Source organism: Maniola jurtina, chromosome 5 (genome assembly GCF_905333055.1).
Source record: "Maniola jurtina chromosome 5, ilManJurt1.1, whole genome shotgun sequence".
Lineage (NCBI taxonomy): Eukaryota > Metazoa > Arthropoda > Insecta > Lepidoptera > Nymphalidae > Maniola > Maniola jurtina.
The window spans coordinates 5,551,882-5,612,829 of NC_060033.1; the positions used below are offsets into that span (position 1 = coordinate 5,551,882).

Consider the following 60,948-nt stretch of genomic DNA (forward strand, 5'->3'; position numbering starts at 1 on the left):
CAATTATGATAATCACCCAATCAGTTTCTAACTAATGTTCATTATTCTAATATGACAGGACTCATTCTTGTTTCTATGCCTAGCCACCCATGTTCGCCTGGCTATAGTGCTATTAAATGAATTCATATCAAATAGCTGCTCCCGATTATAGATATTTAAAACTTCCATTTATATCTCTAGCTTCCATTTATATCTGTCAAAGCCGTGAACTTGTCAAGCTTATTGGTTGTACAGATATTCGAAAATAAACCTTATTCCTAGGAGCTTAAAGTAAATTTAAGCGTATTTAATTGTTAAAAAAATATGTCAATGTCAATGTCAGCTTGACATGGCAATGTTTTTATTTAAAGAGAAATTGATTGTTTCTCAAATTGATGCCATTTCGAATCTGTGGCTTTTTTTAAACTAACAAGCCGCTACAAAATATATAGGTCTTTAAAATAAATATCGCATTGGAGTACTATCTCTAACTTTCTATTGTGAGTTTTAGAGAGATCGTTACGCGCAAAACATGTTTCTTGAACTATAAGTATTTCGTAGTGAACACTAGAGTAGAGTCACTCTGTTTTCTACTTTTAAATAGGAAATTAAATGAAATGAAGATTTATTTTTAAACCAAGTTGTTTTAAAATTAACTTTAATTAACCTTTCTCTCAAGGTCCCCGCTCTTCCCCCTTAACAGATTATAACATCGCTTTTTTGGGTTGGGGCATTTTATAAGTGTAAAAAATTAGCATGCAATGTGTCGTGTGTTGTATGTGTGTGTCTTCAATCAGAGTGTGTGAGGACAGGCTGGTGTTCGGGTAGTAGTAATTATAGGTTTGTTATTATGCTATGCAATCTATAATAGGTCACAAGCGATTCATAATAAACACTTAGTTCAAGTTATAAGTGTCATGGGTTTGTCCTTTTGCTCATAATACACATTTACAGGCAGTTATCCCTTGTAACGACTCCAGTGGTGGTCCAATATTGACGCGATGATAACATTCTTGGGTATAGTTTCGTACACTTTAGGGCAGTTAAGTTTTTAAATGCATTTAGATTGTAGATCGTTAGGGAATTTGATGACACCAATAAATCAAGTTATATAATCAATCTTTGGACATATTAGTCATCTATCCACTTTGATGCCTATCTGGACTAAGGATTTGACTTCTATAACCTGGACATAGACCTTTCGAGAACGCGCCTTCTGACACCTTCCTTATCCTTTCTCATTCACTTGCTTCATGGCTGAACCCGCTGGAGTTAAGCCGTCTCAACTATCTTATTAAAAAAAACCGGCCAAGTGCGAGTCAGACTCGCGCCCCGAGGGTTCCGTACTTTTTCCGACATTTTACACATAAATCAAAAACTATTATGCATAAAAATATGTAAATAAAAATCTGTTTTAAAATGTACAGGTAAAGCCCTTTCATATGATACTCCACTTGGTATAGTTATCTTACTTTAAAAATTTAAACACATTTTTTTTATTTCTGTGATGTAACCACAAATTGCTAGTTTTCGGATTTATTCCTTTACTTGTGCTATAAGACGTATCTACCTGCCAAATTTCATGATTATAGGTCAACGGGAAGTACCCTATCGGTTTTCTTGACAGACACGACGGACGGACCGACCGACAGACAGACAGACAACAAAGTGATCCTATAAGGGTTTTTTTCCCTTTTGAGGTACGGAACCCTAAAAACGGCTGCTCCTTGTACCTTTTATTAAATAAATAAATAACCCTTTATGTTGGTATGACAAACATCAATTAACCTATGTTAGTAGATATTTATTTCTAGCTTAACAACTAATTCTATAACTACAATCCCGAGGGAGCCTCTTGGCGCCTATGTGCGCACCACTCCAGCACCTTCAGAGAGTTATTTTTTATTATTCTTTGAAAACTTAGTAAAAGGAAGTGCAAGCAGGGCAAAGAATGGTACAGCGATTGAAGCAACGACTGCAGCGAGCGAATAAATTATTTTGATTTTGCTTCTCGCTGAGCAGCGCTAGTCTACCTATCACAAAAAGTTCGTAAATAGGGTGTTATTGCAGCAACTCTTATCTAAACGATATACAGATCATCAAACTTATAACACCCCTCTTTTTGGGTCGGGGGTTAAAAATGCGTCGTTCACACGTGATAAATACTTAGCTTAATCCAATATCTGGTCAAAAGTGTTCTTGAAAAGGTCTTCAACGGAGGCAGCAAGAGATTCAATTGTTAATATCTGCAATTTATGTGGGTATAAGTATGGGTTTATTATTACTTGAAATCTTGGTCTTTTCCGTCTCTGGATTTGATGTCTTTTGTTGGAGGTGAAATGTAATTTACTGAAATGCCGTATTGACACTGAAATTCGAAGAGGAGAAGACTGAAAGGAAATAAAGAAATTGAAAAACTCACTAACTTAATTAGGTACTTGCTTAGTCAATGTGGAGTAAGTGAGAGAGATTTACAGAAAAAAATCTATGCATAGAAAAATTTCTGTAGACTCGGTGATTGGAGTTATGCGTTGATAGTAAAGAAAATAGTCAGTTTCTCATTTTGCACCTAAGATTGTTTGTCGCTTAAAATGTATAAAAACGAAAGGTGCAATACTTACTGCAATTGAAAATGATGAAAATGGATTTGGCCACCTGTTTGACGTGAGGCATACCAGTGCCTGGCTGGAGTGGACCGGAGATATTGTATTCAGCGCTTGGTTCAGTGGATCAATCACATTATTGATAAATCACTTCATAATTTTTATCCTGTCATCTTTTTATAATGTAATTGGTGTGTTGAACACATCCCCTTTTTACTCCACTTTGTTCCGCTTCAGTAGAATTAACAAATCGGGTGGCTTTAGTAAAGTTAATTCCAATAAACCTGCTGCTTCTGTCTCTTTGAATTTCAAAAAGCACAAAGTGTTGAATGGTCGGTGCTTTATACGAATTTACGCCAAACTTTCGAGTGTTTTGCGGATTTTTCTGTTTACAAAACACATTTTACTAGTAAGATCTAGATGATGCCCGCGACTTCATCCGCTTGGATTCAAGTTTTTGAAAATTTTGTGGGGACTTCTTGATTTTTCCAAGATAAAGAGTAGCGTATCCTCATCTCCAAGATGCCTTGTTACCTCTATACCAAATACTTAGATGATGGCCGTGGTGTTGACCAAGGGGATTTAGACTTTTCAGAATCCGGTGGGAACTTTTTGATTTTCCGTGACAAGAAGTAGCGCCCTTCCCTGGAACGCAAGCTATCTCTTGTGGCAAAAATCAGTTAAACAGTTGAGCCGTAAATAATTAGCAGTCACACTTTGAGCACTCCTAATGTTAGTATGGATTACAAAAATTTCTTTCATTCTTATGCTAAAGGCTACTCTTGCAAAGCCGGGAGACATTAGCTAGTAGGTGCCTATTACATTTAATATTATAATATACTACAAAGTATATTAAAAAATCTACAAAGTAAGCCAAACCATTACCAACTAAAAGTGCTGAGCTGTAACTTAGATTAATTTTTCACTGTTCCAACGTCGTAATATCGTACAGTGTCTAAAAACTTGCAGTTTTATAGCAAACAAAGTTTTCTTATTTAAGCAAAATGTTCAAGATTGTGTGAAGTAAATTATGATGCAGTGTGTCATTATGTGGTGGAAACTTTAGCTTCCATGCTTGGGCCATATAAGTTTGGTTCTCAGAGAGTCAAATTGTCGTGCTTGTGTTTTGCGCTTCTCTGAACTGTAGTTTAAATTATTTATGGTATGTGAGCTTTACATCTGATGTATGAGATTTGCTCCTCCTTTGAGGATTGAGATTCATTGAAGAGCAAAACTTATACGTCAGACTTCTTAAAAGCATCTTGGTCACAAGAAACCGCAATACAGCTCTTCTCCGTTTGACCTGGGCCACCCTGGCCAGTGCGGATTGGCAGATTTCAGACACATTTGAGAACACTATGAAGAACTCTCAGGTTTGCTGGTATCCTCACAGTATTTTACGTACCCGTTAAAGAAAGCGATATTTAGTAGCTTAAAATGTACACAACTCCGAAAAGATAATAGTGTTTTACCTGGCAAGCATGCTATCCTGTTGCAAGAACTGTTTATTTTCCCGGGATAAAAGTAGTCTATGTTCGTCTTCAGGGCTTTAACTATACCCGTGCAAAAAATCATATCAATTGGTAGCTCGGTTGCGGCGTGATTGAGGGACAAACAAACACACTTTTGCATTTATAATATAAGTATGGAATATGGATTATGCTATAGTGGTTATACTTGTTAGTTATTAATATTTAAGTTTATTATAAAAACACTACTTCTGCACTTGTTCAGTTTCTTCCTAGCGAGGCTCGAATAACCAGTCGTTGCGCTAGCTGCCAGTCTTGGATTGTGTGACAGTGGCAAGCGGCCGTGCCACCGATCGCAAGCGGCACTGCTGCCCGGCTAGCATGGGCAGTAGATAAAAATTATATCCCCCGATTATATCCACTGATGTCATAGAAATCAGTGGATATAATCGGGGATATAACTTTTATCTACCCATGCTAGCCGGGTTGCTTGCTATACATTTTCAATGATTTTGTAAGGAGATAATTTATTCCGAGTAGGAACTGCATCACTGCTGCGTCCCACTCCCTGGTTGTTGAGGGGACACCGTGGCATTGTTGCTGTACCTGATCAGATTACAGCTTCATCACCATTTGCTGCCGCTTGCCGCCGTTCTCGGTAATCTACCTTCAAGGTCTGGCAGAGATCCCTATTTTATTAATTACACTGCCTTAGAAACATTTTGGAAGAAGCACTCCAACTATACATGAGCTAAAAAGAAATATACATATGCTGTTTTTGAATATACATCCTATTTGGGATTCAAATCGTCCTGTGCCATCTAATGTTATATATTTACCTAAGAGATCTTCACCAAAAACCTCAACAAGAATTACCCAAGGTTAACGATTAGATATGATGAGTAATTGTAAAACGTAATACTTAAGATGAGACAATATTTCAACATGATTATTTTTAGGAATTACAGTCGAGTCTTGATTCTTCAATTAACGGAATAATTTACGTGAGTTTTGGAACTAATGTTAATCCAACATTATTACCTCTAAAAACTACAAATATTTATTAATGTTTTTTCTAAATTGCCTCACGACGTTTATTGGAAGTGGTATGACGAAAACCTGCCAGGGTTGAGAAAAGATATAAAAGTATTGAAATGGTTTCCTCAGGCAGATATACTTACTACGTAAGTTAGCCTTACGTTTAAGTAATAGTAGCTGATGCCCGCGACTTCATCCGCGTGGATTTAGGTTTTTGAAAAACCCGTGGGAACTCTTTGGTTTTCCGGCATAAAAAATAGCCTATGTTAGTCTCCGTCCTTTCAACTATCTCTATGCCAAAAATCACGTCTATCACATTTATAATATTAGTATGATATTACGATTAAGAGTGTACTTTTTACTAAGCTACTATACTGATCGGGATCAATTTGCTGTTACCTGTTGAGGAGTTCCGTCTCTATAGTAATGTTATAATTCCATATATAATAATTATGTTAATCAGAAATTTTTCCTTGGCTTACATTCAGTTTTAGTAAAAACAAAACTTTGCATTCGCTGTTTTCTCTGAGGCATTTAAGTTACAGTTAAATGCCATTACTTAGTCTACCGCAGCTGGTTACTAATTTAATTACAGACTAAGTGAAGCTAAGTTCGTCGGCGACGCTGCTCAACTACGCTATTGTCTCTAAGTAATGTTAGTTGAGGTTTGCTTATTTCTACAGGGATTGTTGAAAGAAGCAAAATGTTGTTCTGCAGTTGCCTTGTGTTTTGACGTCTATTTACGAAGCGTACGGTGCCAGCCAGGTACGTATACGGTCACGGTCCGGTGTTTGAGTTTAAACACACGTAACATGGTTCATTTTGATATAGTTTATCAAAACGTTATCAAATCATTCAGAGAGAACTGCAAACGCTGTAATTTCCAGTGCGAAGTAGTCATTTCAAGCTCCTTGGAATGTTTATCATTGTCTCAGGTACTATGTGCTCCATCCATTTGCCACTTCGCAACTTGTTGAGCAATGTAAATACTTTCTTCTATGGATTTCCTCATTCCTGACTTGATCACGTCGATAAACTGTGTGCATAACAGCTCTCTCCATCGCACGCTGAGTTATCTTATGAGTCAAACAGTTTGTTACCACGCCATCATTGACAACACCTACCAAGTTCAATGGGGGAGATCCACCATTGCACTGAGGAATTTTGAACAAGAAGCTACTAACAAAGCTCCTCTCCATCGTGCGTTAAGTATAATTATGGACCACATAATTTGCTACCATAGGCAACACTTTATTTCAATAGAAATAAAGTGTTGCCTATGGTATGGTAGAATAGAAAACAACTCGAAGTTTCCCAAACGCTGCCCAACCGAGTTGGATTCAACATTCCAGCACTAATAACGTTGTTCGCTGCAAATATTCCGCTGGTCGCAAAACTCTAATATATCACACGTAGCGCGAAGGGATAACATAAATCGCGCTATCGCTTTCCGCGCCACTTGACATACGATCGTTCTATCGCGGGTCGAGTTTATGGACATTGTTACGTAGTTAGGTTCTTCTGTCGCTAAATTGATCTGTATTCTAGAAACACAGTTTACAAGATATAGCCTCAATAGCTCAACCGGTAAAGGAGTGGTGAAAACCGAAAGGTCGACGGTTCAAACCCCGCCCGTTGCACTATTGTCGTACCTACTCCTAGCACAAGCCTGACGCTTAGTTGGAGAGGAAAGGGGAATATTAGTCATTTAACATGGCTAATATTCTTTTCAAAAAGATAATAAAAGATAATAATAATAAAGATGTGGTACAGAACTAGTCGGGCTTAAACCGACTAAATTATACGTGAGTATAGCTGGTACATTGTATACTTCAAATGGAAATAATTCACGATAATTTAAACAATACGCACATTTGGCCCCGACACGGGAGCATCCTCAGGAGATGTAGACCTTACAATGCCTTATTGGAATTCTTTGGAACGTGCGTCGAGTGGTTTTGGGATCTGTGTGGTGCTGCGTGGTACCATATAGATTTGTCTGGGTCAGCGGATTATAGTAAATTAAGCTTTTGGTTCCTTGTATCATGGACTTCCGCAAAGTAACGCCTGCTTCTATACAACAAATACAAATGTATTATTACTCTTTTGATAACGTTCCCAGCGGAAAAAGACCGCACTGGATTTAGAACTGTCAAGAAAAAGATAAAGATATATGAGATTTACTGTCAATTTAGTTTAGTGACTGTGTAAACGGAATTACAGTCCTCAGTCACATTAAATAAAAGAAACGGTCAAGTGCGAGTCGGACTTGCACACGAAGGTGCAAGGACGTACGGGATTACCTACTTATAATTATTTTAATTTACATGGTGGTCATTTACGAAATTTTATTATTTGTTATTATAGCGGCAATAGAAATACACATTTCGACTTTCTACCTATTACGGTTCACGAGATACAGCCTTTTGACAGATAGACGGATGGACGGACGGATGGACAGCAGAGGCTTAGTAATAGGGTCCTGTTGCTACGGAACCCTAAAAATAACGAAATATTATAGTCTTTATTCTTGGTAAAGTGGTGCGAAAAGCGTTTGCATTTTCCTTATCTCACAGACAGCTGTTGTTTTTCTTCTCTAAGGAAAGAAGAAAATTACGCAAACATTGAGTTACGTGCATTAAGGTCAACAATTTGTTTCTTTGAGGATGCCAAGAAACTCATTTGCGTTACTTTTCTTATACAAAATTAGTTATTTCTTTGTCACTACATTAATCTACATAATATTATCACTATCAGACAGCCATCAGACAATCAGCTTCCTCTTAATAATAGAGAAAATATAAGTAGTACAGTTATAATAGAGTCCAGATTGCAAAATAGTTCACAGTACTTAAAGTAAAACCAGTTAACTAAAATATGTTTAGTTACTCCTAGAAAGTTGGAGGGGAACCGACTGACGTGAAAACTGCACATGTCTGCAGAGTTCGCAAGTTGTTCAATTTAAACGCCAGATGGCTCTAAAACTATTGCAGATTTGCTGACTAAGGTCCTACTCAGATTGGATCGTCGAAAGGACAGGCTGATTTGTCTGGTGGTCTTGTTACTGTCATTTAGATAGCCTTGGCAAGACAGCATTATCTTGAAAATGGTGTACCTGAAAGTTGGAAAGATCTAGGAAGTCACTGCATTATTATCCCAAGAAAACTGTTACTATTATGTGGTTAATGGAAAGGGGTCATGACCCTCAGCGATGAGGAATACGATAAAGAAAGAGAGAGAGAGAAGTTTACCTAAGTTGGATGCGTAATTGTTAGGATTGCATCTATGAGTGTGCCAGTAATTGGATCTTTATGGGTGAAAAAATAACTGTAGAAGTTTACTTGAGATAATAATGCGGTAGGTTTCCAAATACTTACTTCCACATACGACTTGAATAATTATACAGTAGGTACAATATTTGTATGCATTGATGCAGTAGGATGATTGATGGTTTTGTATTATCGTGTCGTCAAACACACACAGATGTGTGAGTGTGTTTGACGATGGATTAGTCAGATATCGTTTAAACTACGTATCTTAAGTGATATTCAGTAGAAAGAAATATATATGGCCGGTAACTTACGATAGGTATAAATATATGACGGATTCGCAAGAGAGTTTCATAATCTTGTTTGAAAGGTGGCTTGATCGAGAGTGTTCTTAGCTATAATCCAAGAAAATCGGTTCAGCCGTTTGAAAGTTATCAGCTCTTTTCTAGTTACTGTAACCTCCACTTGTTGGGGGTGTTATAAATTTTTAATTTACACTTGTTGTGTCTCAAGTTTGAGCAAAGTCAAAGTGATATATATAGAATATCTCAGTCTGAGTTTAGTTAGGGTAGCATACAACGTTAGTAAAATAAGTGCAGCGACGTAAGCAACCGAAATCAGTAAAGAAATATAATTAAATCTGACGAGCTTCAAAGGTTCCCTAACTATTATAACGAATGCCTGATAAAATACGAATTACTTATTCCAAAGCTGTGCTGAAGGTTGAAATTAGTTCTGCGAGCTACGATAACTTTTCAATTAATATAATAAGTTTAAAAAGTTGCCAAAGACTCAATGTATCCTGCCAGTTCAATCCGAAATCTGAAATTTAATTAGTAATTTAATTATTAGGAATAAGCTTTTTATGCTTTTAAATTTTATAAAGAAAAAAGAATTGAAAAAATCGGCTCAGATTTGACGGAGTTAAGGAGTGAAATCGATAAAAATTTGATCCCTGATTATTTTCGCGATAAAAACTACCCTATGTATGATAATAGTGATATGGATTTGATTCGGCTCAGCTAGTCCATTGTATTTTTATAAATAACAAACAAAGGCACTCTAACATTCGCAAAGCTCTATTTATTTATTTTCCATGTTTGTTAATCCATTAGCAAACATTAAAAATAAATATCGAAGTTATATGAGCATTAGATTTTCAATTTTTTAATTAATATAGTTTAGTGCAATCTATATACATAAAACGCGTAATGCGTGCAGTCAATCAGATTATTGAGTATAATATTAAAATAACAATCGTCAGTACATTAAACTGGGTAAAATATTGATAAATCAGTACAACAATGCATAATCAGAATGATAAATTGATTTATCCTAATTATTAATTATTGAAATTTCTGGAAAAAAAAACAAAAATTAATAATAATTAATTATTTACTCATTACTGCTTTTAACACAATATGAATTGTGGACCAGCTTTTAACCACGGTGTTCCCCTCAACAGTTTGGGGCTATTCAAAGGCAGGATTCTGCTATCCTGGGTTTATTTTCCACACTGATGTCACCTGATGTAGTCAAGTGCTGTAAATACGTAGCTCTACCTGTAAAGTAGAAGAGAAATAGCATAAAAGCGTACCCTGGCGTAAACCGGGGCAAAGGTTAGGAAGAAGAAGAAATTCGAGAAAAATCTATTAAAAATATGCTCCCTCCTGAGAAAAGCATATTATACTAGCGAAGATTATGTAAATGATAAAAGAGCGCGGATTTGACCTGCAATTCGCTCCAGCAATGCGCGGGACTTCAATTGCTTTTATACATTGATAATATTGTATATCAAATCTTTGAAAAGAGCAACCGCCGAGTTTCTTGCTGGTTCTTCTCGGTAGGAAAGGCATTCCGAACCAGTGGTAGATGCTTTTGACGATTCAAAAGAACTTGTAAAAGTCTAATTGAATAAAAATATTTTGAATTTTGAATTTTGAGATACACATCTTTAGAGTTAACTACAATAATAATTATTATTAGCATTAGTAACATTAATATTAAAATATTTGAATATCTGTACTTTTATTTCTCTCTTTTTCTATTATATTAGTGGTCAATTTCTTGACGATTCAAAAGCACTTGTAAAAGTTTACTTGAATAAAAATATTAAATTCTATTCTGATCTATCATTTTAATATCAGTGTGAGGACATTGAGGGATATTCGTGCTCACAGCTCAGGCACGGATTTCTTCTCAAATTTAGGAGCTAAGAGTGATCTTATTAAGTACTAGAGAATGCCCGCGACTTCGTCCGCGTGGATCTAGGCTTTTAAAGATCCCGTGGGAACTGTTTGATTTTCCGGGATAAATAGTTGCCTATGTCAATTACAGGGATGCAAGCTACCTCGGTACCGAATTTCATACAAATCGGTTAAGCAGATGGGTTTTTGGGTTAGCCTATGTCCGTCCCCGGGATATAAGCTAAACCTGTACCAAATTTCGTCAAAATCGGTTTAACTGTTGGGCCGTGAAAAGATAGCAGAAAGACAGACAAACAGACAGACAGACACACTTTCGCATTTATAATATTAGTATGGAAGTATAGATTAATATAATTATTACTACATATTTAGATGCCATCACCATTCATCTAGCATGCATACTAGCACATTTACATATCGTATATTATTATAGCACCTTAAAGGATTAAGCATTGCATTAATAACTAGGCTAAGAGGATTCAAATACGATATACATTAAGAGAATGCCAAATTAACTATTATGCATATTGAGCACCACTTCTGGCACTTCATCAAGATACTTAAGATTTTAAAGCCTCCGTTCCTAGTGAAATGGTCTTAAACAGTGCTCTCTCCGTCACTCGCTTCATACAATCGTAGTTCCAATTTCATTTGAATATTAAGCAACCAAAGTTCATGAAATTTTGCAGACATATTCTAGAAACTAATATCTGTTTCTGTGGTGTTTTAGATTTTTCTAAAAATATGTAGTTTTAAAATTACAGGGGCTCAAAGATTTGTATGTAAATTTTTAAGACCGCGTAACTTTGAAACCGAATATTTTAACAGAAATCTGGAAAACCACAGACATAGATATTAGTTTCTAGAATATGTCTGCAAAATTTCATGGACTTTGGTTGCTTAATATTCAAATGAAATTGGAACTACGATTGTATGAAGCGAGTGACGGAGAGAGCCCTGTTAAACTTCTAAAGTAAACGAACTTTAATGGTGGACATGAGTTCTCTCTGTTTGTTGTCCAATTCCACCTTAGGATTCAAGTGTCAAGATGTTTAAATATTTTTATGTAAATCATCATAATATCTTGTAGACAGCTGAATGCAAAACTGATTGCTTCCTTTCTTATTGGATGTATGTGAAGAGTTTGTCATAATTTTGATTTCAATAAGTAGCACAGGTTATATTGTTCGCAGGTATGAATTGTCAAACAAGTTCCTCATTTACAAATTACATACAAGTGTAAATTAAAAATTTATAACTAACACCCCCGACAAGTGAAGGTTACAGTAACTAGAAAAGAGCTGATAACTTTCAAACGGCTGAACGATTTTCTTGAATTATAGCTAAGAACACTCTCGATCAAGCCACCTTTCAAACAAAAACAAACTAAATTAAAATCGGTTCATTAGTTTAGGAGCTACGATACCACAGACAGATACACAGATACACACGTCAAACTTATAACACCCCTCTTTTTGGGTCGGGGGTTAAAAATATATTAACGTAAAATATGTTGCGTCAGTGCAAACTCACGGTTATAACAACACAAGTTAAAAATTTATAACACCCCCGACGATCCAAAGTATCTGAGTTTTCCAAAACATCATTTTCAAATAAATAATTATGTATTTAGGCAACGTCCATCTTGACAGCTTGACATTTGTCTATTGACATAGTATTATGAACCTAACGGTTATCTAACCTTCTTTTCTACAAGAAAACTAGAAAAGAGCTGATAACTCTTAAACGGCTGAACCAATTTTTTTAGATTATAGCTAAGAACACTCTCGATCAAGCCACCTTTCAAACAAAAAAAACTAAATTAAAATCGGTTCATTCGTTTAGGCGCTACGATGCCACAGACAGATACACAGATACCCAGATATACAGATACACAGATACACACGTCAAACTTGTAACACCCCTCTTTTTGGGTCGGGGGTTAAAAATGAGCATAAACAACTTGTACTTATAAGCATTTAAAAGTTTCTGTGTGTCGACTTAATCACGAAACACCGTAAAATAAAAGTTTTCCCCGCCTCGTAGAGGAAACTTGGGCAATTTGATCCGGGTCTTAACTTGAGGCTTCTAAAATTGCGTTGGTTTTGGATATAGCGAGCTGTGAGTATTAACTTTCATACATTTTAATAATACATCTTCATACGTTCTAAGCCAATAAAAGTTAAACTTTTATTCAAATTGGGTACAATTTGACTGTCAATAATTGTTAAATTTGTCAGATTATTTATTACTAGAGGATGCCCGCGGCTTCACCCGCGTGGATATTGGTTTTTTGAATCCCGCAGAAACTCTTTGATTTTCCGGGATAAGAAGTAGCCTATGTCCTTCCCCGGGATGTATCCCAAGTCTGTACCAAATTTCATTAAAATTGGTTCAGCGGGTTGGGCCGTGAAAATGTAGCAGACAGACAGAGAGACAGAGAGACAGAGAGACAGATAGACAGACAGACAGACAGACAGACACACTTTCGCATTTATAATATTAGTATGGATTCATGTGATACTGGCACTTAATTAATTACGTAGGGTTTACATAATACCCTGTCCTTAGCCTTTCTCATTCTGCCGCTTAACGCCATCATCTATGTCGTCAGTCTATCGTGCTGGAGGATTTCAAATTATCATCTGATCAACCCATCGCTGGCTCTCTACTGAGCAAGGTTCTCTTCTCAGAATGAGAAGGATTTTTGATAGTTAACGCTGGTCAAGAGCAAATTAGCAGATTTCATACACCTTTGAGAACATTAATGAAAACTCTCAGGTGTGCAAGTATTCTCAAGATTCCTCAGATTTTTCCTTCACCGTTAAAGCAAGTAACATTTTAATTGCTCCGTAAAGTTAGAGATTGATGGCTACCAAAGCTCTTTATTGGGATTTAGACATCGATTATTCTAGGATAGTACCTATATCACCCTGACCGAGACAACATACATCGATCGGGTCAATCCCAGTACGAATGGTTGGCTAAAACTTGCGGTGGGTAGCAGATTAGCAGCACCTTGAATAATAAACAACGCCAATCCTTTAGCTTCGTATCGAAATCCATGTTAAATTTTCACCTAATCCGGATTTCGGAAAACATTTCCAAGTTTTTGTTAACACCCGTGGGGTATTATCGTTTACTCCAGCAATGTTGTTTATTTGTTGTATATGAACTGAGTTAATCGATATGTTAGGCCAGCCTTACACGAGAAGCTTGAAGAAGTCAGGATTGACTGCTTCAAGCTGCGACTGCATAGTCTTTTATTTGCATACATACATACCTACATACCTACCTACATGGAACTACTCGAGCAGTTGCGACTGCTCCGAGCGTTGACTGGCAGCTTCAAGCTGTTAATCAATGACTGTTCGAGCGGTCTGTGTATTGTAATCATTGGCTAACTGCTCGAACTGCTCGCGTAATGCCGACCTTAGGTCTTAAGCCACAGATAAATAATCTCAAATTGTGCTTATCATCTCTTGACTGTTCCAGCCACCGACGAGTAAGCCAATAGACTGTAGTTCGGCGTGTTCTTCGGCGGTGGCACATGTCATTTTAGTCCAAGCATGCGACCTACTGAAAACAGAATCCGGACGAGTCCGAAACTAGTCGGGCGTAGGCTTGGCTTCTGATAATAACAAAAAATGCTGCTCAAGCGTCGTTTAAGCTAAAAAATTGCGAACTATGCGATGTGATTTTTAATAAAACATTACTAAATATTTTTAACATTTCATACTAACAATATTGATGTTGTTTTCGTATTGTTATGGGACACAAAGGCAAGTAAATCGACGCCAAATCTGCACTGCAGTCAAGAATGTAAATCATTAACTTCGACACGGCAATGGTAAGCATGGGCCAATTTATATTTAGCTACCTTAAACACACTTGTTGCTTTCAGAATATGGTAGAGATTCCTTTGATGTGATTGTTCGTTCAGTTGGCCTTATTGTTGTATCCCCACAATTATAGGTATTAACAACTGGAGGAGAATGGCGGAAAATTATGTAAGCACTAGTTGACGCGCCCGGCTTCTGTCCCAACACTAGATGGTGGGCTTACCTATTCTATAGACTAATGATATTATGAATGTGCGAAATCCACTGTGAAGTTTAAATATTAATTTTTCACAAATTTTGTTTGAGAGTTGGAATCAACCTGATAGTACAGTCTTAAAGAAAGTTACAGTCTTTAAAAGCAAAAAGAACTATCAGTCAGTTTCGATGAAGTTATCGAGTACCTACATCAACAAAGGTTTTTATTCCTTATCCCGAAAGAATCCTACTGTTTTCTGAAATAAAAGCTATTTTAAATGTTAACCAAGAAACTGCCAAGTTGTATTCAAATCCGTTTATAGTAATTTCAGCGCAGCGCTCACTGATAGGCAAAAAATATATTGTTTTGAACCCTAGTAGGAAAATCGATAAATAGAATAATGCTTCTTCCGATTCAAATTTTAAAAATATATTATTTTAATGTATATTTAATCATCCAGTTGCCCATTTTATTATAAGTATAGATGCTATAAACTAGTCTAGTACAGTTCCAAGATGATATGAATTGTATTTGCATGACAATATTATACGAATTGGGACGTCTTAAGCACCCTCGGTAGATATTCTCGCAGTCTACGTCTAGAGCTTCGTCTTAGTGAATAATTATACCCGAATTCAAAACGACAAACTGACTAATGACCTATCAAAATACAAGTGTAAATAAATTAAAAATTTATAACACCCCCGACGATCCAAAGTATTTGAGTTTTCCAAAACATCATTTTCAAATAAATAATTATGTATTTAGGCAACGTCCATCTTGACAGCTTGACATTTGTCAATTGACATAATATTATGAACCTAACGGTTATCTAACCTTCTTTTCTACAAGAAAACTAGAAAAGAGCTGATAACTCTTAAACGGCTGAACTATTTTTTTTAGATTATAGCTAAGAACACGCTCGATCAAGCCACCTTTCAAACAAAAAAAACTAAATTAAAATCGGTTCATTCGTTTAGGCGCTACGATGCCACAGACAGATACACAGATACACAGATACACAGATACACAGATACACAGACACACAGATACACAGATACACACGTCAAACTTATAACACCACTTTTTTTGGGTCGGGGATTAAAAATGTAGACTGCTGAGGGTCTAAAACTCTAAAAAATTAAGATTTTGCGTGTAGATTGGTTTCCTAACGTAGATCCCACAAAAATGATTTTCAAAAATCCTATCTAAGCAAAGCCGGGACGGGTTTCGGATTATTCCTTTATTTGTGCCATAAGACCTACCTACCTGCCAAACATGATTCTGGGTCAACGGGAAGTAACCTATTAGGTTTTTTGACAGACACGACAGACGGACGGATCGACGGACAGACGCACAGATGAACAGATCAACAACAAACAGAACAAAGTGATCCTATAAGGGTTCCGTTTTTTCTTTTGAGGTACGGAACCCTAAAAAATGAGAAACTCTTGGTTTTTAAAAGAGCTTGGATCTTATATTATCATAGGGGAGGTCCCTAGGTCGATTCTCAGCTGCTTTACCGATAAGCAATTTATTATTCTGGTATGACTTTCAAGTTCAACTAGGTAAGGTCAAGGGCTAACTTGAAAGAATATATCTAGTTACCTACGCTAATCAAATTGGATTTTGATGAAGCTAAAAAATTACTGTGACACAGACGAACTGGACGAAACTATATGGGTTTATTTTTTTAGAACTAAAAATACAGTGAATGCTGTTCTGACTAAAATGATGAATATTACATTCTCATCGCGCATGGATTTGATAAGAATTCGATGATTGGATATCAGTACTGAATGAAAAATTCAATCCATCTGATTTTCTGCAAATTTCAGAGGCCTCGTATACTAGACACTTTTATTGAATTAGCTTAGGAAATAGTATGCCAATAGAAAGCAATAATTAAAGTTCTAATATTTTTAAACTGTAAATTCCATGACATGCGTAATTACAAGGCGTGAGTTTTAATGAAATAGTATACTTTGGTAGGTAGCTTAGCGGGGTTAGTCTAGTATTTAAGAATTCGGGGTTCAATACAGGGCACACACCTAAGTATAACTTTTCGGAATTATGTGCGTTTTAAGATATTAAATATCACTTGTTTTAATTGAGAAAAATGAGGTTATGTGTGAACTTGCATGCCTCAGTTTCCAAAGATGTAGGAAGTCTGCCAATCCTCACTTGGCCATCATTGTGTGCAGACTTAGCCCTTCTCATTCTAGATAATACCCATGCTCAGAGATGAGCTTAAGAATTGAGACGATGATGAATATAACTTCTCGCAGGCTTGGAGAAACAGTTACTCCATTGCAAGTGAAGTGAAGTACCTAGACAACTTTGGATTTGCAACTGTTTGTCAAATAATTGCACGGATTTAGCAACGTTGACCCAAGTCGTTAACTGGGCAGGCGACCGAAGTTTAGTGGTACTAGACTTTACTGAATTGCTTATTTACCTACCAAATCGCCATTTACATCCACTGCTGCACATTTTGTATCCAAAATGTTTACACTGACGACTATTTGTTTTGTCTTTTTCTGCATGCTGCTAGTTACTAAATTATTATTTGACATTCAGAGTAGTTCTAAAGAATATCATTCACAGCAACTAAAGGACTACTAATTTAAACTACCCATACCTACTAATATTATAACGCTCTCGCAAATGCCTGTCATGGTAACACGAATCTGTAGGGTCTAAATAATTTCTGAAAAGTGGAGATAATAGGTATGCTTATAAGCTCGTATAATATTATACAAATTCATACAAAATCAATAGTTGCGACAAACCATTTGTTTCGACATATAATGCGCAACTCAAAATATGACCTGCTGCAGCTCATAATACAAGGCAAAATAAAAGGCAAACGTAGACCTGGCCGTAGAGAGCATCCTGGCTTAAGAACCTTCGCCAGTGGTTCAATATGAGTACAAGGTCACTGTTTAGAGCAGCGGTAAACAAAATCCAGTTAGCCTTAATGATTGCCAACCTCCGATAGGAGATGGCACTAGAAGAAGAAGAAGAAGATTTGTTTCGAAACAAAAAGTCGCGAATGTGAACTTACAATAATGTACCTACGGTTGTGAAAGAAATGCTTGGAATAATTTTGAATATCAATCGACCTTGAATAATGAAAAAATATTGCAATAAGTTTTCTTTATATTTTCCTCTTTTAGGATGGGAATTGAGGAAATTCCTTTACTAAGGTTATTTATTGTTGCAGTTTCCTTTACTTCCTTTACGGCCTACAAAATATTTCTTGTCATGCTTGACTGCAATTTTGTGAGAAAGCTTATGGGATGGGTAATGTTTCAGTTATAATTTATTACTACAGGATACCCGCGACTTCGTCTGCGTGGATTTAGGTTCTTTTTAAATATTTAAAAAACAGAGCAAAACATTAGCCCTCCGTTTCTAAGTTGCAAGCTATTTCTGCACCAAATTTTGTGAATATCGCTTTTATGGATGCTACTCAAAATAAGCGCTATAAACTTCTTGATTTTCCGAGATAAAAAGTAGTTCAAAGAAAATCAAAGAGTTCCCACGGGTTCCTATTTACGTCTCCATGATGCAAATTATACTTAGATCTGATTCCAATTTCGTCAATATCGGTTTAAAAACGGCCGCGAAAAGGTACCTAGCAAACAGACACACAGACAAAATAAATAGGTAAACGTAACGTATTTACACTCGTAATATTAGTAAGTAATAACTCGTAATATTTACTTCTGTGGGGGTGTGGTGTGTGTGGTGTGGTGTGTGTGGTGTGGTGTGTGTGGTGTGGTGTGTGTGGTGTGTGTGGTGTGGTGTGTGTGGTGTGTGTGGTGTGGTGTGTGTGGTTGTACTGCTGGACTATTTATCCGCGAGCACACCACTCCCTTCAAGCTACCTTATTGAGCCTTACCTTTATACCTTAAGGTTGTGGGTCTGTCTTTCAGGAAGTCGTCCCACGCTGCACTTCACAGTATGCGATCCACACATCCACACTACTTACTGAACACGTCATTATCTGATTCGACCTTTTACATATTCACCACTTTTGCTCCGATTTATAGTCAAACGTTTCAAACGACTGTAATGACCAACTTTTTTATGTAGAAAGAATTACTCTGAGCTCGTTAATGGAATTTGGTATCATAACTTTATGGATTTTATAACTCTCTGGATTCCTATCACGTACGAGTACATCAGGAATATCTAACGAATTTCGTTTGCAAACTTCGCTGTGTCTGATTGTGAATCATGTGAGGATTTGAGGTTTGTGCCTCAATTGTAACTTTTGGGAGTTTTTGAGTTGTGTACCTCAAAAAAAAAGAAACCCTTATAGGATCCCTTCGTTGTCTGTCTATCTTTCTGTTTGTCTGTCTGTCCGTCTGCGCATCTGTCGTGTCTCTCAAGAAAACCTATAGGGTACTTCCCGTTAACCTAGAATCATGAAATTTGGTAGGTAGGTCTCATAGCCTTTTTATATTTTAAAACCTAAATCAACACGAATCTAATCGCGGGAATCAGCTGGTTAGATTATACCTGAAGAAAATTTACGTCAGTAGGTACCTATATTTCTTAAGAGTTACAAACAAGTATCAAATAGCACGACCTCCCGTAATACTACCAAGTCAACGTAGCTGAATAAATAGCTCACTTTGCATAAATCTTCTCAAGTCTCGAGCTATATAATCGCATTCTCGCTTCATTTGCTTCGCTTCCTTCACCATTCTGCGTACTCGTAGCTCCTAGTATTTTATAAGTTAACTAGTTCATACCCGCGGCTTCGTCCGCGTAGACTACACAAATTTTAAACCCCTATTTTACTCCCTTAGGGGTTGGATTTTCAGAAATCTTTTCATATCTAATGTCTACGTCATAATAACTATCTTCATGCTAAATTTCAGCGCGATCTGTCCAGTAGTTTGAGCTATGCTTTCATAGATTAGTAAGCCACTCAGTCAATCAGTCAGACAGCTTTTCCTTTTGTTTATGTAGATATATAATATAAATACTGCCAATGCACTGGGCAAGCGTAGCAGATTACGGCTTAAATCATCCCCATTCTGAGAGGAGACTTGTGCTCAGTAAAGGATTGACAATTGGTTGATCGTGATGATGATGATGATATTAATTCTGCGGTGATAGCCAATTGGTTAAGACGTCCGCCTCCTTCGTGTAAGGTCGGGGTTCGATCTCGGGCTTGCACCTTTTAACTTTTTGGAGTTATCTGCGTTTTTAGTTATTAAATATCACTTGCTTGAACGGTGAAGGAAAACATCGTAAGAAAACATGCACGCCTGGGATGATATAAAATATTATAATATCTAGGTTTTTTATAAGCCCCGTGGGAGGATTTGATTGTCTGAAACAAAATGTATCTTACTGTCCGTCCATCAATCCTGTTAGCTAAAATTGATAGTCTATGTACTAACAGAATCCTTGAGCAGTGTAGGCTACTTACCTCCTAAAGAATTTTTCGGGCGATTCAATCACAAAGGATAAAAAGGATAAGTGACTACATTTAGAATGACGAAGGCTGACGACGGCAATTTATATGAAAAAAGACTAATATACTCGTACCTACGCCCAAAATAGCTGAGTCGAGATCATTCGAGATTTAATATAATCCGATAAAATTCCATTAGTGTAACAAAATGTCAGATCGACAGTGGTGGAATTTAATACTGAATAAGTAAAATAATGTGCGAAAATAATAGATATACATATCTGTACACATAGAGATAAATACATAAAGATACATACAGATTAATTATTATTTTCAACTCTATTACTACTACAGTAATTATTATTTTATTCAAAGAGAAACGAAAACTAACTGTAAAATAATTTGGTTTCCCGTTTACTTCAAATGCCTAGTAGCATTATGATCTTCCCTTGAGGCTCTGACCACATTTTCGTTGTTCTTTTGGACCTTAAGTAAAATTATAATAATTTTCAGTTTTAATTAAGTTTATTATATGAGATGCGCTCATCCGTCCCTTTAAAATTTACTTTGCGAGACCTGTTTGTTACCACAAGACACCAGTTTAGCTATAACTATTAGCGGAATTTCGTGACTTCATTCACGTCCATTTCGAGATTTTAAAGATGTTGTTAGAGTTCATATTATTATAGGAGTCAAACGCGCACGCTGTATTTTTTTCATGTTTCAAGTTTTACAAGTATCGCTCTAAAATTTTACTAGAAATTCATATAGATAATAATAATAATCAGTCAATTTAGTATCCGGTGCCCGAAACTATTGAGGTTGAATTTCTTTTTAACCCCTGACCCAAAAAGAGGAGTGTTATAAGTTTGACGTGTGTATCTGTGTATCTGTGTGTCTATGTATCTGTGTATCTGTCTGTGGCACCGTAGCGCCTAAACTAATGAACCGATTTTAATTTAGTTTGTTTTGCTTGAAAGGTGGCATGATCGTGAGTGTTCTTAGCTATAATCCAAGAAAATCGGTTCAGCTGTTTGAAAGTTATCAGCTCTTTTCTAGTTACTGTAACCTTCACTTGTCAGGGGTGTTATAAATTTTTAATTTACACTTGTTAGATGTCTTTCTTCAATCGAAATATGCATAGAATGCAATCAACCAAAGGTAGTGGGTAAAGTAAAGATACAGATGGGTACAGCTTGCATACATGTTTTCTCTAAATATAAAGCCGAGCTTTACTAAAAAAGGATTTTCAATAATAAAATTACACTCGAAACAAGCCGGTGCGGGTCAAGGAAAGACTTTAATACCTACAGGAAGAAACCTATTAAAGGGAACAAATATTGCTGTTTGATTAGACGGAAAACCAGTCAATACAGCCCACAATGCTACAGCACTCTTATCAGATTGCAAATACACTTGAAGCTGGAGAGCTTCCTAGAATGTGGCAACAATCTCGGATCCAATCGATTGGCGTAGCTACTCAAACACGTAATAGAACTTTCTTGTGTGTAACTTGTCTGGACGTGGTTCGAACGCCCTAACAAGAGAGTCCCAGTTCCAATTTGCAATTAGAACAATTAGATAAGGATGCATTCTAATAAGACCTCACTAAATTCTCAAACCCACTGAGGACACACAGTTTCTCTACGTGATCAAATCAGAATTGAGAATATTCGTAGAGGAACCAGAATAGGTAACGGACACAACTCAACGGATTACGATGCTAAAAAGACAGTGAACAGGGCACACAGTTAGAAAAATCGAAAGACATTGGAGTCTCAAGGTACTAGAATGGTGACCTCGCACCGGGAAGCGTAGCGTTGGCAGACCCCCAGCTGCGCTGCTGGGTTCAGGAGGCCTGGGTCCAGCAATGGACGTTTATCAGTAGATAAACGATGTTGATGATGATGGACACAGCGCGCATGAAGTTGCAAGAAAAAGATTGCCTTATCCATACTTCCATTCTAATATTATAAATGCGAAAGTGTGTCTGTCTGTCTATCTGTCTGTCTGTCACCTTTTCACGGCCCAACAGTGTAACCGATTCTGACGAAATTTGGTACAGGGTTAGCTTATATCCCAGGGACGGACGTAAGCTACTTTTTATCTCGGAAAATCAAAGAGTTCCCGCGGGATTCCTAAAGACCCATCCACTTAACTGATTTGTATGAAATTTGGTAGCTTGCGTCCCTGTAATCGAAATAGGTTATATCCAGAAAAATCAAACAGTTCCCACGGGATCTACAAAAATCTAAATCCACGCGAATTCGCGGGCATCCTCTAGTACTATTTATATTGTTGCTATGTATTTGTATAGAGTTTACAGTGTCAAATTAAAGGAAGATTTTTACTCACCATCGTTAATTCTCTCTCAGTAATTATGAGTGTCATACAAAGCAAATAATTTACTCATCGGTGTTCGTAATAACAATATGAGACTGATCTTCAAGTAAACCAATGATCTATCTGTTCGTTAACATGCATTCATTCTAAATGACATACATTTACTGCTCTCATAAAACTCGGTTATTGCTAAACAGACATCAAGAAACCACATTATGCAAAACACACCTATCCTTTCCATAATCTTTCTGGCGTAGTGACAAACGTTTTGTTCTGTTAGGCTTCAGTATGTGGAAAATATTATTTCCCAATAAGAGTAATAATCAATATTTTTCTAAAATATGTTTCTAGTCGTTTCACCACAGGCAAATTCTAGACCAGGTGATTTAACTGTAGCGAGTTACTAGCATAGCAGCAAAGATGTGCAGGTAGTGAAATATTGATTAGAGATTTGGTTAAATAAAACTGCCTTTTCACTTTTCAAGTTAGCCAGTTCCATTAAGATGGAAGTCTTAAGAACTGCGTTACCTTCTCAGAGAATATAAAAAATGCACCATTGAAACAAGTTATTTTTACACTGATATAACTTTTACTCCGGTGAGTTTTTTCGTATTTTCTCAGAGCAAAATAATGTATATTAATTTCAATAAATATGTTTATACATTAAACTTTATTAAGTCCAATTTATTCTTAGACGTCTTAGTATGATGACATTAAAATACAAGGATGCTTATAATAACGACAGAATATTATGTACTTATAGCAAGTATTTTCATCTATTCTCAAATTTCTATCCCGTCTCAAAACTTATAGAATAATGCCCTGTAAGTTTCTTCTTCGAAAAGGAATTGGATCTCTCTGAATCACTGTTCAGAAATTTAATACTAACCTTAAGAAGTTTAAGTTATTATTATTAGATACTTATACCAGATGAGTTTACAGCTTAAAAATTTTGATTGCCAATTAATACTTTAATTTTTAGCAACTAGCTTGATAAAATTGTTAACTTTTTTTAAATTAGGAATAAATAAATGAAAATGAATGTTTCCTTTATGATACATATTACCATTGGTGACAGCTTGAACTTCCGAGAAATCTTTCTGAGACGATTAGGTATTTACACACGATCCTCCACTTTTCACAGCCACAATCTATGACTATGGTGGAGGTTATCTCAGTTTGCCCTTACTTGAACGCAATCTGTACACCAGATTACTTCTGTGCCAGCGGGCGTCGGTTTTACAACTGAAGTGGCCTGCACTATAGTTAAATCTTTCGTCTTGTCTATAACTTTAGTCATACATTGCTTGCTTCTGCATTGCATAAAGCTATTACCAATAAACGGCGGAGCAAGAACCTCGAACGTTCACGATAACAGCGTGCTTCTGAATTCATTATCTTGTAATATAATATGGTACTGTATAGTAATTATTATTATATCCAAAACCTACCTCTATAGTCCTCGAGGGTATACGGGAGTATAGGGTCCTTGAGGTTAATGACAAAGTCTTTTACTTGGTATAGATACCTTCAATATCAATTTGTAACTGACAGTTTCTAAATCCCATCAGCTTTGGTGGTCAGGTCCGCTGTAGCATCAGGATTGAGGAGTTGGAATCCAATTTTTTTATGAAACAAAGGCACAAAGTTCCTCAATCGATTGAAAAAAAATTACGCAAATCGGTTCAGAAATTTCGGAGATATCGGTGTACATAGGTAGAAAAAATTGCATTAGGTAGGTACTTTAGTGATATTATGGACAACTTTTGACGAATTTGGTGTCTGTGGTGTGCACAAATTAGCATACGCAAATCTTAATCTGAATCAAAATCTTACTAATTTCTAAATGGAAGTGAACTACAACATTATGTCATAACTCAAAATTTAAAAACCCCCGACAGAAAAACCTCTATAAGAAAACTAGAAAAGAGCTGATAACTTTCAAGCATCTGAACCGATTTTTTTCAATTATAGATAAGAACATACAAAACAAAAAAAAAATCGGTTCATTCGTTTATGAGCTACGATGCCACAGACAGATACACAGGTACACAGATATTATGACACCCTTCTTTTTGGGTCGGGGGTTAAAATCAAGTCATGTAATACAGGAATACATATTGAGACTCTGTAGTCTGTATACGTGTCTACGTCTGCATCAAAATTCCCGCCACGTTCGATTTCCACTCGCCTTGTGTGAAACGCAAATAGAGAAAGAGCTCACTAAAAATCCTCGCCAAATTGTCAATGTTTTTAACCCCCGACTCAAAAAGAGGGGTGTTATAAGTTTGACGTGTGTATCTGTGTGTCTGTGTATCTGTGTATCTGTCTGTGGCATCTTAGCTCCTAAACTAATGAACCGATTTTAATTTAGTTTTTTTTGTTTGTTTGAAAGGTGGCTTGATCGAGAGTGTTCTTAGCTATAATCCAAGAAAATCGGTTCAGCCTTTGAAAGTTATCAGCCCTTTTCTAGTTACTGTAACCTTCACTTGTCGGGAGCGATATAAATTTTTAATTTACACTTGTTAAACCTACAATCTGTTTATAAATATAATCGATCCCTGTCCTTGTGATTTAAGCTTATCTCTACAGCGTCAGGATTAAAGAGTTGGAATCCGATTTTTTTTAAATAAAAATAGCCAGCAAACGAGCATGGGGGTCACCTGATATTAAGTGATTACCACCGCCCATGAACATTTGCAGCGCCAGAGGAACAGCCGATGCGCCGGCCTTTCAGAAAGTTGGTCTGTCCCTTGAATAACCCCATGTTGTAATTTCAGTGACATAAAGTTTCACAACACAATTTTATTTATTTTACAGTTTAATTCACAATTGGCTTGCCCTTACTTTCCTCTAGTATAGAGGTTTATATTGGCGGGCAGTCCGCACGCCGCGCAGTGGTGAGCATCAGGATTGAGGAGTTATAATGGAGTTATTTGACTTTAGAAACGTGGCCATGCAAAGTTCGATTGCAATGAATCAATTGTAAAATCGGTCACGGGATTGGAATCAATTACTCAAAAGTGAAGCTGTAAAATCGATATGAATTACCTTACGACATTGTGTGATATTCGCTATAAAAATACGTAGAGTATTTAATCATTAGCTGATGCCCGCGACTTCGTTCGCGTGGATGTAGGTGTTTAAAATTCCCGTGGGAACTCTTTGATTTTCCGGAATAAAAAGTAGCCTATGTGCTAATCCAGGGTATAATCTATCTCCATTCTAAATTTCAGGAAAATCAGTTCAGAAGTTTTTGCGTGAAGGAGTAACAAACATACACACACACACACACATACAAACTTTCTCTTTTATAATATTAGTGTGATATGTTTAGTACGTGTTGATTTCTTTTGTTTTGTTACAAATTAAAACAGTGGTAGGTAAGTTTTATACTGAAAAATTTATAAAGTTATAATAATTAGTAATTATAATTAATTAGCGTTGGAGCCGGAAAGTCCTTGAGTGGAGACCGCGTTTAAGCAAGCGTAGTGTGAGACGTCCTCCAGCACGATGGACCGACGATATAAATCGGCTGGCGCGAAGTGGGTGGATGAGGAAGGCTGAGGACCGGGTGTGGTGGTGCTCTATAGGGAAGGCCTATGTCCAACAGTGGACGTCCACAGGCTGATGATGATGATGACGATGATTATGAATTAATGTGCAGATTTCCTCCCGTAGACTACAATAAACTATTAATTTTACTACCGTATCATATTTTCCTTATGTTACTACCGAAAAAACATTATTCTTATACCTACCTACTTACCTACCCAAATATTAAAATACTTAAGCTGTAGAAACACCTAGTGGAAAAAACAATTTGTTTTTCAATGTTTAAGAAGACAGGTCATTTAAATAAATGTTGTATAGACTACTGAGACTCAGTTGCCATCTTAAGAAAGTAAACAAAGCGATTAAAGGACCATTTACACTAATTTATTTACACAATAAATAATAATGTCACCGTAAAATTGTAAATGTGGTTAGATTATAAATCTATCTCGAAAGGTTGTGAATCTCTCTATTGTGAGATCTATATGTCTATAAAAAATCACACAAGACGTGCAGTATCCAAATCTAACTCAATGTAGGTTAGATCCTTTTCACGTTACAACGTTTAATTATTGTAAGTACAAGTGAAGTTTACAGTAACTAGAAAAGAGCTGATAACTTTCAAACGGCTGAACCGATTTTCTTGGATTATAGCTAAGAACACTCTCGATCAAGCCACCTTTCAAACAAAAACCGACTTCAAAACCACAAACACTAAAAAGTAAAAAATAACTTTTGTTTAGCTAGACTTGTAATGTGCCTAGGTATGAAGTCGAGCGAGCATATTGAAACAAAATTAGAAATCCAAGAGTGAAGCTCGCCCGACTTCATACCTAGGCACATTACAAGTGTAGCTAAACTAAAGTTATTTTTTACTTTTTAGTGTTTGTGGTTTTGAAGTCGGTTTTATTTTTCTTTTGAAAATTTTTTATTTCACAATTTTTAGTGGCCCCACTGTACTATAATATGCTATGCCCAGTTAAAACCCTACTGTTTACTAAGCTATTACACATACATCCTCAAACTGATCGCGAGCAAATTGCTCGCGATCAGTTTGAGGATTTCTGTTCTCCATCTCCAAAGATATTCATCAGATCTTCACCAAATTTATATGGGACCACCTGCACAGTATACCCTTTCAAACAAAAAAAAAAATTTTTCCAAATCGGTCCAGGGGTCTTTGAGTAATCGGGGAACATACATAAAAAAAAAAATAATAAAAAAAAAAAAAAAAAAGATTCCGACGAATTGAGAACCTCCTCCTTTTTTGGAAGTCGGTTAAAAAAAACCAAATTAAAATCGGTTCATTAGTTTAGGAGCGACGGTGCCACAGACATATACACAGATAGATACACACGTCAAACTTATAACACCCCTCTTTTTGAGTCGGGGGTTAAAAGTAGTAAATGTTATGATGAATCAAATGTGTAAACCCCCTAACAAGATTCCATACAACAGCCATTATCCTCGTACCAGCTTAACACTGATATTCCTTAAGCAAATTAATAATTCAACAGCCAAAATCCAGAATTGGAGCTCGCATTGCTATGTTAATCTGGGGACCATTTCATTCATTACCTTTGAATGTTTTTATCCAATAAATGCAAAATATATGAAGCACACCTGCAAGATTTTTTAATGTGCAAATTTTTTTGTCGTTAATAGACCATAATTTAATATTTCATAATAATAATAATTTAATATTTCATAATAATTTAATATTTAATATTTAATATTTTATCATGGTGGCTTCGGAAGACAACAGGAAATAAGGTGTAAAAATCTTACGTCAAAGTATAAAGTCTTATTTTAAATATTTTCTTAGGAATAATACTTATTAGAAATCACGTCATGCATTGCCAGATACATTGGTATTATGGGCGTCTGGCAAGAGGTTGCCACGACACTAAGTATCTAGCAATGCATTACGTAATTTCTAATATTATTCCGAAGAAAATATAAAAAAAATTGACTTTACAATTTGACGTCAAATTTTTTACACCTTTATTAGGTACCTGTTATCTCCTAAAGCCACCATGATTCAAACTTCATAGTCCCTGATCGTTTCTCCCTGTGTTGGGGACAATACGCAGATAAACTTTCAGCTATTATAAAATAACGAAGGTCTGGCACTCGCTGGCATTCTTTCTAATACGTGGATAAATGATTTTTAACAACGTTTTCCTAATCGTAAGTTCATCCAAATCTGAAAGTGCATGAAATGTGATTTAGTTGTTACTTTTTACAATTATTCCTATGTCCTGTGGAAATGCCAACCGAATAAGTGATGTAAAAATCTCATTTCTTTTCCGCTTTGCACATCTGTGACACTGGAAACCGAATAGTAGTAAATAATAAGAATTATTATTTAATACATCATTTTATTGAGTAAAATACAGAAAAAGCAAGTAAGAGTAAATAACATTTTTCAGAGAAAGTACTGAGTACCTAGAGTAAATTAGTTTATTTGAATTATTAATGATAATATTAATTGAAGTAGATTATAATTATTACTCTTAATTATAATAATATTATGAATTACCTATGAGGTATAGATATATATAAGTAGGTATGTATCCATATTTATCAATAACATGTATTATTTAATTCATGTACTACTTAGTTCATTGTTGTGTTTTTCGTAGTATTCAAAGTTAGTGATTTATCTCTTAACATTTGACTAAACCTATTTCTATCTCAAGCAAGCATCAGTATCCTTAAAAATTAAGTTACAATTAAAATTATTTAATTGCATAACAAATAAAAATATTCAGGCTTCATTTTAATCAAATAATAATTTCACCCTTAAACTGATTTTCATCATTATTAAACGAAACCGTTCATTTTTTGGATAAAATCAGCTTCTCATTTTATTTCTCGCGTCGAAACGTGCAATTTGTTACCTCTTTAGTCATAAAGCCCAGACTTTGTAAGGTAAAGTGAAAAAGACCTTCTACCCTGTTGATTAACTCACTTTACCTGGGTGCGTCATTGGTGTATAAAAATTACATAAGCTTCTCTTCAGATAGAAAAATATATGGGAGGCATACAGTTAACAAAGGACCAGCCAATCCATAACGGCAAACTAGGCTGTTTCCTTAAAATTATGGAAAATCTCCGCACTCGCTTCGCTCGCGAATTTATTAGGTGACATTGTGTAGTGCCTAGATCTCTTTTCTTATTCGTTTTTATGATGATTAAGCGTATATTTCATTTATCTAGGCTACTATCTATGGTTTTGTAAAATTCAAAAAAAATTCACATATTTTGTTTCGAATACATATATAATTCTAACAAAGAGATGAACTTTTTTGAAAGTTATTTCGTTTTCACTTTAATTTTGTAACTTATCATTTTTTTAATTAATTTAACGAACAAAACTAAGATCAATATTATCGAAATCAAAACGGTTAATACTGCTGATATAACTATAAACAGAATTTCTAATTCGAAGTACTCAGTATAAGATACGTTCGCGCCAGAGGAACGCAAATGCTTGGCCCCACCATGCCTTATGACATACTCGGTCCACCACACAGCTTTTTCAAGAGGAGGCATTAGCTGATCACGCTGATACTCTCGAAGTTTTATTATATTGTTCCGATAGCTGAAAAGAAAAAAATAATATTTATTATATCACTGTCCGTATTATAAATGCAAAAGTTTATGTGTTGATTTATTCTTCAATCAGAGCCAAAACAAAGCAACAGCCTAACGTAATTTTCCCAAAAAACCAAATAGTTCTTACAGGATTTTTAAAAAAAAACTTAAATTATCGTGGACGATGCTACGGGCATTAGCTAGCTTAAAAAACTTTTTGACAACGATGATTTCAGAACGCAGTGCTTGTGTCACGTCTTGCTTGTTACCTCCATTATGCATTAGCGTTAATTTACGTCTTATATTCATTATTATCTAGTTAATCTTCACTCTAACTGGCTGAAACCACTAAAGTACTCAAAATTGTTTCATTTTAAATCCGTGAAATCAATAAATAATCTATCTAATGACCAAGAATTTCTTTAAATAATAATTCGTATTTTACTTACTTGTAATCTTTTATAACAGTTTCAACAGCGCTCTTGAGCTCTTCGGCTGTTAAAGATTTTATATCAAGCTTTTTACCAATACCATATTTAACATATTTTTCTGCATTGTACCACTGGTCTCCTAACATAGGTATTGCAACAAGTGGAACGCCAGCATTTATAGCTTCATCTGTTGATTGGAGCCCAGCTTGTGTGATAAAAAGCTTAACTTTAGGATGCCCTGTAAATTTTTTTAATTATTACACAAGCACACATTAACAATATGATTTCAAAAAGTTTCAATATTTTACGTCAAGTTCTATTTACTCACTTAATATGTCCGCTTGTGGAAACCAATTCGAAATTCTTATATTACTTGATCGTTCTGGTAATTCATTTTTGTCCCACTTCCACAAAACGTCAAAAGGAAGTTTTGAGAGGACATTAATTATTACTCGTATTTTATCTGGAGGTATCATTTCTGCTAGAACATTTGTCCCAAAACTCAAATAAATTACACCGTGCTTTGAAGAATCTAAATATTCTTGTAGATCCTGTAAAAGTAAAATTGACTTACCTATAATACTTTTATTATAAACCAATTTTCTTGTAGCTCAGTCACTGTTTACGTTTTTTTTTTGTTTTATTCTATTTTTTTTTGTTCATAATAAAAGCATGATAATATGAATAATTTATAAAATTTTACCTGTGGCAACTCTTTTTCCGGTACAATATGTATCCCGCCAATATAGAGAACGTTGGAGGGAGATGGCTGATTGTCTGCCCAAATAGGATGAATGTTAAGAAAACACATATCAATATTGAGATAAAGATCACTCAGAGGAGGAACTTTTGAACCAAAAACATTTCTCAATATTTTATTTTCGTCAATTTCATTTAGGTAATCAGCAAATTCCCCAGAATAATACATGTAAATCTGGTAAAGTTTTTCCGTAAGCGTAAGATTATAGATCCTTGGTTGAAGCATGTAGGGATATAACAATGGGTGTGTATGCATCCCCATAACCTTATGGTAGTTGACAACCATACCAAGAGAACTTACTAGAATAACTGGTGCTTTAAAAATGTAAGAATAAACAAGTGCAGGTCGCATAACAGCTTCAATTAATATTAAATCAAACTTTTTACTATCGTCATTAATTAGTGCCTGGATTTCAGGTGATTGTAATTGTGTTACAAACATTTTTGCTAGCAACAGCGTTGTTTGTCTAATGGTATTGAAGTTCATACTATTGCCATCAGCTTTATAATCAATTTGAAATTGGTGCCAAAATTCGTAAGATATATCATGTATATCTATTTCTCTTAAATTTGATGGGGAATTTCCTTTAGGAAACGCTGGATTTGGCGTTATAACTGTAACATCATGACCTTTTTTAGCAAGTTCTTGAGTTAATGGACGGAACACAACTTGATGACTTATTGAAGGCATAGGAAACACAGCTAGTATTTTTGCAGATTTAATTTCTACAATTACACTCAAAATTAATAGCACTGATAAATTTTTTAAGACCATTTTAAAAATGTACTCATTTGACATTATTTTTATTTTTAACACCATTTAACGCACTCGAGATATACTATCAAATAAGTGATGTAACCTCAACTAAGTTTATGTATAACTTTGTAGTCTAACAGCAGATAGAGTTATGATTTTTTTATTTACTTTTTACGGCTTTACAACGGAATATTTTTGATTGATCTATAATATAAAAATGAATCGCAAAATGTGTTGGTAAGCGCATAACTCAACAACGCCTGGACCAATTTGGCCAAATCTTTTTTTAAAATGTTCGTTGAAGTTCAAGGATGGTTTTTACGGCGAGAAAAATTAGAATTATTGCTGGAAAACCCCTAAAAATAGCCCTTTTCTTTTTCTCATACAAATGATTTCTAACTAAAACGTAGTCAATTTGAGCTTTATTGCTATGGTATAAAGTTCATATTAAATTACAAGCACTCACTGTTGTCTAAGCAATGTAGGTGTGTTCCTAACGTCAACGGTTCTGTTCAGGAGAATTTTTTGGAATTTTTTAAAATACGTAGGCACAAAAACTGCCACATTACAAATCTTTTTGACAGGACGAAGTCTGTCGGGTCAGCTAGTAAATAATAATTATTGTATTCTTGGTTGATTACAGTTCTGGATAACAAAAATACACACAGCTTTAATAGCTAAGTTTAGGCATAAATAGGTCTAAGCTAAACTTATTGGAAACTTTTATGACAAGAATGATAAAATATCAAAGAATAGTATTTATTCTATATCTTTACAAAAGTAGCTTTTTTGTTTTTCTACAAACACAATTTCACAGAAGTTCAAAATAAGAGGCCATTTTTTTAACATTATTATAATACAATTCTGTATCGCAGCTCAAAAAATCTTCGTGTCATTAATAAACAGACAAATTATTATTACATGACATCTTTAATCGAGTTTAACTGTCATTTCGTCTTTAATAAATCTACTAAAAGCCTTAAATATAAAAACTATAACTATTATTGTTATTGCTGATATTATTAGTACACTTAAAAGTAAAATAAATAACACTTTAATTTCAAAGTATTGAACACAAGATATATTTGCTGAAGGTGGACGTAAATGTTTTGCTCCACCGTGTCTTATGACATATTCCACCCACCATACAGCTCTTTGAAGAGGAGATTCTGGCTGATCATGCATTAAGTGTCGAAGTTGTACTATATTCTTCCGATAGCTTAAAATAAATCGATTTTTAATTATTTACTTGTAAATCTTACATTTGATGTATTGACGTAATAGTATGCTCATAGTATGCTCACCTATCATCTTGAATAACATTTTCAATAGCAATTCTAAACTCTTCTGCTGATAAGTTTTCTATATCAAGCTTTTCACCAATTCCATGTTTCACATATTTTTCTGCATTATACCATTGGTCACCGAACAATGGAAAAGCAACAAGAGGCACACCAGCAGCTATAGCTTCATCCGTCGATTGGAGTCCAGCTTGTGTAATAAATAGTTTGACTTTAGGATGCCCTGAAAACTTCTTTGTATTAATTAAGCTATGAACCCATTTTTGATAATAATATCTTAAAATAATACTATCCGGCTACAGAATACTGCAACGTATTGTAATGCTTTTAAATATATACATATGTAATATAATATTATTTATTAGTAGATAATAATAATTTATAAAATTTGGTCAAAAAAAGATTTAAAAAACAATCAAGGTGGAACGTTCTGTGCAAAGATTCGTTTCATTATTCAGCCGTAAGAATCTTAAAACTTAACCTTGATCTACTTACTTAATAAATCTGATTGAGGATACCACTTTGATAGTTTTATACTTTCAGATTGTTCCGGTAATTCATTTTTATCCCACTTCCACAAAACATCATAAGGAAGACCAGACAAAACTTTGACAATTATTCGTACTTTATCTTCTGGTATTGCACCTGCTAGTGCGTTTGTCCCAAAACTCAAGTATATCACCCCGTTCTTTGAAGAATCTAGATATGTTTGTAAATCCTGTTGATGTAAAGAAAATTTCATGTTCATTGCAGTATCATGAAAATCTCCGATCCTTTCACCTCAACTTGACTAAGTATTAAAAATTTTTTCTCTTAGGTTAACGATTATTTTCAGATTAAAGAGATATACAGTCAAAATTTATTGAAGTTAGAATAAAATATTTAATTTTTCTCTATATTTTAAAAATCTCACCTTTGGTAATTTTTTTTCTGGGGTTCGATGAATTCCGCCAATATACAAAACAGTTGGTGGAACTGGCTGATTATCTGCCCAAATTGGATAAATATTGACAAACAACATATCAATGTTGTTATACAGCTCACTCAGAGGCGGAACATTTGAGCCAAACATTTTTTTCAACAGGTCAGTTTCATCGATTTCATTTAAATAGTCAGCAAATTCAATAGAGTAATACTTATAAAGTGTGATCAATTTTTCAGTAAGCGTAAGATTGTAAATCCTGTTCTGAAGTGGTGTAGGATACAATATTGGATGTGTATACATACCCATAACCTTCGAGTTACTAAAGATAGCACCCAGCGAACTCACTAAGATTACTGGCGCTTTAAAAAAATAAGAATAAACAAGTGCAGGACGTATCATAGCTTCGAGTAATACTAAATCAAACTTGATATCCTTATCATTAATGATTTCCTGAATTTCAGGTGATTTTAACTGTATTGCGACTATTTTTGCTAGCAATGTCCACTTTAGCCGTACAATATTGAAATTCGTACTACTGCCGTCAGATTTGTAGTTATTCATATATAAGTTGCGCCATGTTTTATAAGATATATCATGAACATTAATTTCTTTTAAATTTGGTGGAGTATTTCCATCAGAAAATGCTGGATCGGGTGTTATAACTGTGACGTCATGGCCTCTTTTAGCAAGTTCTTGAGTTATTGGACGAAACACAACTTGATGGCTAATTGAAGGTACAGGAAACACGGCCAATATTTTAGCTGGTTTTATATTTCCTATTACATAGACAAATATCAACACATACACAAATTTTGACACCATTTTTATAATTATTATCTCAATAACACTCTTACGATTTACTAAAACATATTTGTGGGATTATGATATTAATAATATGCAAAATAGTCAATTATTTTGTTTTAATATAATTAGTGATAACACTTTTCTATGTAAGAATACAAACTTGATAATTCTTTCACTAAAATGTGACTTAGAACTTAAAAACCTTACTACAAATACAATACCATTATTTTCTTAATAGACACCATATATAAAGTCTCATGTAAATATTTATATAATTACAACAGCAATATCTTGGAAAATTATACGTACATAACAAGTAACTGTCAGCTCTTAGATAAATACTTAAATAGGATGTTATGTTTAGATAACACTAAGATACGTTATCGTTTGCTTTTTATACAAATTTTATATACACATGAAATAGTACCGTAAGATGTGAATGACTGATTGAGAGCCGGTCAGTACCTAAACCAGTGAACCTAGAGATTAATTAAAACTAATGAAGGTGTTTGACAAATTCAGGAGAATAACCTACTTAAATACATATAAAAGCTGTTATAAGTTACTAATTTAAACCTTCCTGTACATAATATTATTGTTACGTCTTATTTTGTAAAGACATTAATGAAGTTTAAACTTTATTTTAGTTGTTCCTCTTAAATTATTCAAATAATTAATGACTCGTACAATAGCTATTACAATAGCAGCTAAAGCTATCAAGGACACTGAAAGTACAATTAGTATAAGATCAACTTCAAAATACTGCGCATATGACATATTTGCTGTAGCTGCTCTTAGCTGTTTGGCGCCACCATGTCTTATGACATATTCTGCCCACCATACTGCACGTTCTAATGGTTTCTCTGGTTGATCACGCATCAACTGATGGAGTTTAATAATGTTCTCCTTATAACTGTAAAAGATAAATGTACATTCATAACATCCATTTAGTACATTTTGTACAATATTACCTGTCAACAGATGAATAAAAAAGAATATGGGAGTAATTGAGCTATAGATAGATCAATAGAAAAGTTTGTTGCTTTAAAGCTTTAATAAGAAAAAAAAACGAACACTTAAACTAAGAACAATTGTATGCAAAGGTAGCCTTATTGCTTAAAGCAATCTTCTCTAGACAACCTTAGGTGAAAGGAGAGACTAGGTGTGTTGGATAGTACTTACGCCCAATACACAATATAATCTTATGTAGTAAGCGTATATAAATGAATAATTTATATTTATATTTAGAAAGCAATGCTTTAAATTTTGAAAATATATTTTAATATCTACCTTTTATCTTTGATCACAGTTTCAACAGCATCTTTTAATATATCCTCTGTAAGGGTTTCTATGTTCAGCTGTTTACCAATGCCATGTTTCACATATTTTTCCGCATTGTACCACTGGTCTGCCAACATCGGTATGGCAATAAGTGGTACACCAGCTGTTATCGCTTCATCTGTAGATTGAAGCCCAGCTTGCGTAATGAAGAGCTTAACCTTTGGGTGTCCTGTAATTGAAAGATTGATGGGCTATAATATGAAGTTCACTTTACAGGATCTAACAACAATGGTCATAAAATTATTTTTATTTAAATCGAGAACGTTACAAATTACAATTTATTGTGAGGGGGTATTTCAGATAAAATCTCAAAATTATAAGCGCGTTTCATTGAACTATATTATAATTTATGTCTTACTCAATAAATCCGATTGTGGGAACCATTTCGATATTTTGATGTTATCAGATTTTCCCGGTAGTTCTTCTTTATCCCATTTCCACAAAACGTTGTAGGGTAAGTTGGAAAGGACTTTTATCATCATTTGTACTTTATCAGGTGGTATCATTCCAGACAAAGCATTGGTTCCAAAACTTAAATATATTACACCACGTTTCGATGACTCTAAATAAGCTTTTAGTTCCTGTAATAGTTTTTATAAAAAGGTAACTTAAGTTACTGTCATCAAAAATATGATTTGCATAGTCTTTTTGTAGGCAGAAATAAATATAAGTTATTAGTAACATAAAGCGACATACTTACATTGGGCAATTCCTTTTCGGGCGACTGATGTATTCCACCCATATAAATAACATTTTGTGGAACAGGCTGATTGTCTGCCCATATAGGATGTATGTTAATGAATAACATGTCAACGTTATTATATAATTCGTTTATGGGAGGAATTTCTGGTCCAAAATTTTGACGGATGAAGTTGTTATCATCGGCTTCATTCAAATATAGTGCATACTCGACCGAGTAATGATAGTAGAGTACTTGTATCTTTTCCCAAACTGTAAGATTATAAATTCTTTCATGTAAAGGTGGTGGATATAATAATGGATGTGTCGGTGAGCCCATAATTTTTTCACTATTATAAACAGCTCCTAAAGAGCTCACTAGAATTATTGGTGACTTATAGATATGAGAAAATACAAGTCCAGGGTATATCAGGCCTTCTAGTAGTATCAAATCAAAGTTTTGTGTCTTATTAGACAATAATTGTTGCACCTCGGGAGTTTGCAACTGTGTTCTAAATAGATTTCTCATCAAAATACTCATACGCCTTATTTCAGAGAAAGACTTGAAACTATTCTTTTCGACATTGAAGTCATCTTGAAATATTTTTTGCCATGTCTTGTAAGATATTTCATGTAAATCTATTTCTTTGAGGTTTGAGGGCGCTCCACCTTTGGGAAACGCGGGATCAGGCGTTATCACAGTTATATCATGACCCTTATTAGCAAGCTCTTGCGTCAGTTTTCGGAATACAACTTGATGGCTAATTGATGGAAATGGAAACACTGCTAAAATTCTTGCCGATTCTACATTTGTTAATACAATCGCGTAACATAATATTGATATTAGTTTTAGTCTCATTTTTTACCGCTCTAATTTTATACAGATTGTTGACTCTATGGACACTAAAGATCAATATGTTGTATTAAATCTTTTTATACGATTCTATTCTATCGATATGATTAATCCTGAGTCATTGTTTATTAAGTGATAAATACATACATTCAGATAAATATGGTAACAAAAATTTACTATGTTGATACTGGAGATTTTTTAATTTATAGACTAACATTATCACGTTTCCAAATCCAACTTCGGTGTTAATTAGTAATAATTTAAAATAAAACTTTTCATGTCAGTAACATGTGCTGCTTCACTTTATCCATACTAATATTATAAACCAAAAGTGTGTCTGTCTGCTATTTTTTCATGCCCAACGGCTCAACCGATTTTGATGGGTACAAAGTTAGCTTACATCCCGGGGACGGATATATTATGTATAGATTAGTTTTGATCCCAGAAAATCAAATTATATGAAATTTGGTACAGAGATAGTTTGCGTCCCGGAAATTGACATGAAATTTTTTTTTCAGAAAATCAAAGAGTTCTCACAGAATTTAAAAAATAAAAAAAAAACTAAAATCCACGCGGACCATGTCGCGGGCATCATCTAGTTTTTGCGTTTTCCGTAAAGCATAAAGTCATTATGGCAACAGTAAATGTTTATAAATTGTATAATTACTAAATATATTTAAATAAAGTTAGTCAAAAAGAATTGATAATTGTAAATACTACTCTTATTAGCTTAATTAATAATTTTATACTTAATGGGAAATGATTTCGCCGGTGGCTAGTAAAATTTAAACGGAGGCTAATTATTACTTGTACGTAATAAAATAAACTGACAGCGTTTTATGTTTTTGTGACAAATAAATTAAAATATACAATTAGGCTTCATAAAAAAAATAGAAACGGCGGAACAATAGAGGCAGCAAATATAATAAATAAGCAAATGCAAATATATAGTCGGATCTAATAAATAAAATAAAACTTGGCGTATGTTGTACTACGGTGAAGCAAAATGGCAGTGAATGCCATAAATGTTAACAAAAGCCCCTTTTTGCTTGCGTATGCGCTATGTTCAAACAACAATAACTCTTAAAATATTAGACATACAGCTGTAAATTAAATGTTGTATTGTAGCTTAGCTCAAAATATCTCGATGCAGTAAATAACAATCAGTGTAAATTAAAAATTTATAACACCCCCGACATGTGAAGGTTACAGTAACTAGAAAAGAGCTGATAACTTTCAAACGGCTGAACCGATTTTCTTGAATTATAGCTAAGAACACTCTCGATCAAGCCACCTTTCAAACAAAAAAACTAAATTAAAATCGGTTCATTAGTTTAGGAGCTACGATGCCACAGACAGATACACAGATACACAGACACACAGATACACACGTCAAACTTATAACACCCCTCTTTTTGAGTCGGGGGTTAAAAAATAAAAAAGGTTGTCGGGAGTGTTTTTGCAGTAATTTACAATAATAATTTGTGAATTTGCATAATTTTACGATATTTTTTTCGAGTTTCTTATTTTTTTCAAATGTTACGGAAATGTGAACACTTTGTTTTGTAATGTAGACGATAGGACAGTATTGTTGCCCTTCGAATAAGCCCATTTTTATCTCAGTGAGACCAAAACTTTGAGAGATATGATTTTTTTCGTATACGTTTCAACGAAAATACCAAAATGGCTGCCACACAGGTAGGAAGTGCATTGGGCCCAAGTTTAGAGTGTATTTGTACTTAAAAATAGTAGTAGTATATAAGTGTTTAAAATATCGCTAGTTCATGTCCGGACAAACAGGACCCAACTCCTCAACCCTGATGCTGTAAGGAATTTCATTCCTAAATCCAGTTGATCTTTAAAGGATCATCCATTTAAATGTTTCTACTTAGTACAGAAACAAGTTGCATCCCGGGGACGGGCTATTACGGAGAGGCTACTTTTGTCCTGGGAAATCAAAAGATCCCACGGGATTTTAAAAACCTAAGTCCACGCGGGTGAAGCTGCGGGCATCAGCTAGTAAATATATAAAAATGACTGATTAATGAATAAAATAACAACTAAACCAGAACTAAATCGGAGCACCCCGACTCCACTTAGTCTTATTAATTGTCCTACCCCTAGAATGTTTTTAAAGCGCGTAGCCAGAAGCTCGTGAAGGAGGTCCTCAACGAACGCGTGATGGTGCGACTTATGCCTCATTCACACGAGAGCTGTTTTACCGTCCGTTAAAAAGCGTTCAAATAGAACAAATGCATCCCCAAGTATCTTTCTCAACGCTTTTTTAACGCGCACTTTGTATTTTCAGCGCAACGCCGGGTTTTAACGCTCGTGCGAATATCCCTCACCAATACCCCCCCCCCCCCCCCCCCCCCCCCCCCCCCTCCTGAATATTTTGAAAACATCGGTTGGACATGAGACGTAAAAATGTAACAGACAGGCACACTTGTATAATAATAATATATTGTAATGATGTAAGTACACAATATAAATGGCAATGAAATCGTTTCTTTTCTGCTCTTGTTATTGCGTCCAATCCAACTTCTTATCATAGTAGCTGATAACCTCTCCTATAGGTTTGAATTTGCCATTATTATTTTAGTTATCTTTGACACTGAAACAAATCTCAACTCATTTTCAAACTGAGTATCCATAGCCCACCTTGTATTGGAATGTTTAATGGAATTTAGAGTGCCTAGATATTTTTTTCTCAGCCAAAGATGAAGACATAAACCTATCTCTAATACATAATATGTTAAATAAAGTCTGAGCACGACCGAAATAACCACGACTATAAAGTAAATTTTCGCTAACTAAATGTCTGTGCTTTGGTGGAAATTTAGATTTTCTGTTTTTTTTTTTCAAAAATATATAGTAAGGCAATTTCATGCTCGACTATAATACCATGTATAAAAGGTTGATTACTGAGAAATATTTATAGAATTTTCATCCAAGCGAAACTGGAACGAGTCTTAGTATATAAATAGCATTAAAATAATACCTACGCCAATCTCGGTACAGGTAAGAATATAAGTATATTATTTTGGATTTATTGTTGTTAGGTATAACTGTTTTTTATTTGTTTCATTTCATGGTAGGAGGCTTTGTCTATGCCTAGTTAACACCCTTCCGGCAAAACTATTTTGCGTTCCGTATGCTGTGAACCAATGAAGAGTACGGTTTAATAATAACTAGCCGATGCCCGCGACTTCGCCCGCGTGGATTTAGGTTTTTCGAAATCCCGTGCGAACTCTTTGATTTTCCGGGATAAAAAGTAGTCTATGTGCTAATCCAGGATATTATCTATCTCCATTCCAATTTTCAGCCAAATCCGTCCAGTAGTTTTTGCGTGAAGGAGTAACAAACATACACACACACACACACACACACACACACACACACACACACACACATACAAACTTTCGCCTTTATAATATTAGTGTGATAATAATTAATAACTGCCATACCATCTTCCAGGTTAGCCGGCTTCCATATTAGACGACTCACTCCATCATCACTTACGCATATATAAACAAAACAAGACTACCTCTATACCTAAATATCTGTCGAATCGCATAAATACAGCATAATAATAAAACATATTGATATGGATTCAACAGCTCGCATATAATCAAAATGTGGACATGTAAACTGTTAGTAACTTAAAATGTCTTCGAGTAAAATAATCTCTCGTTTAGTATTGTTATTTAGTATTAACTCGTGTCTAGTGCGTTCTGCAAAAATATTAGCCGTGTATCCATCTCCTGCAATTAGTCACCAAATTGTATTTCGGACTTTAACAAATGAATTGATCAGACGAGGGCATGAGGTCACAGTTATCACTCCGGATCCTGAATTTCCAAAAGGAGAGGCGCCTTCAAATTTGATAGAAATAGATGTCCATGACCTGTCCTATAATACGTGGTCAGAGTGTTTGCTTAAAGTAATAACTGGAACCGAAAGTGATAATCGCTCTCAAGCGATTTTCTTTATGAAGGCTTTGTCAAAAATATTTGAAGCTCAAATAGCTACTAAAGAAGTCCAAGAGATAATTAGTAAAAAACAAGATCACTATGATTTGTTACTATTGGAAGCCTGTTTAAAACCGGCCACAGCTTTAACCTATGTTTTTAAAGCACCAGCGATTCAAGTCAGTTCATTTAGTGGATTATCATATAATTATGAAGTGGTTGGTGCTCCTGTACACCCCTTGCTGTATCCAACGCCAATACAATATAGAGTATATAATTTATCTAAGTATGAAAAACTTCAGCAATTATATCATCAATGGCGGTTAGAAAGCTCTTTTTACGAAATTGAAGAAGAAGATAATAAGCGTTTACAAAAAATGTTCGGACAAGATATTCCATCCATCAGAGAATTATCTAATAATATCGATATGCTTTTTTTGAATATTCATCCAATCTGGACGGCAAACCAACCAGTTCCACCGAATGTTGTACATATTGGAGGATTGCAAACTAATTCACCGAAGGAATTGCCAAATGTAAGTTTTGTGGAATTTAATAAAGTTCATAATAGTATTATGTAAAGAGTTGTGATAGCTGCTATAGTAATGATTAAGATTAAATATTTTCACAGGACCTTGGTTTGCTATTGAATGCGTCCAGGAACGGTTTTATTTACTTCAGTCTTGGAACGAACGTAAATACTACAGTTTTGCCTCAAGAAAAATTTCAGGCTATGATAAAGGTGTTTTCCCAACTTCCTTATGATGTTATATGGAAGTGCAATCAAGATTCAATGCCTGGGAAAACAGAAAATATCAAACTAGTGAAATGGGTGCCGCAAGCAGACCTTCTGAGTGAGTTAAACTTTTACAGGTTTGAGTCTTACCAACTTTAGACAAGTACACTGTCCAGTCTTCCTTAAATGCGTAGTTTGGTTTTGGTTATTATTTATATCAAACTAAATAAAATTTTGTACATAATATGTTTTAAAAACGAATACCTGTGTGTGATTTGTCAGATTTTCGTAAAAATATGTGCTTTCTTTTGGTTTCAATTTCAAAGTTACACAAATTTTATTTGTATGTAAATCTGTAAACAAGTGTAAATTAAAAATTTATAACACCCCCGACAAGTGAAGGTTACAGTAATAACTAGAAAAGAGCTGATAACTTTCAAACGGCTGAACCGATTTTCTTGAATTATAGCTAAGAACACTCTCGATCAAGCCACCTTTCAAACAAAAAAAACTAAATTAAAATCGGTTCATTAGTTTAGGAGCTACGATGCCACAGACAGATACACAGATACACACGTCAAACTTATACCCCCCCTCTTTTTCGGTCGGGGGTTAATTAATGTATAAATTCTGTAAATCTGTTATGCAATGCAATATGTAAATGGGAGTGATTGCAAGATTAATAAAATGGAGTGCGCTATTGTCACTTCTCTTAACTAATAAGTTGATAAAAAAAATTCGGCTTAAGTTGATTTCAAACTACGGAAATATAATATAATATAAATATCGCTCACCCTACTTTTAAATGTCACTGTTCACACTTAGATGAAATATTATTACCTACATCTAACAGTGAAGGCAACTTTATATAGAACTCTTTTCAAATTTTGTTTCTGCTGGCTTACTTATAAATCTAATCTTTCTTTCACTCATTAGATCGTGTTACTCATTAGATCGTGGCTGCTTTCTATTGATTACAATATGATAGGAGTTTTATTAAGATAATTTATTATAAGTAGGTATAGCTAATGCGATGGATCCTCATATCCTTCTGCATACTACTCAATTTGAAAACGAGATTTTGACACTTATTTTCAATTTACAGAGCATCCAAAAATTAAATTATTCATCACCCAAGGCGGACTTCAATCTACAGATGAAGCTATTGATGCTGGAGTCCCACTTATTGGTATACCCATTTTAGGGGATCAATGGTACAATACTGAAAAATATATATATTTTAAAATTGGAATCAGACTAAATCTACCAGAACTGACGGAGGAAATATTTAAAGAAGCCATTGTAACCGTTATTTCTGATCAAAGGTAATGTTGGTTTCCATTTTAAGTTTAATTAGAATATCTATACTAATATTATAAAGAGGAAACCTTTGTATTTTTGTATGTTTCTATTGAATAGGATTAAAAACTACTGGACCGATTTCAAAATTTCTTTTACAATTACTTAGAGTGTTAGAAGCTGTGATAGCCTAGTGGTTAGAACGTCCGCCTCCTAATCAGAGGTCGGGGGTTCGATCCCGGGCACGCACCACTAACTTTTCAGTTATGTGCGTTTTAAGCAATTAAATGTCACTTGCTTTAACAGTGAAGGAAAACATCGTGAGGAAACCTGCATGCCTGAGAGTTCTCCATGTTCTCAAAGGTGTGTGAAGTCTGCCAATCCGCATTGGGCCAGCGTGGCAGATTATGGCCTACACCCTTCTCATTCTGAGAGGAGACCCGTACTCAGTAGTGGGGCGGAAATGGGTTTATCATGATTACTTAGAGGGATTCTTCCGAATCCGTATAGGCTATATTTTATCCCGGAAAATAGATAGGATTTTTCGTGGTAGTGTCCACCCGTGCGAAACCGGGACGGGTCGCTAGTATAATATATTTTTATTCGAATAAACATTTAAAAGTGTCGACCTCCCTGGCGCAGTGATACCTAAGCGCTGTGGTCTTATTAGCGGGAGGTCCCGGATTCAATTCCCGGTAGGAATTTGGAATTTTATAATTTCTAAATTTCTGGTCTGATTTAGCGGGAGGCTTTGGCCGTGGCTAGTTACCAACCTAAAGGCAGAACCGACCCACCAAGCGATTTAGCGTTCCGGTACGATGCCGTGTAGAAACCAAAAGGGTATGGGTTACTGCCATACCCCTTCCAGGTTAGCCCACTTCCATCTTAGACTGCATCATCACTTATCATCAGGTGAGATTGCAATCAAGGGGTAAGTTTGTATCTGAATGAAAAATAAAAAAGCACTTTTTTGAATCGTCGGCATTCCAGCACCTTAGGATCCCAACTCTATCGGTTTTTCGAACTATGTGTCCTGTCCATTGCTACTTCACTTTAAAAAATAATTAAGATTTAACTAAAATTATTTTCTTTACAGTTATCGAGAAAATATAATAAAGCTGCGAACCCTTATGAAAGACGAACCACAGACACCACTAGAACGCGCTGTTTGGTGGATTGAATACGTTTTAAGGCACGGAGGCGCAAAACATTTAAGAGCAGCCGGTGCTAATATTTCCTGGCCACAATACTTAGAACTTGAATTAGTGACATCTGTATTTTTAGTTTTATTTTCCGCTTTGATACTACTTTATTTAATTTTACGTTACATAACGAAATTAATATTGAAATGTGTCGGCTGGCCTTCAGTTAAAATAAAAGCTTCATAGGTTATTTATGTAATAAGTCTAATTTTGAAGGCAGCCAAATGATTATTTTTGTGTAATATTGTCAAAAGTGTGCAAACACTTACATAATTCCACTTCCATATTGTGTTCTTGTAAAGAATTTCTTGAAAGAAAAGTTTCTTGATAGACATTATACATTATACATAGAACTCTTTGACCTGGTTCCTCCTTCACCTTTCTACCATTGTACTGCCAGGCATCGTCAAGGTCTGCATCCGTACGTAGTCGAAATTCCTCGAATACGTACGAAACGATTTGCTTCCTCTTTCCTAATTCGAACCGCTAGGATATGGAACGCCCTTCCGGCGTCAGTTTTCCCTTCCACCTATAATATGGGTACTTTCAAGTCAAGAGTGAATAGGCAACTTCTAGGCAAGCGCGCTCCATCTTAGGCTGCATCATCACTTGCTAGCAGGTCTGATTGCAGCCAAGCGCTAGTCTATATAATTAAAAAAAAAAAAAACATTTAAAAGGATGTGCTCCCCAAAGTCTATTTTTAAATATTTAAATTTCCTTGATAAGTATTTGATAGGATAACGCCAAATTATTATAATATTGTATCGAGACCTCAGTGAAATTAGTTTAAAATATATTAAAGCGAAACTTACTTTCAATGCCTTTTTTGGTGTGGGGTTTTGATATCGTATATCCCTCTATAAAACCTCAAAGGTATTATTATTCAGTTAAATGTTATTTAACGATTGAAAAATCAGCCCTTAACTGATAATATTAGGTTTGTGGCATTGGTTTTAAAGGCGATTCACAATAGGTAATAAATATATTCGTATCTATTTGTAATAATCTTTTAGTATATAAATTTATAGGTAGATATTTTGGTTTTATAATTTTATAAGTTTAATTATTAATACGTACCTGCATCATTATAAATAAAAATATCAGACAGCTATTAAAATACATTTTTTTAAACCACTTTATTGTTTATATTATAACCCTTTTGGCTTTGCCGCAGTTGGGTGATGAAAATAAAAGAACATTAATTTTAATAATACAACGTTTGACCTTATCATTGAACTGATCTATTCCAGGTAACCCATATTTACGATTTTATAGATCTGAAAGTCGGGGAATCGCAAGTCAAACTACTATATAGTATTTCTTTTTTAACTGGGAGAGTATGGGAAAATCCAAAACCATAAAATTCAATTCAAAAAAAAAGCGCACTGTACTGATTCTGAACTCTACTAAATTTTAGAGTACCTATTCGCATTTTTATCTTACCAATAGGTATATGTGATAAAAAAAGGACAGACAAACTTAATTTAATTTAGAACTGCCAAAAATCTTATCACTTTAGGTGCCAGTCTTGATTTTTAAGGATACTTTTTAAATTTTAAGAGTAGCCCTAAAATTTAGATGCAGATACACTAAATTTAGTTTAGAGAAAAATATTAGAATCAACACCACTGTATAAAACATAATTTATAATCTAATACATATTTATATTACTTAGGTACATTAAGTTCGTATAGAGAAAGAGCCAGCGCGTGCTAGAACTTCGTTATTTAATAAAAGCTGAAAGTGTTTCGTATGTCCCCAACACAGGAAGGAACGATTAGCGAGTATGAAGTTTGGATCATGATGGTTTTGGGAGACAACAGTTAATAAAGGTGTAAAAATCTTACGTCAAAGTATAAAGTCTAATTTTTTTTAATATTTTCTTAGGAATAGTATTAGAAATCACATCATGTATTGCCAGACACTTAGTGTCTTGATGGTCTTGCCATACGCCCTTGAAGTTTAAAAGTTTAAAGGTGTAACTAGACGTAACTGTGACGTAAGATTTTTACACATTAATTGTTAACTGTTATCTCCCAAAACCATAATGATCCAAACTTCATAGCTAATCGTTCCTCCCTATGTTGGGGACAATACGCAGATAAACTTTCAACTTTTATAAAATAATGAAGGTCTGGCACGCGCGGTCTCTTAGTCCAGTAACTTGAATACAAACAACTTGAATCAAATTTTTATATTTTATTCCAACTTTGAATCATTGAAGTAACCTTGTAGATTTAAAACATTTAAACATAATACCTTATCTCTTTTAGTGGCAACGTTCATATAAATGAAAACTTATTCGTTGCAAACTTAATATATTACAATGTGTACTAGAATAAAAATCTTCATTTCGTTATATGTTATTACTGTGAATTTAATATCTCCAATTAGTAGTGCAAAAATATTAGCAGTGTTTCCTACTCCTTCAATTAGTCACCAAATTGTATTTCGACCACTAGTGCAAGAATTGGTCAGACGAGGTCATGAAGTCACAGTTATAACCACGGACCCTGCGTTTCCAAAAGACCAGGCACCATTAAATTTGACAGAAATAGACGTCCACGACTTGTCCTACAAACTGTGGGTAGATGCACTGCGAGATAAGAATACTGGTAGAGAAACTGATGATCTTTTATCTCAAGTTGAAGTTATAACGAAAACTATGTCAAAAATATTTGAAGCTCAAGTAGCAACTAATGAAGTTCAGAATATAATTACCAAGAAAAAAGGACCGTTTGATTTATTACTGTTAGAAGCTTTTGTACAGCCCACATTAGCTTTCACTCACATTTTCAAAGTGCCCACGATACAAATAAGTTCGTTTGGTGGATTACAATTTAATTTTGAGACAGTTGGAGCGCCCATCCACCCTCTGTTATACCCAGTGACAGTCAATCAAAAACTATACAATTTAACAAATTATGAAAAACTTCAGCAGTTATATAAACGGTGGATGATCGAAAGGTTATTTAACTCATTGGTGCAAGAAGACGATGAACTTTTGAAAAATATATTTGGCCAGGATTTTCCAACCATACGCGAATTATCTGATAATGTTGACATGCTTTTTCTGAATATTCATCCTATTTGGTCGGATAATCAACCAGTTCCACCGAGTGTTGTTTACATTGGTGGGATACACACTAACCCACCAAAAGCATTACCAAGGGTAAGTTTTTAAACCAGGGAGCTACTCGTAGTTATTTAAACCTACTTATAATAAAACCTGAACGATTTCTTCAAAAATATATCTCGAAAATTGTAATAAAAAGAACCCCAAAACATATTTTTTTGAATTTTTGTCTATATTGTGTCTTTGCAAGCTTCAAGCTGAAACTACTGAACGTATTTGAAAGTAACTTAATATACCTACTTATAGCTTATACTCCGGGTAAACAAATAAGATAGTTTTTATCCCGGACAATATTAAGGTTTCTTCGGGATACGGAGCTTAGATAGATTAGATATATAAGATTAGATAGATATAGAGGATGATGTGAAATCTCAATAGGCACACGGCTAGTAAGTCATTGAAACATGAAATTCGTTCGTTTTGTGTGCAAATACCACGTTTCAATTTAAAGAATGCCAAATAATTGTTTGTTTTTAACCCCCGACCCAAAAAGAGGGGTGTTATAAGTTTGACTGTATCTGTGTATCTGTCTGTGGCATCGTAGCTCCTAAACTAATGAACCGATTTTAATTAAAAATAGTTTTTTTTTTTGTTTGAAAGGTGGCTTGATCTAGAGTGTTCTTGGTTATGATTCAAGAAACCGGGAAATTCAGGGTTCAGCCGTTTGAAAGTTACCAGCTCTTTTTTAGTTATTTCTGTAACCTTCGCTTGTCGGGAGTGCTATAAATTTTTAATCTACACTTGTTATAATGTGTGTAAAGTGTGTAAGCTCATCATTTACGTAATTGGGGTGATGGTCAAAAATAAATTATTTCTTAGTAATTATTAAATACAGATTATTTCAAAATTCGTGAAATCAATGTCCACTGTTAGTTTTAAGTTTGCTTACCATTTTAAGTTAACTATTTAAATAAAAAAGTACGGTAAATTACGCCGAATATTTATGACGTCATATCTGTGTTTTTCATACAAGCTCCCAATAAAGGCGAGCGTTTTGATGTTTGATAAAAAGTCGCTGATTTGACTGTGTAGTCATCATCCCAATTACACTTTTGGTAAAATTGGATTGTTACATTTATGTTCTTATTTCTGACGTTTCAATTTTTTGAATTATCTTTATAAATATTCAAGAGACTGGTTTTTGAATTATCTTAATAAATATTCAAGAGACGGCGTGGAGACATAGCTCCAAAGCCTATCTTGATATTATAGTAGGTATAACGAGAATACTCGTACTACGGCTAGTGCATTACATTTGCATGTACATGACTAATCTCTATATCAGACGCCAAATAGTAAAATCGAATCGTGAGTTGGCAATTTTATAATACCATGTACTTCATTTTTATATCGTATTGTGCTGGTATTGAGACATCAGTGAGATTAAGTTTGAATATTAGTCAATATTGTGATAATAGTTGATTCGTTGCAGGATTTTGATGTCGCGTATCCTATAAAATTATAGGTAGTACAATTTGTGATAATATTAATTATGTGGCGGTTTTAATTTTTGTGACTCATAGAATGTGATAAAATACTAATGTGATAATATTTTAGATATTTCTTGTAGATATTTTGATTTTAATATTTTATATAAGTAAAGATAATATATATTTTATACCCACCAGCATCATATAAAAAATATCAGACATTGTGGCTGTTAAAATACATTTTGTCTAAACCGCTTTATTTTTTACTTTATAAAAAATAAAAGTACAGGAAACGCCATACTGTATAACAAAGCTCGGTACCCCATACTTACGAACTTATAGAACTGAAAGACAGGAAATCGCAACTCAAATTGTATACTTACATTTTTTATGTGCCTGCTTAGGTTCATTTAGCTCATAACATGAATAATAACGTCATAAATGTTACCTTTTTATTCATTGTAGATAGCCTTTATATAAACGAAAACTTATTGCAAGCTCAATGCAAGCTGTAACGTTTACTAGAATAAAAATCTTCATTCCGTTATATGTTATTACTGTGAACTTAATATCTCCAATTAGTAGTGCAAAAATATTAGCAGTGTTTCCTACTCCTTCAATTAGTCACCAAATTGTATTTCGACCACTAGTGCAAGAATTGGTCAGACGAGGTCATGAAGTCACAGTTATAACCACGGACCCTGCGTTTCCGAAAGACCAGGCACCATTAAATTTGACAGAAATAGACGTCCACGATTTGTCCTACAAAATATGGGTTGACACGTTTCGAGAAAAGAAACTGGGAAGCGAAGATGGTGATTTTGTGTCTCAAATAGAAGTTATAATGAAAACTGCATCAAAAATATTTGAAGCCCAAGTAGCAACTAATGAAGTTCAGAATATAATCAGTAAGAAAAAGGGACAGTTTGACTTATTACTTGTAGAAGCTTTTTTGCAGCCCACATTAGCTTTCACTCACATTTTCAAAGTGCCCACGATACAAATTAGTTCGTTTTGTGGATTACAATTTAATTTAGAAACAGTAGGTGCTTCTTTGCACCCTCTAATATATCCAGCAAGTGCAAACCAAAAAGCATATACTTTAACAAATTATGAAAAACTACAGCAGTTATATAAACAGTGGACGCTCGAAAGGTTATTTAGCTCATTGGAGCATGAAGACGATATACTTTTGAAAAAGTTATTTGGCAAGGATTTTCCAACCATACGCGAATTATCTGATAATGTTGATATGCTATTTCTAAATATTCATCCTATTTGGTCGCGTAATCAACCAGTTCCACCGAGTGTTGTGTATATTGGTGGGATACATACTAACCCACCAAAAGTATTACCGAGGGTAAGTTTTAAAACTAGAGCCACTTGTAGTTAAGGGGCATGACACAAGTCTGCCCGCGAAAATCAAATTTAATTTGGTTTTTCGCAATTTGTAAACTAATACGACAAAGTAGGCTTATGGTATTCTAATTCCGCAAATGGCAGTATCATATTCACAGGTTTACATAAAAATCTTTACTTGAAAGTGTTCAGTTTGGCTATTTTTTTTTGGTTTTTAGTTTTTGTGTTTACTGAAGTCGGTTATTTTTTTTTTTGATTTTTTAAAAATAATAACATGTTACATAATAATACATTATTTAAAATGTAATAATAATAAATGTTAATACATTTTTTGTAAACATTTATTATCAATATATTTAAGTAAACCGTCCTCGTAAAATCAGACCAATTCACGAGGAAGGTTTATAAATAGGTTCTAATCCTCCATACCTTCCATATCTTCTATTCTATTCATGCCTATTTGTCTATTGAATACTCGTAGGTATGTAGCCTACATACTAAGCCCGTGCGAAGCTGGGGTGGGTAAACTAGTAAATAACATGTAATATCGTTATATCTATGCCGGCGACTTTATCTGCTGGGGTAACTCTTCAATTTATTCCGGTATAAACAGTAGAAAATATTACTCTTCAGGTTTTCATACCCATGCAAGAAATAGCGTTGATCCTTTGCACTGTTTCAGCGTGATTAAGGGTCAAACCAAAAAACTAACCTTTACGTATTTTATAAAATTAGTAGGTGCAGACTATTGCGCCACTAAAATGTTTCCAAGTGTGACAAAAGAATTTATTAACAATAACTTTTATCACGTCACACTTCCAAAGCAATTTATTTATACAGCATTTTTCTTTATGCAAAAATGCAAGGTTATGACAACTCGGTTTATGTTATCCTACTTAATATTATAAAAACGGTAAGTATGTATGGATGGATTTGGCTGGGAATGGAGATAGATCATTCATCATACCCTGAATTAACACATAGGCTACTTTTTATCCCAGAAAATCAATGCGTTCCCACGGGATTTTTAAAAACCTATCATATTAGGTCTAATGAGATTGTCATTAATTCTTTTTACAGGATTTGGATAAACTGTTAAATGAATCCAAAAATGGTGTAATTTACTTCAGTCTTGGAACGAATGTGAATACATCAATTTTGACGCCGAAAAAAGTACAGATGTTAGTAAAAGTATTTTCAGAACTCCCATATGAAGTTATATGGAAGTGGGATCTGGATTCGATGCCTGGAAAATCAGAAAACATCAAGATATACAAATGGCTACCTCAACCAGACCTTCTTAGTAAGAAGTTACTTTAAAATAAATTATCGTATAATGACCATACCTCTATACTAATGTTTTATTTATTATATTATCCATATCCATAGTATTATTATAAATGAGAAAGTGTGTCTGTTGGTCTGTATGTATATCTCTTTGCCAGCTTTTCCAGGTTCATCCGTTATATATACCGCTCAAGGATACAGAGAGAGCTTGCATCCCAGGGAAGGACATAATATAGCTAGCTACTTTTCGGTTCGTAAAATCAAAGAGCTGCCCCGGAATTTTTAAACTAAATCGACATGAATGAAGTTGCGAGATACAAGTAGTGTAGAGATAGCTGGAAGGGGTGTCTAGACTTGATTTGCCTGGGTTAATTCACCTAGGTAAATCAAGTATACTACTTTTTGACTTCATCCACCTAATTATTGCGCGCTAGCTTTTGGTAGGCGAAAAATTAAAGAATTCTCACGGGATTTTAAAGAATCAAAATAAAGGCGGACAAAGTAGCGGGATATCTAGTGATAGAAATTGTTAATGTTAGTAAAATCTGATATTTTGGTGGTTGAGTGATGTTTATGAATTTAAAAAAATCAAGAATGTTTCATTTCATGATGTCCTGCTATAAAAGATTGAACGAGCAAGGATTCAGAGCAAGCGTTAACAGGGCTCTCTCCGTCACTCGTTTCATACAATCGTAGTTCCAATTTCATTTGAATATTAAGCAACCAAAGTCCATGAAATTTTGCAGACATATTCTAGAAAGTAATATCTGTGTCTGTGGTGTTTTAGATTTTTCTAAAAATATGTGGTTTTAAAATTACAGGGGCTCAAAAATTTGTATGTAAATTAAGACCGCGTAACTTTGAAACCGAATATTTTAACAGAAATCTGGTAAACCACAGACATAGATATTAGTTTCTAGAATATGTCTGCAAAATTTCATGGACTTTGGTTGCTTAATATTCAAATGAAATTGGAACTACGATTGTATGAAACGAGTGACGGAGAGAGCCCTCTCAATAATAATCGGGACATAATATTTGGGTATTTTAGCGGTTCTTTGGTTGACAGGTCTATTGTTATGAAAGGTCATAAACAAACGTAACCATCGTTGTCATTTACAGGGCATCCCAATGTCAAACTATTCATCACACAAGGTGGGCTTCAATCTACAGACGAAGCTATAGATGCTGGGGTACCACTTATTGGCATACCGATGTTTGCGGATCAGTGGTACAATACAGAAAAATATCCGTATTTTAAAATTGGAATCAAACTTGTTATGCTTACACTCACTGAAGAAATATTTAAAGAAGCCATTGAAACAGTTATTACTGATAGCAGGTATAATTTAGTTTTCTACACAAATATTATAAAGAAGTGAAGTTTTAAGTTTGTATGTAGGATTTTTCCAAAACTATTCATCTTATTTCAATAATTCCTTTACTGACAGGATGCCTAGCTACATTATTCCAAAGTGCTATAATTGTAGCTTATCAATCACGCGTTACCATGGTCAAAGTCGTGAGCTAAAGCTAGTATATTAATAAACATAATTGGTGACATTGGCCATAAACTTAAGTATAATCCTTACTCTGAAAGCCGATTCACACCAATTGCGTACACGTGGCACGTGCGTAGTGACGCGCGTACCCCCCTAATACACCGGGTTACGCATATGTCCACGCTTTACACAAGCGATGTGCCATGTATCATACAGTTCCATAAATTACAACGCAATGGTATGCGCAACGTCTACGCTTACGCAGCCTGTGTGAACGAGCTATTAAATGAACAGAATGCTTGCTTCTTTTTAAGGTTGACACCTAAAAATAAATGGAACGACCACACTTTCGCATTTATAATTTTAATTTGGATACGTAATAATATGGATATACTATTTTAGTTCTTTTCTTTCTTTATAGTTATCAAGAAAATATTAGACGACTACGAGCCATCGTGAAAGATGAACCACAAAAACCACTAGAACGCGCAGTTTGGTGGACCGAACACGTTCTAAGACACGGTGGCGCTAAACATTTGAGAGCGGCCGGTGCTAATATTACATGGGTGCAATACTTAGAACTTGAATTAGTTGCGATAGTAGTTCTAGTCTTGTTTTCTATTATAGTAGTGCTGGTTTTTGTTTTATATTACCTGAGAAAATTAATGTTACCAGCTTTTAAGACCAAGATTAAAACGATGTAGATGTTCAACTAGAAATAATAAAATAATAAGTAATTTATTGCAATAAGTCCCAAACACTAAAAAAATATGATAATTATACTTAGTGACTTATGTTAGATTTTTATTGTAAATACAAAATATAAAAAAATATTAACCGCCATTGCCAAAAATATAACTTTATATATAACCTTATACTTTTATATACCTTTATACATACCTTTATATACCTTTATATACCTTTATGTATAAGTATTAACAACCTAAATAAAATTGTGAATTCAGGCAAAACTTTTGATATTTATGTGGCATGTAACGTTGGCTGTAATAATAGTTACATCTACACATTTTTATTTAATGTCTAGTAGGTACACGATTATTTATAAATTAAAGACTTGTTCAAGGTTTGTTTCTATATAGTCCTATACTTTTTGCTTTAATAAACTCGAAACAGGATTCTGCGACACACAGTTTTAATATTATGGAACCGGTTTTCTTTTGGGAAAATATATTTTGAGAGGAATCATCAATCAGCCTGCGACTTCATTCGCGTGGGTCTAGTATTTTTTTAAATCTTGTAGGAATTTCCCGGGATAGAAGTACCTTTAAACTTCTTCAGCTTATGATTGAACTTTGTATGTACTTAATATATTTTGAATCAGTTGAGTACGTCGAACATAAAAGTAGGTATATAGACATAGATTTGCAACAATCAATATTTGCACAATCAAACAAGTAGGCAGGTATTATTAATTTTAATAGAGATGTACGTAATTTGAGTAGGTATTTTTTTTAAAGAATATTACCCATGTTAAATGACTAATATTCCCCTTTCCTCTCCAACTAAGCGTCAGGCTTGTGCTAGGAGTAGGTACGACAATAGTCCAACGGGCGGGGTTTGAACCGTCGACCTTTCGGTTTTCACCACTCCTTTACCGGTTGAGCTATTGAAGCTGCCAACATATTAAAACTTTAATATTCATCTTATGATAAATACATTATTTAAATACCTTAAATTATACCTCATTATAATGCAAATAATTTAAACAAAATAACAATTTTGTATAAAATTTTCTAAATATTGGCGCAAACCGGATTATAATTCACGAAAACGGGCCATAATGCGTCACTAACGCATACCTATTAAAAAAATTGATGTCTGTGGGTCGGTTCGTTACCTATGTTTTCAAGCACCGTTTCATTGAACAGTTATTGTTGACACTTGCGTGAATGTTTCTGGCACAGCACCAACAAATAACGTACAAATAGGTGGCGCGCGAATCACATTGCAACATAAAGTTGCCTGTTGTAAAGTTGCAGCCTGGTGAAAATTTACGCCCGGCATAATTTTCTTCAATGACTTCATATTTTGACAACCACACGGTGCACATTGTGAAAAATTATTTAGATGAACTCGCCGGAATGACAACATATGAAAGCTTATGTGGTTGTTACTCCCTTATGCAAATACAGGGGCCTAGGCTCCGAATATGATTTTGTTCCATTCGATGCCGAGGGGTCCTAGCGCTATAAGGCTTTTTAAGGAAATAGCAAAAAGGTTAGTCGACATCCCAGGAGACCGAAGAGCTGGCAGCTACCTCTGACAAATAATTAGTCTAGCTATTCAAAGGGGGAACGCTGCCAGTATCTTCGGAACCTTGCCTAAAGGGACTCCTTTTAATAGTATATTTTAGTTAATATACTATATTTTTTAAGGTTTTTAGTTTTAGGTTCATTGTTCTAGTACATTTTTTCTAATCTTATAACATACGATTAAATATAAACACATAGTAATATTTATGAAAATTTGATCTGATTTTAAAAACTGATTCTGAAAAGTTATATAATTTCTGTTTAATATTTCTCCCCTATTAGTAAACCTAATACTAAAACAAAAAATAATAACCACTGAACCCGCTCTTAAAATAATATTTTAAGCGCTTATCCATTCCAAGTATTTGAATAGCCTTTAGAAAACCAGCGACGAACAACAAAATTCATTCCACAGAAATCATATTGAAAGAACTGGAAGCACCGATATTAATGACTATAAAGAGAGGAATAAAACTATGAGCTTTTGTTCTCAAATCATATTTTATCCAATTTCAAATTAAAATTTTTATACTACAAAATAAAAGTGAATTAACATAAAACAAATCACTCCTATCATAATATTAATTCATAATCGACGGATCTTCTGACTTCAAGGCTTATGTGGCAGTAGAAGTTTCCTCTGTAGCATCAGGATTGAAGAGTTGGAACTCGCTTTTCAATGGTAAAGGCTGTACTTTGTACCACCAATGTCTACTCACAATCGGCATATCCTTAAAGGTCTTCGCACATTATACAGATTTCACGTCGACTCCGCTCCGATTCAACTCACAGTAAATCATGGAAATGTTAGCTTTAAATCTATTCCTAACGATGGAATTTTCAGTCGGAGAGTTGGAGTGAAAGTGGAGTCGCGATTGAGATAGGCAGATGATTGAGAAGTTGAAATCCAGATGTTGTATTGTCATGGGAACAAACTTCGTGTGCAAAGTTCCATAAGAATCGGTTCAGTAGTAATGAAAAACCTTTGCGAGATTTGAAAAAAACATTAAGTAGGAAGAGTTAATTAATTTAAAAAAATCATAAGATTTACCCTTGTATTTTCAATATCCTTATTCCTAAACAAAAGTAACAGCGTATCACTTTCAATCCTGGAGAGTTTTTTGACTCTCGCACACAATACTAGAGACAGAATATTTTATAAATTCAGTGCATAAAAATTTTGCACTGTACTTGCAATAAAATTTCATTTCAAAATATTTCCAATATTTGCTTTTACATTAGAATAGACAGGATATAGGAACTCCCAACGAATTTGTGAAGCTGCAGGCAAAGCCACAAATTCAGCTACTCGAGATACATATAAAATGCTCATGTCATACAAATCTGCGAGGCAATATCAAAAACCTGATCACGTACCAGAGAAAATAGGTTAACAATTTAAGATGGCATTGAGTAAGTCATTTTGTTCTTTCAAAACTTTTCCTAGAAGTCCTTAAAATGTTCTTAACGAACACGCAAGTCAGCCGGTTAGTAAAAAAAGCGAATGCGGAGTTGTAAAATCCCTCAATAAGGGATTGCTTGGACGTGTCCACTTCTAGTTTAAGTAGGTAACTATTAGGCTCTCGATAATAGGGAACAAAACGATAATAATTAAGATGATTTTATTCTTAGCGAGCTCCAAACCAACGAAGTTTCGTTCTCATTAACCCCCGACCCAAAAAAAGGGTGGCATAAGTTTGACGTGTGTATCTGTGCATCTGTCTGTGGCATCATAGCTCCTAAACTAATGAACCTAATGAACCGATTTTAATTTAGTTTTTTTTTGTGGCTTGATCGAGAGTGTTTTTAACTATAATCCAAGAAAATCGGTTCAGTCGTTTGAAAGTTATCAGCTCTTTTCTAGTTACTGTAACCTTCACTTGTCAGGGGGTGTTATTAATTTTTAATTTATACTTGTTTCAATATCAAATCAAGCTCAATTAACTTTGTAGATACGTTTTAGAAACAATCTTTTGTGTCTGTGGTTTTGGAAATACCTATTTATCTGTAAAAATGTGTAAGTAAGTACTCGTAAATATACACGAGATCGAATGTTTTCACACAAATCCATAAGCCAGTGTAACTTTGAAACTATACTTACCTACATTTTAACGAAAATCTGGCAAACTGTCAACATACAACATCTACAAACATTGATTTTGATTCGTTAATGAAAACAAAACTAGTCTGTATGGTGAGCAACCACACACTGTTTGAAAGCGTTCGCGGGTGGTTCTCGGAACCATTGATTTTGAAAGAGCCACCCCTCTCGGAACCTTTTGACCCTGCGTACCCTGCTACACAATTTTCACCAAAGGCAAAGCCAGAACAGCTTCTGCATGAACGCTCTCATATAACAGCATACATTTCATTACCACGTCCACGTCTCAAACGCTTTCGCGCAGAATCACGCCGCGATCTCTTCGTATGCTTTGTATAGAAATTAAAGTAGAAGTCAGTTTATAACAACGTTAAAACATCTGGCTCAGACTTTACCCTAAAAACTTAGGCGTCTGATCTCATAATCCAGGTAGGTACGTGACAAGGAATTTAGTACCTAGGTTAACGACTTTAAAGATGGCGCTGACGCTGAATGTAATAACTTTGTCAGCACTTTGCGATTCCACGAATTTGTAATAAGGCATGAAACACACAGCGCGCGATATTAGGCTCACGATGTTTTCCTTCAGCGCAACTTATTTTCTTGGCTGAAGGAGTTAGAATATTATTTATTATAATAGTAAGTAATTTATTAATTTTAACACTTTACTACATTTTCCCATTGCTCAAAATCTTTTCTTAGGGTGCACGTTGCAAGTACCTAAATAAAAAAGCTCTAGTTTCTAGAAGTTAGCTGATATTAGTTTTAGTGCACGTCAGTACGTCCTTTTTTACTTATTACACTTCGCTTCAATAGCGTAACTTTAAACGTAACTTAACGTAACTTTAAAAGAATTTGCATAATTACGAGTATGAACACTATGTATGCACATTGTTCTAAGACTCCTATTAAGTTAGAACACTATCTAAATAGTTGTGCTTAGATCTTAACCCGGTTCCGTTGAGTTTAGAAGACTTGAATGTTTCAAGAAGTTTTATAGAAGCAAGCAATCGGAATGCTCTTTGAATAAAAGTTTTAGCTTTACCAGTTATCTGTTGAAGTTATACTCACTGTAGAGAGAAGTCCGTTGAATATTTAATTTACTTTGCAACCAAAAACCGTCATAAATTCGTAACTTCATCTAGTCTACACAAGCTATGGCACATGGTTCAATAAATCGGTAGATATTGGAGTCCCAAGGTCCTAAAATGGTGACCTCACACCGGAAAGCGCAGCGTTGGAAGACCCTCCCACTAGGTGGACCGATGGCAATATGAAACAAGCCGCAGCGCTGGATGGCAAGAAGCGTAACAATATTAGTAAGTATCCAAGATATAATAAAACGTGTGGCTGGCATAATCTATTTTGCCCTTGTAGAGTTTGCCACAATATCGCTTATTATAGTAACCAAAAACTAATTTCCTTTAACCCGTATAAAATTAGTGAAACAAGATTAAAATCTAATCAAGCTGATGTTATCAAGGGCCTAATGGATTTGGGCTCAGTATTTAATGTAGATGTGATAGAGCATTTAGGAGCTTTTTATAAGCTAAGCTTATAATAAAGATTTGTAATTTATACTAGCTAACCCACCCCGGCTCTGCTCCAGTGGAATTTTAAAAATACTTTCAGCGGTTTGAACAGTTTATATTATGTCCGTCAGTTTCTCCGTATAAAGATACATTTATATCTACATAGGTAGTAGGCTCGAGTTTAAATCAGTCATTAGCGGGGGCCCCACTAAGCGTGAGAGCCTTTCAAGGCATTATTTTTTTCAATAGTGCGGGTGGTATGCGAGCCACCGCACCGCACCGCACCGCGCCGCACCGTCGATCTAGCGATACACTTTTGTCTCTATTGAGACGCGTCCAATGTCCATAAAGCCTACGCTCCCATGCAAAGTATGCCTCAAGAAGCATCCGCGCTTATTGGGAACCCAGCTATAAATATAGGAAGCCATAAGGCCACCATATAATTAATAATTGTAATTAACTTATCAAGTACGTAAATATGTCACAAGAAATATCATCGCTTGATATAATTTTAGGAAATGATAAACAGCAAAACAAGCATGAGAAAATTAATTAATTGAGCGGCTTAAAAGGTCTCTCAGTGAAAACCGTTTTCGTTATAATTACTTCCGTTTCCATGTTTATTTTCCAGGGATTCTAGAAGCTGCCTTGAACTTTAGTCTCTTTCTCTTTATGTATCGATTTTTTCATTGCTGATGCTCGTGCCACCTTTCATTAAGTAGGGATTTTCTTGGAATGCATTGGTGAAATCATTGTTTTTCTTTACAGTGATTTCTCAGGAAAATGATTTTTAAGTTATTTCCATTAAGAAGACACGATTGAAGTACGCTGCCATGAAAACTGCCGGCTTTCGTCACAAATAACCCCTTAATTTATAAAATGACTAGATGATACCTGCGAATACGTCATAGCTTAGGTTTAAAAAATCCCGTAGGAACTCTTTGATTTTCCGGGACAAAAAGTAGCCTTTGCTCATCCCTGGGATGCAAGCTATCTCTTTTCCAAATTTTTAATTGATGGGCCGTGAAAAGTTAGCAAACAGACATACAGACGACACACTTTGTCATATTATTATAAGTTGAATACTTGAAAAGAGCAACTGCCGAGTTTCTTGCTGGTTCTTCTCGGTAGGAACGGCATTCCGAACCAGTGGTAAATTATTTTGACGATTCAAAAGCACTTGTTTAATTGAATAAAAATATTTTGAATTTGAATTTGAATTTATGATATAAGTAATAAAGTATGGATAATATTAGGTATCTGTGCTAACAAACAAACGTTGTTCCTGTAAGCTTTGAATGTTCTCTGTGGTTTCAGAGTAGGTAGTTTATGTTCCCAATAACAAGACTTAGCCGCCGTTTCAGCTTGTTTAACTGGATAGGTAAATTAACTCAAATGGATTCTATGAAATAATTGGAATCCATGGTGTAATTTTGATATTGGGTTTACGTGGTGTAACTATAAATATTCTTTTAGATAACACACACGATAGACTTATGTTGGACGACAATTATTTTATTTTTAACCCCCGACCCAAAAAGAGGGGTGTTATAAGTTTGACGTGTGTATCTGTGTATCTGTCTGTGGCATCGTAGCGCCTAAACGAATGAACCGATTTTAATTTACTTTTTTTGTTTGAAAGGTGGCTTGATCGAGAGTGTTCTTAGCTATAATCCAAAAAAATTGGTTCAGCCGTTTAAGAGTTATCAGCTCTTTTCTAGTTTTCTTGTAGA

At 34.7% G+C, this 60,948-nt stretch overlaps 3 protein-coding genes across 3 annotated transcripts; 1 reads left to right on the forward strand and 2 right to left on the reverse strand.

The window, feature by feature from the left end:
- Positions 1-29,277: 29,277 nt before the first annotated feature.
- On the reverse strand, positions 29,278-31,682 carry LOC123865703 (UDP-glucosyltransferase 2-like; the record flags this gene model as incomplete). Its single annotated transcript, XM_045906910.1, has 4 exons — positions 30,673-31,682; positions 30,298-30,520; positions 29,988-30,207; positions 29,278-29,545 (listed from the first exon to the last, which is right to left on the reverse strand). Coding segments are annotated over exons 1-4 (1,587 nt in total), but the record flags the coding sequence as incomplete, so codon positions are not given.
- Positions 31,683-32,099: 417 nt separating this feature from the next.
- LOC123865767 lies at positions 32,100-37,505 on the reverse strand. Its single transcript, XM_045906989.1, has 8 exons — positions 36,557-37,505; positions 36,215-36,437; positions 35,806-36,025; positions 35,142-35,428; positions 33,700-34,592; positions 33,282-33,504; positions 32,790-33,009; positions 32,100-32,704 (listed from the first exon to the last, which is right to left on the reverse strand). The coding sequence occupies exons 1-8, from the start codon at positions 37,391-37,393 to the stop codon at positions 32,416-32,418; spliced, it is 3,192 nt and encodes a 1,063-aa protein (XP_045762945.1). The 5' UTR covers positions 37,394-37,505; the 3' UTR covers positions 32,100-32,415.
- Positions 37,506-39,933: 2,428 nt separating this feature from the next.
- Positions 39,934-54,055, forward strand: LOC123865709 (UDP-glycosyltransferase UGT5-like). The gene is made up of 8 exons (XM_045906920.1): positions 39,934-40,408; positions 40,865-41,894; positions 41,990-42,212; positions 43,200-43,419; positions 44,490-44,658; positions 51,601-51,823; positions 52,930-53,149; positions 53,731-54,055. Exons 2-8 carry the CDS (start codon positions 41,055-41,057, stop codon positions 54,011-54,013), a joined length of 2,178 nt encoding a protein of 725 aa, XP_045762876.1. The 5' UTR covers positions 39,934-40,408; positions 40,865-41,054; the 3' UTR covers positions 54,014-54,055.
- The last annotated feature ends 6,893 nt before the right edge of the window (positions 54,056-60,948 follow it).

Bases quoted from the DNA above. Each gene is read 5' to 3' on its own strand.
- LOC123865767 (XM_045906989.1), bottom strand. From the start codon at position 37,393: ATGAGACTAAAACTAATATCAATATTATGTTACGCGATTGTATTAACA. The intron at 34,593-35,141 runs ATTAATGTCTTT...TATTAATATCAT, and splicing joins TAAAATAAAGTTTAAACTTC to AATCCCACAAATATGTTTTA. The intron at 33,505-33,699 runs GTGAGATTTTTA...TTACATCAACAG, and splicing joins CAGAAAAAAAATTACCAAAG to GATTTACAAACATATCTAGA.
- LOC123865709 (XM_045906920.1), top strand. From the start codon at position 41,055: ATGTCTTCGAGTAAAATAATCTCTCGTTTAGTATTGTTATTTAGTATT. The intron at 41,895-41,989 runs GTAAGTTTTGTG...ATATTTTCACAG, and splicing joins CACCGAAGGAATTGCCAAAT to GACCTTGGTTTGCTATTGAA. The intron at 51,824-52,929 runs GTAAGAAGTTAC...TGTCATTTACAG, and splicing joins ACCTCAACCAGACCTTCTTA to GGCATCCCAATGTCAAACTA.